This window comes from Microcebus murinus, chromosome 27 (genome assembly GCF_040939455.1).
Source record: "Microcebus murinus isolate Inina chromosome 27, M.murinus_Inina_mat1.0, whole genome shotgun sequence".
NCBI lineage: Eukaryota > Metazoa > Chordata > Mammalia > Primates > Cheirogaleidae > Microcebus > Microcebus murinus.
Window position 1 is genome coordinate 16,780,181 of NC_134130.1, and position 72,089 is coordinate 16,852,269.

Genomic DNA, 72,089 nt, shown 5'->3' on the forward strand with positions numbered 1-72,089 from the left:
GTATTACAAACTCCAAATAACCTATAAGTAGAGAAGTTAATACCCATTCAAACGGAGTTACTGTTGCAGTTCCCACTGCTACTGCTAGTCTGTGGGTGCCCAAAGTGGGAGAAAGGAGCATGGAGACCATAGATGTAACATAGATAAAAAATTATCACCAAAAAAAAGTCCTACACTCAAGGACTAAATTACTAAATCAAAGTCTGGGACTTAGTGAATGGCACCAGCAACAAAGTTGAGACTTGAATGTGAGTGAAACTGGAGTCTGAGAGAAGTATTCCTTCTTAGGGAATCAAAGGTAAATAGAAAAAGCGATTGTCCCTTGAAGAAGTAACAGGGAAGGAAAAGACGGCAATAAGAGGGGGGTATTAAGAATCATATCAAAATGAAAAGAAAAAGAAGACACACCAACTCTTGCCTTTCTCCCAACAACTATTTTGATATTATGCATTAGAAAAACTGCACTTCATTATACTGACAGAAGAGGGTGATCTTGAACTAGAAATCATAATGTCCAACGCAGAGAAATCAGACTAATTCCATAAGAAGGTACTGCAAGAAGAAATTAGAACATGGAAATAAAATATTTCAATTGATCCAAATTATCAAAGAATCAATCAATAAGCAGAATAATGTTGCACACTGAATTTAAGATCACCAAGCAAGCATTTAGAGCTATTAAAAAACAACTTAGAATAAAAATCCAAATAGTAAGAATAGAAATGGTAAAAAACGTAAGAAATGTAATGAGGGCTGATTGAAATCGGGAAGGAAATTGAAGGAGGAAAATCAATTTCAGAAATGAAGATCAAATAACAAGGTGTCCAATGGAGAATAGACTCAAATGGCAACTTAATAAGAGTCATCTTAAAAAGCTAGGAAAACAACTAAGAGAAAATAACAGATAGAAGATAGTAAAAGGGTGACTAAATTAAAAAGACAATGATAATCCAAATTAAGTATAACTGGAGTCACTGAAAAATTAAAAGTGAAACAAAACAATGAAACAGAACTAATATTTAAAACTATAATACAAGAAAACTTTATAGAAATGAGGGAAAACTTAAGTCTAAATACTGGATGTGCCTGTGATGAATCTGGGAAAATTGATTTGAAATAATAAACTCTAGCAAAATGACTAAATTCTAAAAATGAATTAAAAATCCTCAGGTCCAAATTATTTATAAGGAAATTAAATTGGCATCAGATTTATCAAAACAAGGTAACAGTTGAACAGCATTTTGAAGAAACCCAATAAAGTGAGAGATAAATATTTTATATTCAGCCAAGTTATATTTTACATGCTATATTATTAATAGCTTCCCTGGGATGCCTTCACAAAGTACAGTAAACTTGGGAGTTTGAAACATATTTATTTTCTATAGTTCTGAAGGCCACAAGTCTGAAATCAAGGTGTTAGCAGGGCCGTGCTCTCTCTGAAGGCTCTAGGGAACATGATTTCCATGCCTCTTCCTAGCTTCTGGTGGCTTCTGGAATCCTTGGCATTTCTTGGCTCTTAATTGTGTCATTTCAGTCTCTACCTTTGTCTTCACGTGGCCTTTTTCTCTCTGTGTCTCTCTGTCTCTGTCTAAATCTCTCTCTCTTTTCTCTTATAAAGACACTAATCATTGGATTTAGAGCCCACTCTAAATCCAGGATGATTTTGTCTGGAGATCCTTGACTAATTATTAATATATCTGCAAAGCCCCCATTTTCAAATTGGATTGTATTCACAGGTCAGGAGGTTATGATTGGAATGTAATGATGTCTTCTTGGGGGACACAATTCAACCCACTACAAGTGCCAAAGCCAAAAAAAAAGTTTTAAATACCATAAGAACTCAGAAAATACTGTACTCACAAGCTATTCCTGAGGAATCTAGCTTTGTTTAACTGAGAAATGACATTTAAGAAATCTAGCTTAATTTATTTGAACTTCATTTACTTGAGAAATGACAGGGCAAGCTTTGGCAAGAAGACTGATGTTGAGTATTTAATCAGTTGAATTGTAGACCTAAGACTGAATGAGGCTGGTGATGTGGGTGAAAGGATAGTATGTAAACATTATATAATCCTACAAAGTAGTAAGAATATAACTAAAACTGGGAAGAATGGGGAGAGAGAAAGTCAAATATTATTGACTACACTTTGCAGGTAATAAGTAGGAGTACAGGGATGCCATGTTACAAAATTATAAACTAGGTAGCAAAAAGAAGAAAAGAAGACTAAAGCATAAGTACAAATATAATTACTAGAATAAAAAATTAAATTGTCCTAAATACCAAAAGAAATTAAGGAAAAAAAGAAGTAAAGAAGCCATACCTTGGCCGGGCGCGGTGGCTCAAGCCTGTAATCCTAGCACTCTGGGAGGCCGAGGCGGGCGGATTGCTCAAGGTCAGGAGTTCGAAACCAGCCTGAGCAAGAGCAAGACCCCGTCTCTACTATAAATAGAAAGAAATTAATTGGCCAACTAATATATATATATATAAAATTAGCCGGGCATGGTGGCGCATGCCTGTAGTCCCAGCTACTCGGGAGGCTGAGGCAGAAGGATTGCTTGAGCCCAGGAGTTTGAGGTTACTGTGAGCTAGGCTGACGCCACGGCACTCACTCTAGTCTGTGCAACAAAGTGAGACTCTGTCTCAAAAAAAAAAAAAAAAAAAAAAAAAAGAAGACATACCATATACAAGAAGTACAGTAAATATTACATAAATTATGTAGTCATTATAACATGAAATTATTTGACAGTATTTAGACCAGTACTGTCAGTAAATATAAGTGGGCTTAACTTGTCTATCAAAAGAAAAAAGACTCAGTAAATATAAGTGGGCTTAACTTGTCTATCAAAAGAAAAAAGACTTTCATATTGGTTCAAGTAACCCCAACTCTATGCTGATTATAAGAGACATACCTAAAGTAATGGGAATTAAAAAGGCTAAAAATAAAATGATGGGCAAACTTATATCAGGCTAGTGTGAACCTAATACCAGACAAAGCAGATTTCACTTATGAATATTGACGTAAAACTCCTTAATGAAATTTTAATCAGTAGAGTCCATTGCCATATTAAGGAAACAATAAACCATAGCCAAGTAAAATTTATATAAAGAATGCAAAGGTTATTTAGTAACATAAAATTTATTAATATGATCCACTATGTAATAGGTCTCAAGAGGAAAAAATTATACAAATATTTCCTAAATACAGCATGGCACATATATAAAATTTGCTCAACTAATCGATTCCATAGAAACCATGTTCTCTGTCTAAAATAAACTTAGATTATAAATCAACAATAAAATATATTTAAACAATTCTTACACATTTGAAATCTAGAAAACATAATACTAAACTGAGAGTTAAAGAGAAAATAAAAATTGAAATTTTAAAATATTTATAATAGTTGGCAGTAAAACTGCTGATATTGAAATCAGCCAGATGCAGCTATAGCAACACTGAGAGGGAGATTTATAGCTAAGATGAATTAAAAAAAATTAACATAAAATATTAAACATTTAACTTACAAAGCTAGGAAAAGAACAGAGAAGAAACACAAAAGCAGTGGAGGAAAAATAATAATGAAATGACATAAAAATGAAGCAGGCAAGCTAGTAAACAAAACCAACAAAGATGATCATCAAAACTAAAATCTGGTTCTTTGAAAAACTTAGTAACATAGACAAGTTCTGGAAAGATTGCCCATGAAAAATAAACAGAAGGAATAAGTCAATAATATTAAGAACACTACCAACAAAAAGGCTATAACTAGGAACACAGGAAAGAATGATGATGCTACAGAATAGAGGTCATGTTCAGCATTCATGCAATGAAGACCAGATGCTGACTCTGCTTTTGTAATAGGCCCTGAATGTCTTTCTTTGCTCTTTTAAATCCAGCCTCTTAATCTGGCCACTCCTCTTAATCTTTGCATATCTTCCACTTCCTTCCCCACACCCCTAGAAACTTTACCAGTTCAAGCCCCTAACTTCAAACACTTTTTATTTTCTCTTAGTTCTAAATTCATTGTTTTTGAAACATAAAACCAAGTAGGTCTTCCCTTTGAATTTCTTCTGCTTTGTCTAATCCCTTCTCTTTGCAATAAGCACAGGAAAGCATTGCTTTAGAATGTGATTCAGGAAGGGAAAAAACTAAATCTCTAAGAGAAAAAACTTTAGAGCTAAAAGTATTTTTTTACCACATATGTTTGTACATGTAGATAATTCATTAATCATAATATGATAGCCACCTTAGGGGCTGAATCAGAAGACACAATACTGTTTATCTTATCTGAAACCCCTTATTTCAGAATAAAATTTTTCTTTTTCATAATTGTACATTTGGGTGGTTAGCTTAAACAAGAACATTATATATGTGGAATATACTAGACCCTTGGCAGAAATGATAAATGGAGATACCTGATGGTGATGATCAAACTCTTAACATATAGTTATTTACATCTGTTAGCCTTTGATTAGCATAAAGTCAGCTTGTTTTCCTCTGTTCTGTGACATTTTCTTTCAAATGTTTGAACTTGGTAAGTTCTCAATGTGTCTTGTTAGACACTTTTGCCTGTAATTCTTTAAAACCATGTGTGACTTAATCCATATGCTTTTCATTCATTTACAATCAAATCATCAAAATACAGCCTTTAAAGAGCTATTTGATTTCAAAGAACATTTTTAAATAAGCATTTAAAGCCCTTTGAGAATAAAAATGGGATGCCACATTTTTCCAAGAGCAAATACAGCACAACAAAAACACAGTCATGCCCAGAGAAATCCAATCTTGTGAGTTGTAATTCTTTTCCATTCTTGGCTAAATGAGCCACCCCCTATCTTCCTTTAACTCCTGGCAAAGCAAGAAGTGTTTTGAAAGGAGGAAGTAGTATTTTTCAAATTACTATTTAAAAATCAATTTAACTACTATTTGAGCAGCTCCTCTTAAGACCTGAGGTTTAAGAGATTGAGGATTCTAAGGGAAGAACCTGGAGGACTGGTGATAGCCACCATTATCCTGTAAGATTCTACTAATTTCACAAATGATACTGTAATGTATCAGAAAATTACTACCTGGCTTAAAAAGTCTGCACATATGTACCTGTGAGCTCTGGTCTTTATACTTGCAGGAGCAATTACCTGATGAAGATGAGTTTCTTGGCTTATGGAGGCTTAAGTTCTGCTGTGACACATTTATGCTTGGAGAGAGGCTCCATTGCTCATCTCTATTGACATTCTTATATGACTCTCAAGTTTCACTGCCCTTTATGGGTGATCTACTTTGTAAATAACAAAGGATAAAAGAGGTTGTGTGAAATATTTGCTTGGAGGTTCAATTTTGTGCCAGTGACTATGTGAATCATTGTAAAATCAATGAAGGAACACCACATTGTCTTTGTGGTGAAAATGTTTAATTATTAAGTAGAGATTGCATATACTTCCCTGATCCTACCTAATTTTTAGAGAAATATTAACCTGAGGTTGCAAAGTGGATCATTTAGGTGATAGAAATAGGGTATGTAGCTGTCAAGGACTATGCAAAGATACTTTCTTCAATCTCTTTAAAAGCAATGGGGGTAAGATCAGATTGACTGGTAGGTGAAGATGAAAAGACTTTATTATTTAAAGACTCTAATATGAACTTTTCCTCATCCCCACACCAGTACAAAGGCAAGTCCTTATCAATTCTGTCTCCAGAACATGTCCTGTGTCTGTCCACATCTCCCGAAGTTCACTTGTATTAGTCAGGATTCTCCAGATAAATAGAACTCACAGGAAATATACACACAAATTGTATAATTTATCATAAGGAATAGGCTCACATGATTATGGAGGCTGACAGGTCATTCAGTAATGTAGAAATTGTGAAAGAATGCATTGTCAAAGTTGTAGGATGCTTAGACCCCGTTAACATTTCAAAGTACAAACAACTGCCTCTTTCAAGGAGAACCATTACTGGTCAGCAGCATGAGTTAGCCTTCAATGTAACAAAACAACTTCATGCAATACTTCAAAAGTAAAATATATATTATTCAAGCACTTTGGCTGAATCAACTGATACTACTGACTCAACACAGGTTTTATGTTTCATTCAGGTTATAATAGAAGATATTCTTTGCTACGAAGAGTTATTGACTTTGAGCACTCTTGCAAACAACACAGGAAATAGATGTCTTCAACAACTTTCAAGATAAATGTCATGAAGTTGGACTGAATTTGGTAGATTTAGTCAGTGTATGTACAGACAGCACACCTTCCATGACAGAAAACATGAAGGGTTTATTGCATAGTTAAAAAAAAGTATTAACAGATCCAGATTCTCATTTATTTTCATTGTGTTAATATTAATGTCTTGCACCAGCAAAATCTCTGTGCTAAATCTACCATTTTAAGTGACACTATGCAACAAGTTATAAGTATTGTTAATTATATTCATGCAAATGCAACATGGCATCTTTAGTTTTGTAACATGAAGGATGAAGTATTCAGTGTGGATTTGCTATCAGAGGGACAGATGTTAGCCAAAATTTTATCTCTGCAAGAACATTTATTAATAGTTAAATTTTATGAAGAACAGAATCAGCAGTGTGAATTATTGAAAGAAGATTTCTGTAAGAATGTAGCATTTTTGTGAGATATTATGTCAGATCAAAAATGACTTGAATATTTCTTTGCAAGGTAAAACTAAGGATATATATGATATGTAGAAAAAAAAATTCATACATTTCTTAAAAAACTATGTTTTTTCCAAACACTACTTCTTCAAAAGGAAATTTCAGATGAACATTTTTCCCAGTTAGCAAAGGTCATTGATGGGCGGAATGATATATGTGAATCATTTGAAGAATACACAGCTATTATAGACCTATTATTAATAATTGGAGAATGCAATGAAAGATTCACAGACTTTGAGAATTATGACATCACACTCAAATTAGTATTTCGGTCTCACCTAGTTGATATCACCAAGGCACTAAAGAACTACAGATAGAATTGACTGAGGTCTCAGTACATGACATTTTAGAGTCATTGTTTGATGCTAAGAAAGACCAACTGAAATATGGAAAAATGCAGCAGAATACCCGTGCCTTTGGCAACATGCCCGAAAAATGCTTTCTTGCTTTTCAACCACTTATTGCTGTGAATCTACATTTTCCTACCTAACCCAAATCAAGATGCCCTTAAATTCAGAAATGACTGATATCTATCTAGAGGATCAACTGAAAGTGGACCTCCATGCTGCAACCAAATATTCAAATACTTTCCAACAAAAAGCAGATACCACAAAGTCATTGAAGGTTAATTAACATTAAAATTAACAAATAGCTTTCATTTTTTGAAATTATTATTATTACTATTTTGAGACAGAGTCTTACTCTGTTGCCTGGGTTAGAGTGCTGTGGCGTCAGCCTAGCTCACAGCAACCTCAAACTCCTGGGCTCAGGTGATCCTTCTGCCTCAGCCTTCCGAGTAGCTGGGACCACAGGCATGTGCCACCATGCCTGGCTAACTTTTCTATATATTTTTAGTTGGCCAATTAATTTCTATTTTTAGTAGAGACGGGGTCTTGCTCTTGCTCAGGCTGGTTTTGAACTTCTGACCTTGAGCAATGCGCCCACCTCGGCCTCTTAGAGTGCTAGGATTACATGCGTGAGCCACTGCACCTGGCCCATTTTTTGAAATTATTAACTACATAGTAGTTTGATTTTTATAAAATAATGTACATTTTAAAGTATATCTAATTGAAGTTTCTTGAATGCGGTCTTATTTGATTACAGCTAAATTAATATGGCCTTCCAACATGAAAAGTTTCCCCACCACTGAATTAGTGGTTCAATTTAGTCATTGTGTATACAAGCAGAAAGTTCAGAGAGTTAAAATAAAAAATAAAAGTTACACAACTGTTCCGAGTGTGTGTTGGGAGAAGAAAACAGCTTTGACTGGGTGTATCTTCCAGACTGAGCCTTTTGTTTCGTCCTTGCCCATTTTTTTGATTATTAGATCCTGGGGCTTGTTGAGAAGGGAGCCCTAAATCGGGCCAATCCATCCACCTCTTCCTGAAGGCCTGCTGTGGGAAACCGCCCTGTCATTAGTTGTTCAAGTTCTAAGTTTGCCATCAGAATTCTGTGGAGCCCACACTGAAAGGGAGTTAATCAAAAGAAAATTCTTCAGACTTGAAAGTCAAGAGTAAGGCAATAGAATTATGATTCTGGGACTGTTTTCTCAAGGAACTGACTGAGCACCCGGTTATAGGCTTCACATTTTAGCTTATTTTGTCTTTCAACTTGTTTCAAGGGGCAGTGCCAAAAAATGTTTTTTAATAGTTTTTCTGAAAATCTTATTGTTCATAATGACCTTTCAAAAACTTGGAACTTCTCTTTGTACCAGTTTTGTCCTTTTCAATTTGGCAAAGGGGGCTTTGTGTGTTTCTAACGGAACTTTTGATTTTCAGTTTTTTTTTTCAAGATTATGCTGATAATTTCCATAGGAATAGAGAACTTTTTTTTTAATTTCAGCATATTATGGGGGTACAAATGTTAAGGTTACGTATATTGCCCCTGCCCCCCCCTTGAGAACTAACTTTTTATTCAGTCTTCTTCTGTTATTTGCTGAGAATATGTCAATCCACTTTGCCCATATTTAAGTGCCAGTTTTGTCAAATGGAGACACAAAGAGGAGAGGCTGTTGTACTGATCAGAAAGCATGGTCTATTAATGCAAAAAAAGATACTGTTCAAAAAATGAGGGTCTTGGTAGGGGGATGTGTAATCTTGAGGCCAACTCCCGAATTTGAATCTTTGAATGATTTTGAGAAGAAATGTCTCAAAAAAAATTTTAAATAATTTGTCAGGTTACACAGATAGAAAGGGAACTATGAAGGTCTTTGGGGTCATATAATAAAAAAAAAGTCTTTGCATCATTCTAACATACAAAAGTTCAGTGACATTGAGAACTTCATTAAGGTCCCAAGTCTGTTGGGCCTACTGCAGTTTGTGTCTTAGAATGTTTCAGGTATTTCTGAGGTCAAATTTAAATAGAAAGTTCCATATGGTATTAATGAGAAGTGGATGTCATATTAGAGGAGAGATATGTATTAAGGCTAGTTGGTAGAACAGAGATATATTAAAAAAGAATTATAGCTTAAGATTTAAAAGCCATATTTCAGTGTGGTAGAAGGACTTATGAAAGACATTGAAAGCTGGGTTCTCAATTTTAGTTTCATGTTGAATTAATAACAGAGTATATTGGGCTGGGGATTCCAAGTGGAAGTACCTGTAGGAATAAGATGAGTCTGGCCAATGAGACATAGAGGAAAGGTTCTTCCCTGTTTCTCAGTACTTATACCTTAAGAATGGGATGAGTGGATAGTTGGGGTTCAACCAAGTGGAGTCTAAATTTCTGCAAAGACTGAACTGTCCCTGCACTACCCTGTGTTGGCATTTTCTTTATGTTAATCATATTAGGGAAAGATAATCCTTAAATAAATGAATTAATATCCAGGAAAGGTGCAAAAATATGATTAGGTTAGTTCCACCTTAAGGGGAATTGGCAAACATGACTCAGAGGAAGGAAGATGAGAGATTATAGGGGATAGACCTGGGCTGTGCGTTACAGATTTATTGAGTCTGTGTGCTCCAGTGCTTCTGGGTACTGAGCCTACTGCTTGTTTCACCCCCTGCTGAGTTGCAACCAATACAATAAATCAGGGTTTGCAAATCTGTGTTGCCTCACTTGTTCTAGCTGTCTGCATTGTTCCTTGGAAGGGGCTTCAGGTAGGAAACAGAGAATTCAATTCTCCTGGTGAGTAAGCTTACTCACCTGTTGGGTCACTCAGCAGGAGCCAATAGAGCTGCCTGCTGCTTAGTTTGAGCTGCCTCCCTGTCCCAGGAGGCTGGGACCCCAGAGGAGAGTCATGCGAATTGGAGCAAGTATATGTGTGAAAGAAGCCAACACCTGTAAAAGTGAGAGAGAAGTCTGCATTAAAACCCCAGTCCTGCCTTTTAACAGCTGTGTGACCTTGAGCAAGTTAATTTACTTAATGCACTTGCCTTACCTATAAAATCGTAACATTATATAGTCTTCATAGATTCTTACTGTGTTCCAGGCACTGTGTTAAGCACTTGCCAAATACTATTACTATAAGGTAAGGACTATTATTAGACGAGGAAGAAAATAGACGAGGAAGAAAATATTGGAGAAGTTAAGTAATTTGTCCCTGGTCATGTTGCCAGTAGGTGTTGAAGTCCAGAGCCTGGATTTGAACCCAGGAGCTTAGATTCTGATGTGTGTTCTCTTGACCACCACAGTTACTTCATGGGATTGTTGTTTACAAGCTCATGTCTTAACATGTACAGATATACAAATGTATAAAGTACTTAGCCCAATACATAACACACAGTGAACACACAATAATTATTAATCATCATTACTATTATATATTAAGGGCTATATATATTTTAATGCACACAAACTGTACCCTAAAATTAGAATTATCAGATAAGGAAACTGGGAGTCAGAGAGATTAAGTTCATGCAACTGATAAGAGGCAGAGCTGTGATTTAAACCAGGTTTTTCTGACTCCAGAGACCATATACTACCAGTAGTATGCAGCATGTAGTGTGAGGATTTCCAAGGACCCAGAGTTAGTGTGAAGGGTCTACAAATTTATGGTTGTGCTAAGCCTTTTCTGTATAATATATTCACACACATATGTACTATTTCAGATGATGTGATGAACATACAGAAACCTATTCTTGTAATTAAGAAAGCATAGGTTCATTAATAGGGTTATATAATCCATAATATCTTCTTGCCATTATGCATTTTTCTCAATGGTCACATACTAAAAGTACAATTACTCCTAAGTGGAAATTCATGAATATTTTTGAAGTTATTTATTAAAGTTATCTTTATATTTGGAATATTTAGATATAATAAGTTCATAAGTCTCCATGATTAGTAGGACTGTGCCTATCATATATAAACTGACTGGTACACATTTCCTATACCTAGTGGAGGATTATTAGAGTGAAGAAACTGTAGTGCACTGCACAGACACAACAGGAGAAGGAAAGAAGCTATAAGTATCTTGTTCATGGACATGCACCATAAATATCTTACAACAGTTTTAATGGAGGAAAAAACACCCAGAGCAAATTAAAAGCAACAGCTTTGGCTATTGAAATGTGAATACCTAAATTGCTAAAGCCCTTTGTAGAATTTAAGAAGTGTGATTTATATTAAAAACAATGGGATTCACATGGCCCTCACTCTGAGAAAGCATGTGAGAATTTCTCCCTTAAGGGTCAGATGAGTTATGAGCATTTGAAAAGAGAAAATTTAGAGTTAATTGTCCAACTCTGCAATACACTGGGGACTATGGAAAGGGAGAAAATCTGATTACTGTATGGGACAGTGTGCAAGATGGGAAACTAAGCAAGTTTTTACTTGAGTTTTCAGTGATGTGCTGTTTCATGAATAATTAATTTGAGATATTTATCAACTCTCTCCTCAGTGCCACTTATTTAATTTTAAATTCGTTTCTACTTGGACTATGCCTTTGCAATTTAATTTTCTGTCTTGTTTTAGTGATTATTTAAATCAAATTTGTTGACTCATAGAAGTATAGTGAAAAACACTCGAGGGAGTGTAATGGGAATCAGTTTAGCCTTTGTTTGTTTGTTTTAGCTTAAGAACCTATTCTTCAAGTGAAGTCCAATGTATACACAGATGAGAGTGGAACTGTTCTGATGGATGCAGTGAACCTCACCCCTTACCAAACACCATCTCTTCAGCCTTGTACCACACTGTGGTCTTGTGGCCTTTGAGACACTTTGGAAGAATGCTTGGGTCTGGTAAACACACTTTAAAATCTTTTACAAGGATAAATTTTCTATCCAACCATTTCCCAAACAGATTTTCATTTGGTAGAAAGTTTAATGTGTATATCCTTTTTATGCCTCTTCTTGAAAGAGTGATTAGTTATTACCTGAGAGATAATAACTTTCTGATGATTTATCAGCTCTGATTGTGAGAAATGATTTCCTCAAGATTGAATGCCTTACTATATATCATTGTATTTCCGTGCCATGAAAGAGTTTTGAGTATAGTATGAATGTACTATAGTAATATAAATCAAAGCATACCTAATTGAATTAATAACAAAAATCAGTGCTACCATTTATTAAGTACACATGTGAGGCACTCTACCTACATTTTTTACTCATTTAATTCTTATAGCATCTCTATGAACTGGACATTATTACCTCCACTTTCCAAACGGAAGGATTGGGGCTCAGGGAGCTCAAGGTAACATGCCAGTAACTGGCAGAGCTGGGATGCCACCCTAGTTCTCTCTGGTTTCATGCCTATACTCTTTCCACAAAGCCACCTGCCTTTATGTATGTGCTGATTTTTATATTATGCCAATGTCTTTCAAATCTGTTTGTATTTGTATACATACTACATATACACACACATCTCCTCTAAGACAGTGCTAAGAGTAAAAAAGTTATATTAAGATTTATTACATTCTGATAGAATCCCAAGTTATAAAAGTAACTTGGGATCATGTATACAATTTGTGACTGAAATAATTTTTAACTTATTTTGGAATTGGTATATATTTTGAGAATTTTTATAATAATTTATGTCAATTCATTTAGTATTTCTGAGAAGCAAATTAACTCACAGGTTAGGGTACAGGATAAAGAAAAAGATTGATAGACTCCAATAATAGAAACCAGAAATCCTTAAAGAAATGGCAGACTTCAAGGCTGAAACAGAAACAGTATAGGGTGATCCTGAAACATTTTGTGGTACCAAAAAGTAAAGAAGTATTCAAAAATGGTGGGGATATGTCCAAAGGAACCAACTTGAAAATGTTCCACTGGCCAAATCTGAGATTATTTTGAGCAATAATATAAATAATGATAACAGATTATGACTTATAGAAAAATGAGTACCTAATGATACAAATAAAAAATTAAGTAAATGTAGAAAAGGAACAATTCTTTCTTATAGTATATTTCAATTAATAAATATGAAAGAAATGATGGAGAAAAATCATTTTGCAAACACTGTCGTAAACTGTAGTGTTGCAGGCATGAATCATTAATGGATACTAAAACCAATGGAGAGAAGAGTATGATGATGAAAATTAGGATGCTCACTTGTCTGAAAGTATCTCCTTATAAGATACTTCTCAATTGCAAAAAGAATAATGGTAACTTTACATTGGAAAACCCTGAAAGACATCATCATAACCAAGTGTCCGAAGTTAACATCACAAGTAATGAGATAGATTGATTTCATGTAGTACTAAGAATACAACATCATATATGCGATATTTTTGCAAAAAATGCATAACCTGAATTTAATCATGAGGAAACATCAGACCAATCCAAAGCAAAGATTATTCTCCAAAACTTATATAGGCTAGTACTCTTCAAAGTGTCAAGGTTATAAAAGATGAGGAAAAAGTAAGGAACTGTCCTATATTGGAGGAGACTAAGAAGATAAGACAACCAAGTGCAATGAGTAATAATGGATTGAAATGGATTTAATCCTGGTCAAGGAAAAGGACGTTAGGGGAACAAGTGGAAAAATGTGAATAAGACTTGTAGATTAGTTAATAGTATTTTATAAAATCAATATTAATTTCTTAGTTGTGTTCATTTTACTGTAATTATATGAGATGTTAACATCTGGGGATGAAGAAGAATATGCTGGAATTCTTTGTACTAATTTTGGAAGCTTTCGTAAGTCTGAAATTATTACAAAATGAAAATTAAGGAAAAAAAAACACCCAAAAGATTATAAAAAGAAAAAAGAAAAAGACTGATGGAAAGTTAAAGAGCTGACCTAGCATTATTAAAGAAGTCATTATTTGGGAATTGGAGTGTGGGTGTGTGATATTTGCACACTAATGCAATGTAATAAACAATGCAAGATTTGTTATTGTTATTAATCTTGCATTGGCCATGCATTACATTATAATGTTTCTCACCTTAGTAAAACACCTCTCTTGATCTTGTGTTCTCTTGCAGCTGATACTGTAATAGAAAATTTCTCTATTTCCTAATCAGAAAAAACTCTTGAAAAGGATCTCTACCTCTCTGTTGAAAGAATCCAGTGTGCAAATCCTGTGGTTAATTTGTAGTTCTTATTTTACTAGGTTCCCAGCATCATTTGACACACTACATCACTTCTTCCATTTGGAAACTCTTTCTTCTCTTGGCTTCTATGATGCTATACTCTCCTACCCTGCTCACTCTCATTCTTTGTTGCTCTTTCCTCCCCATTCTGAGAGGTCTCCATCCAGTTCTTGCCTAGCTCACCTACCTCATTATTTACCTCTCTCTCCTCCAGTCATACTGGCTTTGCAGATTCTTGACCACACCATGCTTTTCCTGCTTTAAATCTTTGCTATTTCCTTTCCTCTCCATCTGGTACACTTTGTTTTTGAGACAGTCTCACTCTGTTGCCAGGCTAGAGTGCTGTGGTGTCAGCCTAGCTCACAGCCACCTCAAATTCCTGGGCTCAGGTGATCCTCCTGCCTCAGCCTCCCTAGTAGCTGGGACTATGGGCATGTGCCACCATGCTTGGCTGGCTGGCTGGCTGGCTGGCTGGCTGGCTGGCTGGCTATCTATCTATCTATCTATCTATCTATCTATCTATCTATCTATCTATCTATCTATCTATATTTTAGTTGTCAAGCTAATTTCTATTTTTTTTTAGTAGAGACAGGGTCTCACTCTTGCTCAGGCTGGTCTCGAACTGCTGAGCTCAAACGATCCACCCACCTTGGCCTCCCAGAGTGCTGGGATCACAGGCGTGAACCACCACATCTGGCCCATCTGGTACATTTTTACTTCATCTGCAAGGCTAACTCCCTCACTTCATTAAGGTCTCTGCTCAAATATCATTACTTTATCCCCTACCCCAGGGTTGTTCTGAATTTCCTTACTTGGCTTTATTTTTCTTTAGAATGTGGTCATGATCTGAAATTATATATTTGTTTACTCACTTTGTTTAACTTGCTAGACCATAAGCTTCTTGAGGGCATGGACTTGGTCTATCTTGTGCACTGCTGTATCCCTAATGACTAAAATAATGTCTGGAATTTAGTAAGTGCTCAAAGATATTTATAAAGTAATACATTTATGAGTTAAACAGCTCCATGTGAAATGACAAACCTTTGTACTAATTTTAGTCAAATTAACCACACTCTTGGTTTTTTAGTTTTCAATTTTTTAGTTCTGTAGTGGCTACTTTAGACCTAAAATATAGAATTTATAAGCTCAGTCCTGATTTATAACCTTGTACATTATTTCTTCAGGTTTCAACTTTGTCCTATTACTATGTGTATGTTCTTTAATGTAAGAGGTTTACTTTGAAATAACGAAGATGTATAATTCATATGTGTTTGAATTTGCAGTCATATGCTTAGGTTAATTATGTGTTTTATGCAAGCACAAGCACATACACATACATTCACTGGGGCACGAAGCCCATAAAGAAACTGAAACCAGGTGATACATGAAGAACTCCCCAAAGGTAAAGCACCAAAACTGTCATTTGGAAGAAGTAGTTTCCACATTGAACAATGGATATACATATTGGATTCTACAGTAGCTCAAGGATAGATTTTGATGATTTAATGATGGCTAGGCACCCACTAACCCATTTAATTAATTGTTTTCAATTAGGCAATTAACCAAATTGGGAATATATGTTAAATTAGTACTACTGAACAAGGTAATTAAATAGGTAGTTCCTTTTAAAACGAAGTGAGCAAGATAGCTAAAGTCAATCATTAGAGCTTTTCTTGGAGCAAGGCCATAATTTATTGATCATACTCTATTGGAGACATTGTAAAGCAACTGAATAAAAAATGCAAAGGAAGTATAAGAGAGAAAGATATGTCTTCACTATTTTGGAGAAAAGAATCTCAGGTATGGCCATATGTAGGTATTCTTCAAATTGAACATGTTGATGAACCTTATCTAAAACAGTAGGTTTCAAATGGTCCTTTGGATTCATTCCCTTTGACATAGTGGTGGTAACATTTCTGTGTTAAAAGGTTAGACGGTTACATTACATGTATTACAATGCAATGAGTAATTACCTTTATAATACAATACAAAGGTTAATTAAACTTGTTACAATGTAATGGGTATAAGAGATATCCCTGACTATCTCTTCCCCATTCTCTTTTTATTTTATCTAATCCTGGAAATTATTCAAGTATGCTTTATTTTTTAAATAGAAAAAAATAGGTTTTTGTGTCGAGGAGGGGAATCAAGGTGGCGGACACCACCAGACAGAGTGTCTCTGCAGAAAAGACAGATTCTAGGAGAAATTAGAAGAAATAAGCAAGAAGATGAGCATACATAGGACGAGGGTCAGAAGTAGGGGTACCTGAGACCACAGGAGATTCCACGGGAGGAGGTTGTGGAGGAGAACTGGAAGTAGAGACCTCTGGAGCAGCCTGGAGACCAGCAGCAAGGGTAGGTGGGGTGGTTAACTTTCCCTCCCTTGCATCTCGAACTACTGATGGGCTCCCCAGCGGGTGGAGAGACCTGCAGACACCAGCCCAGAGACGGCCACCGCCAGTGACTGGTAAGCCTGTAGCAGATGCAGCACCAGGCTCCCAACTCCTGCAGGGCATCTCCCTGTGCACAGACCCGAGCGGCAGAACAGGCACCATATTGCCTCATCTCCCCTCCCCCGTCCCTATCTGCGGCTACCGAGAGAAACAATATAGCCACCAGCTGGAGGCACCTCCAGGGAGCGGGACCTTCCCTTTTGGGGCCCTACAGCTGATTGAGGGGAACTCAGACAGTGAATTCTCTACCCGCCAGCCCTCCCAGGTGCTGTTGGCCCAGTGATCCCAGGAGAACGGGGCAGACCCTGAGGCTGAGAGACATAAGACCAGCTTGGGTTCCCCGTGGGTGAATTGGGACTGGCATTCCTCTCCCTGGTGGGGACAGGGATTGAACTCTGGGGCCCAGAGGTCAGACCTGCAGACCAGATCCTGTGCACCCAGGTCTCACATTGCCCAGGACACAGAAGGGATATATGTGAACAGCCTACTGAAGTGTGTGCGCCTTCAGGGGCAGATCAGCGTCCTAGAGGGCAACCCTCCTCCCAAAGGGAGGCCGTGCGCCCAGCCCAGGTGGCGTTCCTGTGCAAGGAACCTCCCGGCCCGCATCACAGCCAGGGGAGGCCCAGTGGCGTGAGGTCTGGCCTGCTGGCAGAGGTCTAGGAGTAGCCGCGGAGTTGGGGAGGATGGAGAGAAGTGAGGCCCACTCCAGACTGCGAGTCTAAGCCCCACCCCCACACGTAGATTTTTTTGACTGAGTGGGGCCATTCCAGACCCTCATGGCAGCTTTTCCCGGAAGCAGAGAACAGAACTTTGACCCCTGCTAACGGCATTGGTGATGCTTGAGGGCAGGCTTACCCAAGCCAGCTCTGCCCAGACTCACTCCCAGACCAGCTCTCACTGGGGGGGGAAGAAAAGGACATACCTGGAAGTCCCAGGGCCCCACCGACCACCTGAGGCACTAGAGTGCCTCTTGAGAGGAACAAGAGCTGGTCACAGGTCACAAAAACAACAGCGTAGCCTGTTTCTCCAAGCAAGCACCACCTACTGACAGGGAGGACATTCTGCACACGCTTTTCATGGCACCTACTGACTCATCATACAGGGTGTGGTCGAATCTTACCCACAAACACCATCTACTGGCTCAGAGACTAAACAAGGTGTGTCAATACTCAAACAAAAACCTACAGGAAAGAAGCAACAACTGATTGAGATGGGAAGAAATCAGTGAAGGAACTCCAGAAATATGAAGAACCAAATGGAAACCACACCCCCAGAGAGGAGCACCAACCCCTTAGAAATGGACACCAACCAAAATCAGACAACCTAAATGACAGAAGAGAAATTTCGAATGTGGATCATAAGAAAATTGAACGACCTGCAAGAACAACTGGATCACCAACTCAAAGAAAACACAAAAAAACTCCAGGACCTGGAACAAAAATTCACTAAAGAAATCAACACAATGAAGAAAAGTTTCACTGAACTCCTGGAAATGAAGAATTAATTCAGGGAAGTACAAAACACAACGAAAACCCTCAAGAGCAGGGTAGATCAAACAGAAGAAAGAATCTCAGAGATTGAAGATAACACCCTCCAATTAAATAAATCAGTCACAGAGATAGAGCAGAGAAACAAGAGAAAAGAGCAAAGCCTATAAGACATGTGGGATTATGTGAAGAAACATAATGTGAGGGTCATAGGGTTATCAGAAGGGGAAGAAGAAAACACTCAAGGGTTGGACAAGCTATTTGAAGATATAATAGAGGAAAATTTCCCAGGCCTTGCTAAAAATCTTGATATACAAGTTGAAAAAGCTCAGAGGACCCCTGGGAGATTCAATGCAAACAGGAAGATGTCACGACATGCAGTCATCAGACTGACCAAAATATCAACTAAAGAGGCCCTTCCAAGAGCTGTAAGATGAAAGAAGTAAGTAACATTCAAAGGAAAGCCAATTTGAATAACACCAGACTTCTCTACAGAGACTTTACAAGCAAGGAGAGACTGGGGCCCCATTCTCACTCTTCTGAAACAGAATAATGCCCAGCCAGAATCTTATTCCCTGCAAAGCTAAGTTTTGTATATGAAGGAGAAATCAAGACATCTCAGATAAGGAAGACTGAAGGAATTCACCACGGTAAGACCAGCCCTCCAAGAAGTACTAAAAACAGTGTTACCCACGGATCAGCACAGTAAACACTCACGAATGTAAATCTACTCAAAGCTAAAGTTCAAACCCCAGATACCACAATGGCTCAAAAGAGAAAACAAAGCAACAAAGTTCAACCCAACATAATGAACAGAAATCTGCCCCACCTATCACTTACCTCAATAAATGTGAATGGCTTGAATTCCCCACTCAAGAGACATAGGCTGGCCGAATGGATAAAAAAACATAAGCCAATTATCTGCTGCCTTCAGGAAACACATCTAACCTGCAAGGACACATGTAGACTAAAGGTGAAGGGGTGGAGAACAATATTTCAAGCAAACGGAAGCCAAAAGAAAACTCGCGTGGTGGTGCTGATTATAGATAACTTAGTTTTTAAATCAACAAAAGTAATAGAAGACAAAGAAGGTCACTAAATAATGGTGAAGGGTACAGTTCAACAAGAAGACATAACAGTTCTAAATATATATGCACCCAACCTTGGTGCACCCAGATTCATAAAGCAAACTCTACTTTATCTAAACAGATGGATAAATAACACCACCATAATAGTTGGAGACTTTAACACCCCACTGATAGCACAGGACAGATCCTCCGAATAGAATATCAACAAAGAAATAATGGACTTAAACAGAACTGTAGAACAAATGGGCCTGACTGACATTTACAGGACATTCTACCCCCAAACCACTGACTATACATTCTTCTCATGAGCTCATGGGTCATTCTCTAAGATTGACCATATCCTAGGACACAAAGCATGTTTCAAACAATTTAAAAAAATAGAAATTATACCGTGTATCTTTTCAGACCACAATGGAATAAATTTAGAAATCAATCCTAACAGGAGGTCTCATTTCTACACAAAGTCATGGAAACTAAATAACCTTCTGCTGAATGATCACTTCATAAATGAGGAAATCAAGATGGAAATCAAAAGATTCTTTGAACTAAATGACAAAGGTGACACAAGTTACCAAAACCTGTGGGACACAGCTAAAGCAGTCCTGAGAGGAAAGTTTATTTCCATAAATGCCTATATCCAAAAGTCAGAAAGATCACAAATAGACAACCTAATGAATTGTCTCAAAGAGCTGGAAAAAGAACAGACCAACCCCAAACCCAGCAGAAAAAGTGAAATCATTAAGATCAAATCAGAACTAAATGAAATTGACAACAGGGAAACTAAACAGAAGATTAATGAAACAAAAAGTTGGTTCTTTGAAAAAATAAACAAAATTGACACAACATTGGCTAGACTAATGAAAGGCAGAAAAGAAAAATCTCTAATAAGCTCCATCAGGAACAATAAAGGAGAAATTACAACTAATGCCACGGAGATACAAGATATAATTTATGAATACTACAAAAACCTCTATGCACACAAACTGGAAAATGTGGAGGAAATGGACAATTTCTTAGAAACATACAGCCTCCCTAAGCTCAACCAGGAAGAAATAGAATTCCTGAACAGACCAATATCAAGTACTGAAAATGAAACAGCAATAAAATCCTTCCTAAAAAGAAAAGTCCTGAACCAGATGGTTTCACATCCAAATTTTACCACACCTACAAAGAACTGCTGCCTATCCTGCAGAAATTATTCCACAACATCGAGAAGGATGGAAACCTTCCCAACACATTTTATGAAGCGAACATAACCCTGATAACAAACGAGGAGAGGATGTAACAAAAAAAGAAAACTACTGACCAGTATCCCTTATGAATATAGATACAAAAATTCTCAACAAAATCCTAGCCAAGGTGAATCCAGGTGGTTGTCAAGACAATAATTCATCACAACCAAGTGGGCTTCATCCCAGGGATGCAGGGATGGTTCAATATACGCAAATCTATAAATGTAATTCACCATATAAACAGGAGCAAAAACAAAGACAGTATGATCCTCTCAATAGACACAGAGAAAGCACTTGATAAAATTCAACACCCTTTTATGATAAGAACTCTCAACAAAATAGGCATACATGGGCTTACCTAAAAATGTTACAATCCATATATGACAAACCCACAGCCAATATCATACTGAATGGGGAAAAATTGAAAGCATTCCCACTTAGAACTGGAATAAGACAAGGTTGCCCAGTATCTTCACTTCTGTTTAGCACAGTGCTGGAAGTCCTCACTACAGCAATCAGACAAGAGAGTGGAATTAAGGGCATCCAAATGGGAGCAGAAGAGATCAAACTCTCACTCTTTGCTGATGACATGATATTATACTTAGAAAACCCCAAGGATTCAACCAAGAGACTCCTTGAATTGATAAATGAATTTGGTAAATCCTCAGGATACAAAATCAATACACAGAAATCACAGGCATTCATATAGGCCAACAACAGTACAAGTGACAACCAAATCAAACACTTAATTCCCTTCAAAATTGCAACAAAGAAAATAAAGTACCCTGGAATATATTTACCTAAGTAGGTAAAAGACCTCTAAAGGGAAAACTATGAAACACTGAAGAAAGAAATAGCAGAGGACGTAAATAGGTGGAAGAACATACCATGATCATGGGTCGGCAGAATCAACATTGTTAAAATGTCTATACTACCCAAAGTGACCTACGGAGTCAATGCAATCCCTATCAAAATGCCACGATCATTTTTCACAGATATAGAAAAAATAATTTTATGCTTCATATGGAACCAGAGAAGACCCCGTATTGCAAAATCAATCCTAGGCAATAAAAACAAAATAGGAGGTATCAATTTACCAGACTTCACACTATACTACAAGGCTATAGTCATTAAAACAGCTTGGGATTCGCACAAGAACAGGGACATTTACCAGTGGAACAGAACAGAGAACCCAGATATAAAACCATCCTCCTATAGCCAGCTAATCTTCGACAAAGCAGACAAAAATATACACTGGGGAAAAGAATCCTTATTCAATAAACGGTGATCAGAAAACTGGATAGTCACATGTAGAAGACTGAAACAGGACTCACACCTTTCACCTCTCACAAAAATCAACTCATGCTGGCTAACAGACTTGAACCTTAGGTGTGAAACTGTTAGAATTCTAGAGGAAAATGTTGGAAATACTCTTCTAGACATTTGCCTCAGCACAGAATTTATGAAGAAGACCCCAAAGGCAATCACAGCAGCAACAAAAATAAACAAATGGCACCTGATCAAATTAAAAAGCTTCTGCACAGCCAAAGAAACTGTCAAGAGATCAAACAGACAATCCACAGAATGGGAGAAAATTTTTGCAAGCTACACATCTGATAAAGGACTGATAACTAGAATCTATTTAGAACTCAGGAAAATTAGTAAGGAAAAGTGAAGCAACCCTATCAAAAAGTGGGCAAAGGACATGAACAGAAACTTCTCAAAAGATGACAGAATAATGGCCAACACACATAACAAAAAATTTTCAACATCTCTAATCATCAGGGAAATGCAAATCAAAACCACAATGAGGGCCTGAGGGCCGGGCGCGGTAGCTCACGCCTGTAATCCTAGCACTCTGGGAGGCCGAGGCGGGCGGATTGCTCAAGGTCAGGAGTTCAAAACCAGCCTGAGCTGGTGGCTTGTGCCTGTAGTCCCAGCTACTCGGGAGGCTGAGGCAGCAGGATTGCTTGAGCCCAGGAGTTTGAGGTTGCTGTGAGCTAGGCTGACGCCACGGCACTCACTCTAGCCTAGGCAAGAAAGTGAGACTCTGTCTCAAAAAAAAAAAAAACAAAAAAAAAACAAAAAACACAATGAGATATCACTTAACTCCAGTGAGAATGGCCTTTATCAAAAAGTTCCCAAACAGTAAACACTGGCTTGGATGCAGAGAGTGAGGAATACTCCTACAGTGTTGGTGGGACTGCAAACTAGTTCAACCTCTGTGGAAAGCAATATGGAGATACCTCAAAGCGATACAAGTAGATCTACCATTTGATCCAGCAATTCCACTACTGGGCCTCTACTCAAAAGATCAAAAGTCACTTTATGAAAACGACACCTGCACTCGAATGTTAATAGTAGCACAATTTACAATTGCAAACCTTTGGAAATAACCCAAAGTGCCCATTCAAGTGCCCATGAATTCATGAGCGGATTAATAAAATGTGGTATATGTTTACCATGGAGTACTACTCAGCTTAAGAAACAATGGTGATATATCACCTCTTGTATTTTCCTGGATAGAGCTGGAACCCATCTACTAAGTGAAGTATCTCAAGAATGGAAAAACCAGCACCACATGTACTCACCCGCAAATTGGTATTAACGAATCAACACCTACGTGGACATATAGGAGTAACATTTATCGGGTGTTGGGAGGGTGGGAGAGGGGAGGAGAGGGTGGGTATATTCAGCCAAACATGTAAGATGTGCAATGTTTGGGGGATGGACACGCTTGAAGCTCTTACTCGAGGGGGGAGGGGGGCATGGGCAATATATATAACCTTAACACTTGTACCCCCATAATACGCTAAAATGAAAACAACATTAAAAAAAAGAAAGAAAGAAATATTGTTAAGAATTGAGAGAACTGTTAGAAAACAGGTTAAGAATTTTCTGTGTGGAAATCATAGTTTAAGTATCCTCCCATCTTGCTGTGCAGTATACATCCAATCTAATCAAGTTTGTGCAATTAGGAGACTTTTAAACTCAGAGATATCCATGATTTAGTTTTCTAGAAGTTCAAATGTAAAACAGAGGAAGTAGCTTCTTTACAGAGACAATTCTGTTTATTCATGAATGTAAAGAAGTATGCCCATTGTAAATTTGGCAGACGATTTAACATATAAGTGAATTCTCAGAGAATCAGCAGGCACTTTGCTAAGCATGATGTATGGCCCTCTCTGAGATGAATAAGTGTGGTAAACATATAACTTCTGGTCACATATAGTTTGTCTGCCAGAGGATGCCTAACCTCACTCCATCCTTCATCCTCAACCCATTCCTGACCCCACCTCATTCCAGACCCCCATTTAATCTGTGATTGCTAGCCCAGGGGGTGGGGATCTTCAACAGATTCAAGGCTGTGGAAAGATTTTAGAATGAGAAGACGATGTCTGTTTCACACATTACTTGATAACAGAAAACAGCTGAGAGTTTAACAGTTTCCTTTTTGTGCTGTGTTTAAAAATCCCCTGTATGAAACAGCTGCATCAGTGCACAGCTGTGTCAAAAGAGCCTTGTCAAAAATGACATGTACGCATATATTTTTGCCTAAACTATTTTGGAAAAATCACATTTTCCTATGTATTTCTTATCTCCACAGGTATACAGTCATGTATACTTTATAGCATATGCCTGGTAAACAAGTTTATAAAATGTAAGGAAAAAAATCTGATGCCTACTTGATACATTACCATTCAAATGAAATCATATTTTCACTTTTGGGGACTCCATCCTCCTGGGATATCCCAGGCCATAATCTGTTGCTGGGCTTTATTGCTTTAATATTTAGTAACTAATATGCAAATCTGAAATCAGTTAGCTTTGCCTTAAAAGAGAAACTCTTTGATGAAATAAAAACAACAAAAATCAGAATTCTATGTGTCCCCTTATAGAGGGTCATGTTAGGGAGTGGTGTTGGGGCCGAGTGGGGTGGGGAGGTGGCATCTGGATTGATATGGAGAATAGCAAGAAACAGGAAAGACTGGAAGTCCTTTCTAAATTCTATAACTTTACCATGATCAATTGTACTTATTGTCCACTAAAATATTGCCTGTGAAAGGGAGCTATTTTACATCAAGTACAGGAAAATGGAAGGTTTGCTTGCTTACCCCTTATGCTTGGAGATTTTTTATAGCATATTCATTTCATACTAAATTATTCAGGAATTTTTGACAGACATCTAACTCAGTGAAAGGCCTCAGTGAAAGATTAATAGTTATTGTTTGATACATAAAATTGATGAATGCACTTCAGTTGAATAAACTTTCTCATTTTTGATGGCTTGTACATCAGATAAGCCTGTATCAGTGTTCTCAATTTTGACTGCCCATTGGGGAGCTTTAAAACAAACAACCCACTGATGCCTGGGTCTCAACCCCTGATTTTAACTTAATTGGTCCAAGTCCTGGCCTGAAGAGCAAGAATTTTAAAGTTCTCCAGGTGATTCTAACATTTAGACAAGTTTTAGAACCACTGGTCTAGATTAAGGATTAAAGTACTTGAGTTAAGCCTGTTATTTATATAACCTGGAAAAAAAATCTTTTTTCCACTCAATTCAGTGAATACTTACTGAGAAGCCACTCTCTCCAAGGCCCTTTTCTTTTAACCCCAACTTTGCCGTTTTGTGAGTAGGTATTTTGGAAAGAAAACAACCAGAATCTTAAAATTTTATTGGTTGAAATGTGGTTAGAAGTAACATAATCCAAATCTATTCTAAAGAGAAGTAAAAATTGATGAGAAAATTCAGAAACGTTAGTGCAAAACTATTTTTATAATTAAATACATAAATGAGAGTGAGATAAAGTGAAATAAAGCAAAAACAAAAATAAAAACCTTGAACTTTCCTCAGTAGGCAGACTAGACAGCACTTTATACTTATTAAACAGTGAACTGGTCCAAGCACATAGCTGACAAATCTTCCCTAAGTGGGACTCCAGATAACTTGAATCCAAATTGATGTGCAAATTGAAACCACTATGATGTCATTTGCCAATTTAGAAGGCACATGAGAAAGCACTGAATCTGGTTCTTTTCTCTACTTCTTCTGGGATCTGTTTGTGAATTTTCTTCTTCTTCTTTTTTTTTATCTGTATACTGTTCTGTTTAATTTATCATTTTTTCCTGTGTTTCAAAATATCTTTTGCACAAATCCAAAAAATTAAAAACAAAGAAGAAATTACTACAGATAAAGAGGAAATAAAATAATTTTAATATAATAACTTATTTGAACCTTTTCAGATATAATTGAATATCTGCAACAAATGAATAGGTTTCTTGGAAAATAAAAATTACCAATATTGTACAGAAAGAGATAGAACAGTAAAATAGATCATTTAGCATAGAATAAACTGAGATTTTTCAAAAAAACAACTTCATCTATCTCAGGTAGCTTCACAGGTACAACTTAGCATATTTTTGAAGATTTTGTAATTCCAATCCTATTAAATTACTGAGTCCAGAGACAGTAGGAATGCTGCTAAATTCTTTTTTTTTTAAAAAGCTGTTATCATAATGCCACCGAAACTATACAAAGATGGTACATAAAAGGAAACTATAGATAAGTCTCTCTTATGAATATCTATAGCAATATATTAAATAAATTATTGTGACAGGAGACTTTCAAATTTTTGTTACTTGATTTTTAAAATTTAAATTTAATTTCTTTTTTTTCTTCTCATTTTTTCCCTTTGTGATAAAGTAGGTGGCCAACTCTGTACTACTTTGTCTCAGGGGAAGTTTGTGACAATAAGGAAAGCCAAAGTTACCTGCAAGACATTTTCTTTCCAGATCTGGCCCCTAAAAGCAGGAGCCTATTGAGGAGATTTGTTAGGAGTCTTGGAGGAGGAAGGAAGAGCTTCTGATGGAAATTCTTAGATGGAGAGGGCCTCCCCCCAGACTACCATTAAAGGAATGTTATGGCCTGGAAAGGAAAAATGGAACTATGTGGGCTCCATGAGCAGCAGAGGTCTATACCTGCTCTTGGCCCTGGTGAGCATCTGCTTAGTATCTGGTATTGCCATTGTCCTGTGCATTAAATATGATAGAGAAGGACAGAACCACTGCCAGCCCTAGTGGGAGTATATGGGGCAGAGCATTGTGTCTAGGTGAGAACAGTACAGAGTGACAACTTGTGCTTAACCAGCCCTCCCCCAAACCTTGGTCCTCTGTAAGACCCCAAGCCATTTAAACTGCTTAGTGGTGAAGGGGAGGGATTGAGATGAAGACAGGGAGTAAAAATTAAGTAGATTTAAAGAAAATAAATAAGATATTTATTACTTACCTGAGCGTAATCCATTATATTAGCAATTAAACCCTATTTCACAATAAAATAACAAACCTCAACAAAGTATAGTTTGTTTCAACAATGTAACAATTTTTGACTTCTGAAAATTTATTGATATAATTTACTATATAGAGTAAAGATGAAAAACCATATATCATTCCTGTGAATGACAGAAAGGCGTATGACAAAAATCAATACCTATAACTGCTGAAATAATATGTTTGTTAAGTATATATGTAAATACATATTTTAACTGTATCAGTAATATGTAATATATATCTCATGAATTCATTATTTATTTTTGCTAAACAGTATGCCTGTTTTTTCCATGCTAATATACAGAGAGCTTCCCAGTCTTTTTTGTAGCCTTCATACGGATATATCAGAGTTTATCTAACTAGCTCCCATGGAGGGGTATTTGTGGTGTACCCAATTTTTTGCTGTAAAAAAACAATGCTACAACGAATGATCTCAAACATACATTTTTCCAAATTTTCTTCCCTAATTACTGACCCTTCAAATTTCCATTTCTACATCAGACATATCTTTTGGTTTGTTATTTTATGGTTAGAATTTTATTTTATGCAAAGTTGCCAATGGATGTGTTTAAGAAACTTAGACGATCTTTTTTAGGCCTGTGCTTGTTATCAATTTTGTTACTTCTCTTATTACCTTTCTAACTTGACAGAAAGACACAAAATCTGCATAGCTTAGTTTTCCTATAAAAAAATCTCTAAACCATAGGAACAAGGCAAGATTTGATATTAATTCTCTTTCTGGCAATCCCTACACTATTCTATAGCAAACAAGGCCAACTAAGTGAAATACAAGTGTACTTTGCTGGCTGATAGTTTTAACCTTACCTTTAATCTCTCTGATGATGCCTCTGGGTTCTTCTGTGGAGAATCAATAAAGTTTGTCACTTCTAGTTGAAATTAGCAGACATGAATTTTAGGATCATTAACTGGAAAGAACATAAAAAATGTAATACAGAAAATTCTGACTTACTAAGATTCCCAATAGAATGAAATAAATGTTCACTGTTATGCTATAGGGTTAATGTTAGATGATTGAACTGCCTGTGCATGAGTATGGAGAGTCCCAACACCACCATTTGGATGCAGTGAACTTGGTTTCTTCTCATAGGCAAATTATTTCATATTTTAATAGACTACTAGCTACTAAAAATGACTTTCAAATGTGTTTTCCTGGGTGGCAAGGGATAAAAAAGAATATATTTGGTACAAACCAGCAGAATTTCAAGTTTGAACTAAATAATATAATTTTCTTAAGGGCTTAAGTTACACGTAACTAATATTCTGAAGGGAAGAAAACATCATTACCAGTATTTAACATTAAATCTTCTAGTGGATAGTGAAGACATTACTTCTTTGAACAACTTAATTGTTCTCCAACAGTTTGTTTTCCCAAAGTATTTGTTCATAATTTCTTCTTGGCTCTTGGTATTGCAAAAGTTAATGAGCCCATAGGTTATTGCAAATATGGAGTAGTTGACATTTTAAAACAACCTTTTAGATATAGTTTTAACCCAGACATATATTTTCAAATCAAACAAATGCATATATATTTACTACATTTCATTGCTAATACTGAATCAGTTTATAGAATCCAGAGTAATCCATGCAGAGGTCTAGCAATACACTCTAAATTAATATATATAGGGTCTGTTTTATATAGTACCCAAGGTTTCTTTTGCAAAGTGGACATCAGTAGTCAAATAGCCAAATATATTATGTGATTAAGATAGTGTGTGGAGCATGATAAGGAGCAAAACCTCTAATACCCTAAGGGTTATTTATAATACAGAAAGTGATATTAAAGCAAGGGTAAGTGAGTTAATCATTTTTGTGTCTTTTCAACAATGGCAATTTAAAAATTATTCACTGTGTGTTTTTATATCTCTTGGTCATTCTCCTAAGATTTACCTTATAGCCAGTAGACTACTTAGCAGTCCAGCTGGTAATTGCATTTCTGAAGGCTGTAGAACATAATCTGTTCAGCTCATAATGACAGAACAGATTTAGTAGTGGAATTTCCTCTGGATATTAATATATATCTGCCACATTTTCCCTACTTCTTCTTCTATCCCATCTGTCTTTAAATTGCTATTTTTCTGGATCCAGGTTAAAAAGTTTTGGATGTTCAATATTTAGTTGGGGTATCTGTGTATACATGTGTTTTTGGGAGGAGAATATGATATATATATATAAATGATTATATTTGCTAGACATCAAGCTAAAATTTTCCCCCTCTCTGAGTAGCTTTTCTTTGAAGTAATTTTTTTTCTCACAGGGGAGAGAACCATTATGCTGTACTTCGTGTTGAACATGGCCTTGTGTGTCTGCAAATTGGACTATTGGGAAGTATTAAGATCAAGAAAACATGGGCTGATTTTACCTTGCATGTACTTAACAACTTTCACATGAGGAGAGAACCTCACATTAGACAAAGTCTGATTAAAGGCAAAAATTGAGTAGAGAGGATTTAAGCTAATGCCCTCCAGAATGTGGCAATGAGAGTCTTATTTGTTGGGTTTGAGGGTTGCCTTTTTTCTTAAATTCTTTTTGGTTTAACATGTATTTTCCTTTCTTTTTAATTCTTCAAATTGAGACACATTCAGTAAATTTTGTTCAGTGGAAAACAGACCCATCTGTTTGGTGGTGTAATGGAAAGAAACCTGAACTAGAAGCCTGTTTTTAGAATTAATCTAGAAGATATTTTACTTTTTTAGATTGGGTAAAATAATACACATAAATACAGGAGAAAATGAAAAGTTTATTAACAGTAAGCTAAGAAATATACTAAGTGACACATGAATATGAGCTTTCTCTGGTGGAAACGAGGGGAAACAGGAGTTTCAGAGTCCTCACACTTGGACATCTCCCAGGGGAATGTGTACATGCCGCAGAAAACGATAGTACGCTTGCTGACCTGGATCCACCTTTACAACAACATGGACTTCAAAGCCCTGCCTCATTTTCCTTCTTGGCCTGGCATGGGTAAATTCCTGAAATGTCCTAATAAATTTCACCTTTCATCTTCTGGAGAATGTAAGTGGCTTTGCCTGCTTATTTAAAAAAATGAAACTCCAAAAAACCAAAGCCTTTGTACAAACTGTTTGCAGTAAGTGCAAACAAGGAGACAGGATGTTATATCATGAGAATGATTTCTGTTGTACATAATAGAAAACTCTAACTGGGTCAATAAAGAAAAGAGATTTATTGGCTCATGTCACTGAAAAAGTCCAGAGTCAGGACAGGCTGCAGATGAATATGGTCTGGGCTCTGGCTGTGCTTTTCTGTGATTTACTGCTCATTCTTATGGCCCTCAGCTTTATTCACACATTGGCTTTGTCCTCAGACTGTCTTTCTTTATGGTCACAACATGGCCTCAACTCCTAGACTTCATATCCTGACAGTACCTTTTTCCAGAGCAGGAGAGAACATCTGTCAGGGATACTGTGTCCCACAACTCCAAAGGGCACAATTCACATGTAATGTAATGTGAATCATGGCTCCTAGAGTAGTGACAAGTGGTAGCCCTGGCATTGGCATGCCAGAATTCCTAATAAAAATTATCTTGACTGTTCCTGTGTTTGGACCAGTATAGACCCCATACCTACCCATGAACCAGTTACTGTGTCGTGGGAATAGAGTGCCTTAATTCGTTTAGTCTAGGGCCATGGATGCTACCCCTGTAGAGAAATACAATGAGATTCATTGGAATCACATGATTTCCAAAAGAAATCCAAACAGGATTATTTTCAAGGGCAAGTTAAGAATGGTAGCTACTAAGGAAAACAACAGTATAATGCTTTAGAAATTTTCTATGAGAACTGTCACTTTTGCCCTGTGGCAGCAACCTTGAGCACTCAACCTTTCTGATACATTTCTGATACCTCCCCTCTTTCCTTACACTCCTTAAACTATTACATCAGATTTATGCCTCCACCATTCTGCTGAAACAGTTCCTGACTTGTCAAATCTACTGGAGGCCTCTAAGTCTTGATATGCTTGATATTTGATAATTTGATTACTACTTCTCCTTCCTTGACTGTCTTGACACCATTAGTCATCATCATCTACACCAATGACTCACAGCAAAGTCACTTATGATTATTTAAATGCTTTAATGGACTCTAATGAGTTTATAACATTTAAAAATATTATTGAGCACTCCCATCAGTGTTTAAATGAAAAATGTTTTTCCCCATAAAAAGCAATTATTATAGAATAAGGTTATGTATCATATAATTTTATTGCCTTATAATATCACTGTGGATAATTTGGAAAGTTCAGAAAAGCAAAGGGAAGGAAAAACATATAGTTCTGTCACTAAGATATAAATGATTACTATAGCAGTCCATTTGATATGTCATTTGAAATGTATGTAATTAAATTTATGCAAAATAATTTATGCTATTTAAAAATTGTTTTGTATATACCAGGATCATTGCAGAAAAATTTAAAAATATAGAAATATTATTCCCCAGAGATAGCCACTATTAGTATTTTTGCATTTCCTTACTGTTATGAGATGATATGAAAAAATGCTTGGAAATAGTTAACATCTGCAGCAGGAGTTCTGTTACTCTTTTACAATTGAAAAAATTCTAACAATTTTGTCTGGTTATGGATTTTAATGTTATAGGAAATCACTACTCCAGTTCCTCTGCAAAGGAAATAATCATTATGTTATACTATGCAATTCTTTGTGGGAAGGTAAGTAAAAAGATTTTATTTATTCTCTCAGCATAATGCCTAATCATTGAAATATTTCCTTCATTATGAGCAAGATAGTAACAGAACAGGGCCAGTTAGTGTTTTGTGAACCATCAGAGAGGGCAGGAGATTCCACGTGAACTGTGAGATGCAGGATGGCCACAAGATCATTTCCTGATGCTGGAAAAGGAGAAGCAGTAAATAGAAGCTGAAAGAAATAGGTAGAATCAAGCTTCCCTGCCCAGGCCACAGAATCCACCTGACCATGTATCAACCAACTATTTTGCTGAATAAGAACATAGAAATCCTCCTAAATAGTCAGTATTTCTTATTTTGATTAATTTGTATTTACTTGAAGAAGTCTCCAAGTACAGTTTTTCAAGAAAGAACTTTGAGTACTATAATTTTTAAGTTTCTATATACTTGAGAATATATTTTGTTGCCTTTGCAAACTGGCTGCATATAAAAGTTTTGGCACATAATATTTCTCCTCTTTTTTTGCATTCATTATTTTATTCAATAGGTCTAATGACAACCCAAGTTTTAATCTTTTGAAAAACATCCTCCCTGTACTTGTAGATGTTTTTATTCTTCTTTGCTATTTAATTATTTTGCCAAATGACTTTAGCTCTATCCTTTCATTGATTTTTATCAGGTTATGGTAAGGTAAGGATCCCTTAATAAGAGAAGTCAGGTATTTTATTTTCAAGTCAAAAGTTTTCTTCAATTATGTCTTTAATTGTTTTGGATTCAGTTATGTTGCTATCTTTGTTTAGGAAGCTAAAATTCTTATTTAAATATTCATTTTCTTTTGCCTGGTATCCCTTTCTCTTTTACCATTATCTCTTTGTATTTTTAAAAATCCAGACTCTGGTAAATCATTTCAAATTTGCATTTGTCCTTTACAATACTGATTCAGTTTTTCACAATTTCAGTAATATATTATTACCTTTTATAAGGATACAATTACATTATTGAATTTTAATTTCTTTCAATTCTTTCTTATTTCATATATACTTTATCTTATTTGGTTGTCTTTTATTTTTAACTCCTTATTTATTTTCTCTTTCTGTCTGGTAGAGAAAATGTCTCCTTATGTTCTACTAAGGATACTAAACTATTTAACATTGTTTCCAGCTTCCTGCAGTATGGATCCTCTAAGTCTTCATTAGAAAGCTTCATTTCCCATAGACTTCAGATTTTCCCTTATAAAGCTCTATATTTCATCTGCTTTCTTTTTACTCAAAAGAGAAATCTATCCACACCTAGTGTTTTATAAAACAAGGTATATGGATTGTCCTTGGTCTTATTCACTGGCCAGTGATTCTAGAAGAATCTTCTCCAGTATACTGAAGGCAAGTTGATGTGCTCAGCTAGCTCATTTCCCAGGGCTTCCAGGTCTTTGATTGACTGAAATAGATTCTTTATTTACCTGCTAAGCTCAAGTATTCTATTTTTTTTTTTTTTTTTGAGACAGAGTCTCACTTTGTTGCCCAGGCTAGAGTGAGTGCTGTGGCGTCAGCCTAGCTCACAGCAACCTCAAACTCCTGGGCTCAAGTGATCCTTCTGTCTCAGCCTCCCAAGTAGGTGGGACTACAGGCATGCGCCACCATGCCCTGCTCATTTTTTCTATATATATTAGTTGGCCAATTAATTTCCTTCTATTTTTATAGTAGAGACGGGGGTCTCACTCTTGCTCAGGCTGGTTTTGAACTCCTGACCTCAAGCAATCCACCCGCCTCGGCCTCCCAGAGTGCTAGGATTACAGACGTGAGCCACCGCACCCGGCTGATCTGCTAAGCTCAAGTATTCTAAAAGTAAGTAGGACATGGAGGAAAAATAAAATTCCCAGCATGCACTGCAAATAAGACTTTTCTTGACTCCCAGAAGGCAATGTACTCCACCACTCCACTACTCCCTCCAATGTACCACTCCCTCTATTGTACTCCTAGAAGGCAATGTACCATTCACTCACTTCACCTTTCCTAAACACACACGCAGTAATACACACACAAACACATACACACACATACACACACACACAGACGTATGCAACTCTGAGGATTCCGGGAAGTTGCTTTCTTTATTAGATTGTGGAAGAATGAAGAATGGATGGAGATGGTTGCTTTGAAAAGCAGCAGTCAAATGTTGGCTTTCAAAGGAAGATCACAAATTAACAACCCAATGTCACACTCTCAAGAAAAAGAAGAACAAACCAAACCCAATATTAGAAGAAGAAAAGAAATAATAAATATCAGAGCAAAAATAAATGAAGTGGAAATAAAAAAAAAATTCAAAGGATCAACAAAATACAAAGTTGGTTCTTTGAAAAGCTAAACAAAACTGATAAGACCACTAGCAAGATTAATCAGAAATAGAACCGAAATGACTCAGTCTCAATCAGAAATGAAAAAGGAGACATTAGAACTGATACCACAGAATCACAAAATATCATCTGTGACTGCTGTGAAAACCTCTGTGCACACAAACTAGCAAATCTAGAGGAAATGGATAAATTTTTGGAAACACAGAACCTCCGGAGCTTGAATCAGAAAGAAATTGAAATCCTAAACAGATCAATATGAGTAGTGAGATTGAATCAGTAATAAAAAAAAAAAAAAACTTCTCAACAACAAAAAAGCCCAGGACCAAATGGATTCATAGTCAAATTCTAACAGACCTACAAAGAACTGGCACCTATCATAGTGAAACTGTTCTAAAACATCAAGAAGGAGGGAATCCTCTGTAACTCATTCTACAAAGCCAGTATCACCCTGATACCAAAGCCAGGGCAGGACACAACAAAAAAAGAAAACTACAGATGAATATCTCTCATGAACATAGATGTAAAAATCTTCAATGAAATAGTAGCAAACTGAATCCAATAATACATCAAAAAGATAATTCACCATGATCAAATGGGTCTCATCCCAGGGATGCAAGGATGGTTCAACAATGTAAATCAATAAATGTGATTTACCACATAAACAATTAAAAACAAAAGTCATATTAACATCTAAATAGATGCTGAAAAAGCATTTGTTAAAATCCAGCACCTCTTAATGATAAAAAACACCCTCAACAAACTAAGCATGGAAGGCCCATACCTCAAAATAATAAAAATAATTTCAACACTGTACTGAATGGGAAAAAGTTGAAAGCACTCCCCCTAAGAACTGAAATAAGACAAATCACTCAAATGGCACATGACAGGGTTGGAATGTGGTCTGAGGAGTTTGGCTTCTGCCACTCTGATTACTTGCTTGAAAACCTTTATTAAGTCTTAATTGCTACAGGATAAAGTCAATGTTCTTTACCACAAAACACATTTCTTTCTAGCTCCTTACATGTTAGATGTATCAGTACCAAACTGTTTATTGCTACGTGCACTTTGCCATGGCAATTCATACTTGAAACCTCTGAGCCTCAGTGTGTGCTGTTTTCTCTTCCTAGATTTCTCGCCCTCTCTCCCTGTTTTCCAGCTGGTGATCTCTGCCTTTGACTCTGTCTCTGTTTCTCTCATATCTGGTGCTAGTTCTTTTGCTTTTGTGTTTTTCTCTTTCCTTGGCATTCCCTTCCTCTATTCCTAATGGAGAGAAACAAAGTATTACTCCTGGTATATGAAATTCTCTTAAAAAGTGAGTATCTTTTAGTTGGTATTTTTTTCAGTCCATTTTATGCTGATACAACAGAACACCACAGCCTGGGTAATTTATAAAGAACAGAAATTTATTGCTTACAGGCCTTTTTGCCCTGTCCTCCAGAGGGGAGGAATACTGTATCCCCACATGTTGGAAGGCAGAAGGGAAAGACAGGTAAAAGAGGGACAAACTCGCTTTTTTTATAACTTCAGGAATCCCATCCATGAAGGCAAAGCCCTTATGGCCTAATCACCTCTCACGGGTCCCATCTCTTAACAGTATTTCAATGACAATTAAATTTTACCTGGGTTTGGGAGGGGACAAACACTCAAACCATAGCAGAATCTGATAGAAAAGTGAGAACAGAGACTTATAAACATGACCTAACCCAATGTCCCTGAATTATCTTTGAATGATCTTCCCATCTGTTTTTGAATGTGCTTCTGATTTCTTTTGGAATTTTTAGAAGCAGAACTGGCTTTGGAATTATCTAATGCACCACCTTCATTTGAAGTATAAGGAAACATGGTCCCAGGGAAGTTGACTTGGCCAAGATAACACAGTTAATTAGTGACAAATCCCAGATTAAGTCCAGGTTTTCTGTCTTAGAAAAGTGATCTCTCCTCTGCACTTTTAAGCCTAGCTGGATAAGGGAGAGAAAATGAAAAGCATTCTTGCTTTACATCCTGTTCCACATTTTTCTTCATGCCAGCAATCTATTTTTCCCTTTTGGCCTCAGTTTGCGATATGTAGGTGTCTGCTTCTGTCTTTGAGAGGCAGCCAGGCAGATTCCCTCAGCTGTACTCTCCCCTTCCCCCTAATCTTTCCCTTGGGCTACCTTTCTCTTGTCCCAAATTCATGTCTCTGCTTGCTCATAAGAAAAACATTATGTGCACTATCATCTTTATTAATCTCTAAGGTATTTAATAATACTAATACAGAGAGACAGAAATCACATGATTGTCATATGGATGGCATGTGTACTTTCCTTGTCCATCATTAAAAATAAAAAATTGCTCAAGATTTTACTTGTGTGTGTGTGTGTGTGTGTGTAGCAAATAAAATAACTTGACCCTTGGAGAAAATAGAAATGTAGATTCAGCCAAGAGTCAATATCATGGATACACTTCCTTTCCTATTGACATAAAGGAGTAAAAGCATCTAACAAGGACCGTATGTATGGGCTGGGGCACACAGACATGTAAAGGTACATGTGGCCTCAGTGAGAGGTACTGTAGGTAAAGGTCACAGGAAAAAAAGCAGCTTCACAGACATCAAGGAAATAGTAACTATTTACTGACAGCCAGACATTTCAAATAATACCATGGATCCCAGGACCACTTCAAAGGGAACTGGTCAGGAAATAGACAAGTAATGAATTTGAATACTTCTGAGATTCCGGAAATTTAAAAGCAAGGCCTTTAGATATTTGCATTAAGGTAGAACATGAACAATTATTTCATTTTTGGAAATTGCTCAAAGCCTTTTGTAGAAACAGATGATTAAGATCATTTTCTGCCTTTGAATGATGCCTATATACTATTTGAAACTTGGGGCAAATTTAAAGAAATAAATCTTGAAATCATGAAAAATGTATATTGTGCTTAAAACATAATATGTTTTTCTTTTGAAGAGTAGTATTCCATGAATTACTTACTCTATCAGTAGATAAAAAATAATCCTTGAGTCATATCTTAAACCAGCTGTACCATTTCAACATTTAGAAGCACACCCAATGTTCTTCAGATTTGTTAAGTTCCTTCAGGAGGATTATATAGGCAGGGAGTAATTAATTTCCATGACTTAATAAAAAATTATTGATTTTTTATAAGTGTAATTAAACATTAATTTAAAACATTATGTTTGATACATAGTAAATGGAAGAACTTCCTTTTCAATTTTTAATTTTTAGAGATCTTAGGATCATACATTCCTCATAAATAAATCAAACAAGACTTTTAAAGTACAATTTTTCAAAGTAGTAAAAACAAAGTAATTAGGCTGTGTTTATTTCATATCTTGGTCTGCTTGACATTTAGAAAAATATTTCCCAGGGCTACTTATTTTTCTTATTTTTAAATGAACGAAAATGTTTCTATTCCAAATTCTTAACAATGGGCATCAGTCTTTCAGAAAACAAATCACTCACTGGCACCATTCATAACCCAGTATTTGGGAGCAGACTTCTGGTGTAAAATGACATAAAATCTAGCTACAACTACTCTATAATTATGCAAAATTGGATCTGCTTTTCTTTAGACACATCCCTGCCCAGAAAACCTCCCACAGGGAGGCAGTGTGGTCTAGAGAATGAAATACCTATCTTCACTTCCAGTTTTGCCACTGTCTTGTCTACAAGTTTTTGCTGTTTTTTAAAAGTTTCCAGCGACTTCTCTGGCTCCTCTCTTGGGACCCGTGAACCTAACCTAGGAATGCTCAAATAAAGCCTTGTTGCTTGCCTCTTTTCAAAAAAAAAAAAGTTTCCTTTAGTCATTTTGGTCAGAAGACACCCTTTTATTATATGTAAAATTCATTTATTTTGGTCAACTGGGTTTGTCTTTTTATTAGAAATATGTTGTATGGGAGATGAGGAAAAAATCCTTAACCATGCATTCATGAGTGACTGGCAAAGCTTCAGTGAGGAAGGCACCATGCCTGCTTGCACTGCAGTTGATGCTGTGCTCCAAGCACCTTGTTGCTTCTCAAAAATAATTTTGAGGTAGATGGGAGGAGGTTGCGGAGGAGAACTGGAAGCTGAGACCACCAGAGCAGCCTGGAGACCAGCGGGATGGGTAGGTGGATCAGCCAAGATTCTCTCCCCTGCATCTCGGACTGCTGGTGGGCTCCCCAGCGGGTGGAGAGACCTGTGGAAACCAGCCCAGAGACAGCCGCCGCCAGTGAGTGGTAAGGAGGTGGCGGACGCAGCACCAGCCTCCCAAATCCCTCAGGCACCTCCATGTGCATAGACCCGAGCTGCGAGGCAGGCGCCATATTGCCTCATTCTCCCCTCCGCCGACCCTACCCGCGGCTGCCCAGAGAGACAGTATAGCCACCAGCCGGAGGCATCTCCAGTGAACGGGACCTTCCCTTTTGGGGCCCTACAGCTGACTAAGGGGAACTCAGACTGTGAGCTCCCCACCTGCCAGCCCTCCCAGGTGCTGTTGGCACAGTGATCCCAGGAGAACGGGACAGACCCTGAGGCTGAGAGACATAGACCCGGCTTGGGCTCCCTGTGGGTGAATTGGGACTGGCACTCCTCTCCCTGGTGGGAATATAGTCTGAACTCTGGGGCCCAGAGGTCAGACCTGCAGACCAGATCCCATGCACCGAGGTCTCGCATTGCCCAGGACACAGAAGGGATATACGTGAACAGCCTACTGAAGTGTGTGTGCCTTCAGGGGCAGATCAGCCACCTAGAGGGCAACCCTCCTCCCAAAGGGAAGCTGTGAGCCCAGCCCAGGTGGCATTCCTGTGCAGGGAACCTCCCAACCGGCATCACAGTCAAGGGAGGCCTTGTGGCGTGTGGTCTGGCCTGCTGGCAGAGGCCCAGGAGTAGCTGTGGAGTTGGGGAGGGTGGAAAGAAGCAAGGCCTGCTCCAGACTGTGGGTCTCAGACAGCACCACCCCCATACGTAGACTTTCTGACTGAGCGGGGCCATTTCAGCCCCTCCCTGACAGCTTTTCCTGGAAGTAGAGAACAGACCTTTGACCCCTGCTAACGACATTGGTGGTGCCTAAGGGCAGGCTTACCCAACTCACCTCTGCCCAGACTCTCTCCTAGACCAGCCCTCACTGAGGGGGAGAAAAGGACACACCTGGAAGTCCCAGGGCCCCACTGACCACCTGAGTCACTAGAGTGCCTCTCTACAGTAACAAGAGCTGATAAGAGGACACAAAAACAACAGCGTAGCCTATTCCTCCGAGCAAGAGCCACCTATTGACAGGGAGGACATCCTGCACATCCTTTTCACGGCACCTACTGACTCATTATACAGGAAGTGGTTGAATCTCACCCACAGACACCACCTACCGGCTCACAAACTAAACAAGGCATGTGAATACCCAAACGAAAACCTAAAGGAAAGAAACAACAACTGATTGACATGGGAAGAAAAAAGCAAAGCAACTCCGGAAATATGAAGAACCAAATGGAAAACTCACCCACAAAGAGGAGGACCAGCCCCCTAGAAACAGGTACCAACCAAAATCAGGCAACCAAAATGACAGAAGAGGAATTTCGAATGTGGATGATAAGATAATTCAACTACCTGCAAGAACAAAACAATAACCAACACAAACCACAAAAAGCCTCCAGAACCCGAAACAAAAGTTCACTAAAGAAATCGACACAATGAAGAAATGTTTAACTGAACTCCTGGAAATGAAGATTCAATTCCGGGAACTACAAAATACAGTGGGAAGTCTCAAGAACAAGGTAGATCAAACAGAAGAAAGAATCTCAGAGATTGAATATAACACCCTCCAATTAAATAAATCAGGCACAGAGATAGAGCAGAGAAACAAGAGAAAAGAGCAAAGCCTACAAGACGTGGGATTATGTAAAGAAACATAAAGTGAGGGTCATAGGGTTATCAGAAGGGGAAGAAGAAAACACTCAAGGGTTGGACAAGCTATTTGAAGATATAATAGAGGAAAATTTCCCAGGCCTTGCTCAAAATCTCGATATATAAGTTCAAGAAGCTCAGAGGACTCCTGGGAGATTCAATGCAAACAAGAAGATGTCACGACATGCAGTCACCAGAATGACCAAAATATCAACTAAAGAGGCCCTTCTAAGAACTGCAAGATGAAAGAAGCAAGTAACATACAAGGGAAAGCCAATTCGAATAACACCAGACTTCTCTACTGAGATTTTACAAGCAAGGAGAGACTGGGGCCCCATTCTCACTCTTCTGAAACAAAACAATGCCCAGCCTAGAATATTATTCCCTGCAAAACTAAACTTCGTATATGAAGGAGAAATAAAGACATTGTCAGATAAGCAAAGTGTCAGAGGATTCACCAAGACAAGATCAGCCCTACAAGAAGTACTCTAAACAGTGTTACACACGGAACACCATAATAACAACTCATGAATATAAAAACAACCACACCCAAAGATTAAAGTCAGGATACTACAATGGCCCAAGAGAGAAATCAAAGCAACAACATCCAACCCAACAGAATGAACAGTAATCTACCTTACCTATCAGTTCTCTCAATAAATATGAATGGCTTAAACTCTCTACTCAAGAGACATAGGCTGGCTGAATGGATAAGAAAATATAGGCCAAGTATATGCTGTCTTCAGGAAACACATCTAACCTGCAAGGATGCATACAGACTAAAAGTAAAAGGGTGGAGATCAGTATTCCAAGCAAGTGGAAGGCAAAAGAAGACTGGCGTGGCGGTTCTACTTTCAGATGATTTAGTTTTTAAACCAACAAAAGTAGTAGAAGACAAAGAGGGTCATTATATAATGGTGAAGGGCATAGTTCAACAAGAAGAGATAACAATTTTAAATATATATGCACCCAACTTAGGTGCACCCAGATTCATAAAGCAAACCTTACTGGAGCTAAGCAAATGGATTAACAGAAACTCCATAATCACTGGAGATTTCAACACCCCACTGACGGCACAAGACAGATCCTCCAAACAGAAAATTAAAAAAGAAATAATGGACTTAAAACTCTAGAACAATTGGGTCTGACTGACATTTACAGACATTTTCTACCCAAAATTCACTGAATATACGTTATTCTCATCAGCTCACGGGACATTCTCTAAGATTGACCATGTCCTAGGACACAAAGTAAACCTCAAGAAATTTAAAAAAATAGAAATCATACCATGTATCTTCTCAGATCACAGTGGAATGAAAGTAGAAATCAACCCTAACAGAAACTCACATTTCTACACAAAAATGTGGAAATTAAACAACCTCCTACTAAATGATTACTTCATAAACCAAGAAATCAAGATGGAAATTAAAAAATTCTATGAAGAAAATGACAATGGAGAGACAAGTTATCAAACCCTTGGGACACAGCTAAAGCAGTTCTGACAGGAAAGTTTATCTCTATAAATGCCTATAACCAAAAGTCGAAAAATTCACAAATAGACAATCTAATGAAATGACTCAAAAAGCTAGAAAAAGAAGAACAGACCAACCCCAAACCCAGCAGAAGAAGTGAAATCAACAAGATCAAATCAGAACTAAACGAAATTGAAAACAGGGAAGCTATTCAGGAGATTAATAAAACAAAAAGTTGGTTCATTGAAAAAATAAACAAAATTGACACGCCATTGGCTAAGCTAATGAAAAGCAGAAAAGAGAAATATTTAATAAGCTCCATCAGGAACAAAAAAGGAGACATCACAACTTATCCCAAAGAGATACAAGATATAATTTATGAATACTACAAAAATCTTTATGTACACAAACTGGAAAATGTGGAGGAAATGGACAAATTTCTAGAAACACAAAGCCTCCCTAGACTCAACCAGGAAGAAATAGATTTCCTGAAGAGACCAATCTTAAGAGCTTAAATAGAAACACCAATTAATAATCTCCCTAAAAAAAAGTCCTGGTCCAGATGGTTTCACACCGGAAGTTTACCGCACTTACAAAGAAGAACTAGTACCTTTCTTGTAGAAACTATTCCAAAACATCGAGAAGAACGGAAACCTCCCCAACACGTTTTATGAAGCAAATATTACTCTGATACCAAAACCAGAAAGGATGCAACAGCAAAAGGAAACTACAGACCAATATCCCTAATGAATATAGATGCAAAAATTTTCAAGAAAATCCTAGCTAACATAATCCAGACACTTATCAAAAAAATAATCCACCACGACCAAGTGGGCTTCATCCCAGGGATGCAGGGATGGTTCAACATACGTAAATCTATAAATGCAATTCACCACATAAACAGAAGCAAAAACAAAGACCACATGATTCTTTCAATAGATGCAGAAAAAGCTGTTGACAAAATTCAACACCCTTTCATGATATGAACACTTAATAAATTAGGCATAGAAGGAACATACCTAAAAATGATACAAGCCATATATGACAGACCCATAGCCAACATCATACTGAATGGGGAAAAACTGAAATCATTCCCACTTAGAACTGAAACCAGACAAGGCTGCCCACTATCTCCACTTCTATTCAATATAGTGCTAGAAGCCCTGGCTATAGCAATCAGACAGGAAAGTGGAATTAAAGGTATCCAAATAGAGGCAGAAGAGATCAAACTTTCACTGTTTGCTGATGATATGATATTATATTTAGAAAACCCCAAAGATTCAACCAAGAAACTCTTGGAACTGATCAATGAATTTAGTAAAGTCTCAGATTACAAAATCAATACACAGAAATCAGAGGCATTCATATACGCCAACAACAATCAAATTGAGAACCAAATCAAAGACTCAATTTCCTTCACAATAGCAACAAAGAAATTAAAGTACCTAGGAATATACTTAACCAAGGAGGCAAAAGACCTCTACAGGGAGAACTATGAAACACTGAAGAAGGAAATAGCAGAGGATGTAAACAGATGGAAATCCATACCATGCTCGTGGATCAGCAGACTCAACATCATTAAAATGTCTATACCACCCTAACTGATCTACAGATTCAATGCAATACCTATTAAAATCCCATCAGCATTCTTCACAGATATAGAAAAAATAATTTTACGCTTCGTATGGGACCAAAGAAGACCCCAAATATCAAAAGCAATTCTAGGCAACAAAAAAAAAAATGGGAGGCATTAATATGCCAGATATCAAACTATACTACAAAGCTGTAGTAATTAAATCAATGTGGTATTGGCACAAAAATAGGAATATTGACCAGTGGAACATATCTGAGAATCCTGATATAAAACCATCCTCATAGCCATCTAATCTTTGACAAAGCAGACAAAAACATACGCTGGGGAAAAGAATCCCTTTTCAATAAATGGTGCTGGGAAAACTGGATAGCCACTTGTAGAAGGCTAAAGTAGGACCCACACCTTTCACCTCTCACAAAAATCAACCCACGCTGGATAACAGACTTACACCTAAGTTATGAAACTATTAGAATTCTAGAGGAAAAAGTTGGAAACACTCTCCTAGACATCGGCCTAGGCAAAGAGTTTATGAAGAATCCCCAAAGGCAATCAAAGCACCAACAAAAATAAATAAGTGGGACATGATCAAACTACAAAGCTTCTGCACAGCCAAATAAACAGTCATGAAAGTTAACAGACAACCTACATATGGGTGAAAATTTTTGCATCCTATACATCTGATAAGGGGCTGATAACTAGAGTATACTTAGAAGTCATGAAAACCTGCTAGAAAAAATCAAATAACCCTATTAAAAAGTGGGCAAAGGACTTGAACAGAAAGTTTTCTAAAGAAGACAGAAGAATGGCCAACAAACATATGAAAAAATGCTCAACATCTCTAATCATCAGGGAAATGCAAATCAAAACCACCATGAAATATCATTTAACTCCAGTGAGAATGGCCTTTATCAAAAAGTTTCCAAACAATAAATGCTGGCGTAGATGCAGAGAGAGAGGAACACTCCTACACTGCTGGTGGGACTGCAAAGTAGTTCAACTTCTGTGGAAAGCAATATGGAGATACCTTAAAGTGATACAAGTGAATCTACTATTTGATCCAGCAATCCCATTACTGGGCATCTACCCAAAAGATCCAATGACACTCTACAAAAATGACACCTGCACTTGAATGTTACAGCAGCACAATTCATAATATCAAGGCTGTGGAAACAGCCAAGTGCCCATCAATCCAAGAATGGATTAATAAAATGTGGTATATGTATACCGTGGAGTACTATTCAGCTCTAAGAAACAACGGTTATATAGCACATCTTATATTTTCCTGGTTAGAGCTGGAACGCATACTACTAAGTGAAGTATCCCAAGAAGGGAAAAACAAGCACCACATATACTCACCACAAACTGGTATTAACTGAGTAGCACCTAAGTGGACACATAGGTACTACAGTAATCGGGTATTGGGCAGGTGGGAGGGGGGAGGGAGGTGGGTATCTACATACATAATGAGTGAGATGTGCCCCATCTGGGGGATGGTCATGCTGGAAATTCAGACTTGGGGGGGGAAGGGCATTTATTGAAACCTTAAAATCTGTACCACCATAATATGCCGAAAAAAATTTTTTTAAAAAGTAACTTTGAGGTAGAATCTAAAATGTCTTGTAACTAGTTGAGTGTGTGGGCAGGTGAGAGTGAGGAGTCCAGGTTGACGCCTCTTTCTGGTTTCAGTGGCTGAGTGGGAGTTGGAGCCATCAAGGCATGAAGTTTGAGTGCATGTAAGGGGAGGTACCAGTGATGAGGAGCTAAGGCTGAAGTGTTGGGAGCTTTGTAGATGCTCGGTGAACGTTCATTCTTTCCCCCCACCCTCCCCTCACCTGCCCACATAGAATATCTGTAGGTGCCTGCTAGACTTTAGACATGTGAGTCTGGGCTGGAAATGGGTCTGCAATTAATTAACATTTAGACGGTCATTTTAGCTACTAAAATGAATGAAATTTCCCAGAGAAATGTATGTAGAATAAAAAAAAGGTGGCAAAGGGCTGACCTCTGGAGTAAGTCAATATTTAAAGGAAAGAGGGTTGTAGAATTATTAAAATATGTTGTTTTTGAGGTTACATTTCTAACTTTATATTTCAGGTGGATAGAAGATTGGATGTTTAGAATTTTGCTTGAAAAGAAATAAGAAAAAAAAAAAACAAAAAAAAAAAAAAAGAATTTTGCTTGAGAAACATCTGAACAACTCTGAAAATCAATGAAAACAATTGTTTTTCAGTCAGTGGGGTCTAATAGTGACATTATTTTGAGAAGCAATACAAAGAAAAGAGCAACTAAATGGCTGATTTTTATTAGCTCTAAAAACATACCTACTGATAAGCTCAAATTCTGAATTGATGCAGCTCGTAGAGTGTGGTTATGATCTTTATGGCAGAAAATATATTTACTTTGTGAATCTTGAATCCTTAGATTCTCTACCATATATAGAGAGGTTAGGTAATTTTGGTGATTTGTTCTTTTATTGTAGTTACCATTTTTTTTGTTTGTTCAATTTAATATTCTACATAGAACAATTCTTAACACCTTTTTGTTTTTTTCTGTCTGGTTGTCTTCATTTTCAAACTAAGAAGGTCATCTCTAGCCAACTGTTTCTCTGAGAGGCTTCCTTTTCTTTTCCTCAAATAAAAAGATACACTTCAAATATAAACAAATACACTGGAGGAACTGCATATGCCTTCTGTTTTTTTAAAGATGTTAAGATGTTGGGCAATGGGCCTCTGTGTGGCTAGAAATTGGGCAGACTGCTGGGCCCCTGCAAGAGGGCTGGGAGACAGAAGAAGCTTAGAATAGGCAGATGGATAATGAGTAAGAGAGGTTCACTACAGCAGGTTAAATTGGAAGTGGGATTTACTTAATGTATAGAAAAACATGATTATCAGCCTTGAAAAATGTAAAAGGGAGAGAAATTTAGTTTTAAATTTCCTCCCTTTTTATTTTTATCCTTGAAGGTTCCATCATTTGGAGCCTGCCATGTGTACACTTGGGTCTGCAAGCCCCCCACGCTGCCTTCTGAGCTGTACAGGATGTGCATTGCTGGAACTCCCATGATGCATCTTCATCACATGAAGACATCTCTTGGCTTTCTTCTTCTCTCCCTCTTTTCTGTATATGTTAAAAAACAACAACAAAACTTATTGTAGATCAGCTTCCTAACCCTGACCTCTACTCCACACCATTATGGGCCTGAATAGGCAATCAGGTTATGGACACTTAACTAACTTCATATGCATATCTATGCAGATATGTTCATGCCTAGGAAATAGAACTCCTGAATTCTCTATACATATCAAGAGAGCAAACTACTAGAGGTAGAAGCCTATGAGTACAATGGGCTTTTCTCTCTTACTCAATAGGATGACTTTATAAGTAGAGATGTTAGGAAGAGGTTGGAAAACCATGGCAGTAGGATTATGTAGACAGCTGATTAAGTCATTTAAGCAGAAACTTGGATCCTTCTCAAGTCATTCTTGTATTTAGAAAATTAAATCAGAACTTCACAAACTAAGCCCGCTATGGGTCAAAGCACAGGAAATTAAATTTGACCTATAAATGTATGTTGAGAAAATAAAGCTTGTGGAATGAAACAAGTAAGATCCATTATAATGCGTCATTCACGTACGGCAAACAAGCCGTACACAAGCTTTCTGAGGAAAGCTCCTTTCCTCAGAGCTTTCCATTTGCTATTCAGTCAGCCTGAATGTGTTCCCTTAGATGCCTACCTGGGCCACTCCCTCATTTCCTTCATTTTTCAGACCTGACCACTGTGTCTGAAATAGTATCCCTCCCACCACTCTTCATCCCCAGGCCATTTTTCCTCACAGCACGTATACATTATTGAGTAATATATATTTATTTGTTGTTATTGTCTATCTTACAAGCTCCTTGAGGTCAGGAATTTGCTTCCTGCTATATCCCCAGAACCTACTGCAATGTTTACTATACAGTAGGTACTTAATAAATATAATATTTTGAATAAACTAATGGTAGAGTTGAGCATAAAGCCCAGTTTGTGGAGTCCTAATCCAATATTCTTTCCACTCTACACAGCAGTTTTCCTGTTGTTTAGTGCTCATCTCTTGAAGTCATTGTGTTCTCTTTCCTTTCCTCCATATAGAGACTTCCTACCTACACCAGTATAGGTGCATGTATGAATCATTTCTTGGGAAAATTACCTTGGTTGGTGGTTTCCATTCTTTAAGGCACATTAGAACCAACTAGAAATCTTAATAGTGCAGATTCCCAGGCCTCATGCCTGTGTTCTTGATTAGTTGGCTTGGGTGGAGTCTGGGAAGCTGCAATTTAACAACACTCTAGAAGATTCTGAAACTAGTGGTTGTGTGATCATATTTAAAGATGCATATGTGTAATAGCAGATTCCCTCAGGTTCTATTAAAGTCCCTTTTTTTAGATTTTTGCCATAGGCCAAGATTTAGACTTCAGATGATCTGCAAATTCTGTGTTAGTTCTGCCATAGAAGCCATTTGGCATTGCCACTGCTCTGGGCCATGGCAGGATAAAACAGAAAAAGGTGATTATGGGGAGGGGAGGATAAAGAGTGTCTGAATGACAGTGTGTTGGCATGTGTGTGTCAGCATGTCTGAGTGCAACACTGGAGGTCAAAGCTGGGGCAGGGTGGTCACTCTCAGACTGTTAGGGAAAAAGTCCCCTCAAGCCCACAGCTGTCTCTATCCTTAGCCCTACCTAATGAAGAATGGAGACTTTAAAAAATAAGTCCATAATCACTTTGGGTTGTATCACTTCTTAGTGGTCATGGTCATTTCAGTGGCTAACTGTAAGAGAAGATGACCAGGAGAGGGCATGGAGGGGCAATAACAGAAGCGATGGCTACACAATTTCTAAATCCATGACCGTTATTTATCTGCCAAGAGGCCTGAGGTTTTCAGGAATGCAGGCAAATAGCTGACTTCACAGAAGGGAGGGCATGGGACCTACCTCATAAGCTGTTTCTTAGATCAAGTGAGATCCTGTATTTAAAATACTTAGCAAAATGCCTGGAAAGTAATGATCACAATAAATGATGATTATTACTATTGATACATGTGGTGTGGTTAAGTGGAGAATCGCCATGCCTCATTCCACCTCATGAATTTTCCACATTTGTGGGGCCCACAGTAAAGAAACAAAGTTTATACAACGTCTGTGAAGTGTGTTGAGCTCTTCAGGAAAACAAAGAAAAAACCCACTTACCTAAATGGTGGTGTACTTATTTTCATCAGTGTTGCCATTTAAGAGTTCATGGTGCACTTCTAACCATTTTCCTAAAGACTTAAACTCAGTAATGTTCAAGATATATTTGGCTAAATGACTCATTTTTGAAGCCGTGTGTTTGGAAAAGAACTTATTCCACATGTTATTAATTATTGTACACATAATTAAGGACTTCCAACAAGCTAAAAGCATTTCCAAGATTTATTCTCATTTAGAAATTGAAGTTGTCTTTGGTTCAGTTTTGAATACTAACCATGTCAGCTCTATTCAGGCAGGAGCAGTGGTTTTATTTTTTGTATGTTTTTGCTTACTGATGTATTCCCAGTAGTTAGCGCAGAACCTGGCAAATAGTAGGTGCTCAGTATTTATTGGATGGATGAACCATTAGGTGACTCAGATTTTTTGTTTTCCTAGTAAGTATTTGCATTCAAAGGTCCTGAGTTTTAAAAGTGTGTTTCCCTTGTTAATAAACTCTATGCAATTATAATGGGTTTGTTTCCTAGGGCCACTGTAACCGATTACCACAAACTGGGTGGGCTTAAAACAATGGATATTTATTCCTTTAGCATTCTGGAGGCCTGAAATCCAGAATCAAGGTTTCAGCAGTACAGGGAAATTATTATTATTGTTATTATAGTATTATACTGTATTATTATTACCACATATGAGCCATTATTGTAATGTTGTTGTTATTACCATGTAAGCGCTGTTCGGGAAGGATCTGAGGTACATACAATTATAATTTAAAGACATTCTTAGGAATATGCTGTCTTTGAAGGCTCTAGTGAAGAATCCTTCCTTGCCTCCTCCAGCTTTTGGTGGTCTCAGGTGTTCCTTGGCTTGTGGCTGCATAACTCCAATCCTTGCCTCTCCCCACGTGGCCATTTTCTCTCAGTGTCTTCTCCTTTGCTATTCATTTAAGGACACTTGCCATTGGATTTTAGGGTTCACCTGGATAATCTTGGATGAGATCCCCAAAGTCCTTAACTTAATTACATCTGCAAAAATCCTTCTCTAAATGAGGTCGAAGTCACAGGTTCTGCAATGTGCAAATCTTTTAGAGGTTCATCATTGAACCCGCTCCAATGGGTTAATGGAAATTGCCAGCATTTATGGTGGGGTTTTCACTTCCCTGACTAGTTTACTGACTGCACCTCTGTACACAGATTTTTCTGCAGTTTTTGTAGCTGAGACGTTTGAGAATGTAGTTTGTGTTGAGCTCTAATTTAGAATGGAATATGAGGGAAAAACAAATTGACATTTTACCTACAGAAAGCAAAAATACAGTGAATGTTGAAAACTGGTGGGTGGGGAGAGGAAGTTAAGTAACTGCTCAAGAAGTAATGTTACAACCAACCTGATGATGTGTGCAGATATATTAGGGATGGGTATTTGATACATAGTGATTTGAGTGATGACAAATGCAAAAGAATAATGATTATGATGGTATAAGGGGGCCATTTTGCAATAATCTCAGCATTTCACTCTTTCAGAGGGAAAGGTGGTTTGTATAGAGAATTGATAAGTCATAGAGACAAGGGCAGAGACTCCTGGGATGAACAATTTGAAATGAAAGTCCCATGAAGAATACTGATCGGGAAAGAGACAGGGGTTAAATTGTGGCTTCCACGTTGAAACCATCTGCATTAGATTTGGCAGTAGTAAAATGCGAAGTCTTGGAATGTATAAATATCAAAAGAAATAGTACATCAGTGGTAAGTTTTTCTAGCATTAAATAAGGAGCCAGTGAAAACACATTCAGAATTATTGTAATCCTGGTCAGCATTTTATTGAGAGGAAATTGTGGAAATTGAAAATGTTCAACAGGTGGCAACTGCAGTGACTTTTTTTTTTTCCAAGTGAGGCTAAAAATTTTGCTAAAAAATGAGCTAATATTGCCTAAGTGAAAAGATTTTTGGAGAAAAGAGGGAAGTCATGGTAGTAAAAAATATCCTGAAAGGGGAAGAACACACTGAATGGGTCAGAAATAGAACTTTAGCACCACAGGAAGACCTGGAAGAATACACTCAATGTGCTGGTGAAGAACCCACCAGTAATTGGAACAGAATCCCTTTTGTTCCTGCATGAATCATTGAGATGAGATTTTAATGCGTGGCCTTTTATGAAAAATTAAATAACAAAAAATTATTTATGACATTTAGTGGCAGAGAAGTCACGCAAAAATGTATTTGTAAAAATGGAAAGCACCTGAAACTTTGGTGGTTAAAAACCCCTGAATTTATATTTGGCATCTCAAGGGAAAATTGTAAATCTATCTTTTCCTGTCACTGGTAATTTCTTTTGGTGAATTCATGATTACAGCCAGGCAGTTGAAGTCAAATGTTATAGTAAGGATACTAAGGAAGATATTGGGGACTTATACAGAAATGAAGGTAGATAGTGGCCATATAAATATCCTTGTTATATGCAAATAAAATAAGTTCCTCCTATGGAATATTTTCTTTTCAAAAGGGCTGAGATAAAGACGTCCCTACAGCATCAGTGACTGCTTGTGCCAGATTCCTTTATTTTTCTTTTTGTCTTACATTACCAGTTTTCCCTTCCCCATTTCTATCTCTGGATAGACTCATTGTCAGCTCAGTTGTCTCAACAAGTTTTTCTTTTAGGCTTGTTTGAAATTTAATATTTAAAAAGAAATAAATTTTATATACAGTACAATAGTCCCCTCATGCCCACAAGGGATACCTTCCAGGACCTGGAATGAAAGCCTGAAACTGCAGACAGTAAGAAGCCTTATATATACTATGTTTTCCCATATAAATACATATGATAAAGTTTAATTTAGAAATTAGGGACAGTAATAAATAATAAAATAGAATAATTATAACAATATACTATAATAAAAGTTATATGAATGTGATCTCTCAAAATATCTTAATATTTTTGGACCAGGGTTGATTATGGGTAATTGAAACTGAGTAAAGTGAGGCTACAAATAAGGAGGGACTGCTGTATGTACAATTGAGAAACCCATCCTTGATGACTAAAAAATGTGATCATCCCATTAATTACATGACTTTTTTTCAGGTTTAATAAATAGTGTGAGAATGAGATTCTGAGTAGATCCTCATGGAGGGCAAATCAACCCATTCTTCTAATGTCCTTTTCTTCCTCTTTCCTACCACCTATTTTCCAATGTGATTTGTGATCTTGAACATTAATTTATCAATTTTTGAACTCCCAGAGTAGTGGCCCACTAAGAGGGCTGCACAAAGCTTTGGGAGAGTACATGATAATTGGTTGGGGAATAGGAATAAAGGAATAGAATTTATATTTTCTATGTAAAAAAAATCAAGACGGAAATTAAACTTTACTAATATACTATTTAATATAAATTGATAACACATGTGTATACTTTATAAATAAATATACATATAATGTGTATGCATTTTAGAAAATTCCATAAGTGTTTTAAAATATATTTTGTCTTTATATATTTTAGTGTTAAGCTTTTGACTTCAAAATAACTTTTTAAAAGTAAACAATTTATTCAATAATAGCTCAGAACTTAAATTTTTTTTAGACATATTTATCTTTTTGAAAGTTTTCCCTTTTTGACATACAAAATAGTAAGCATACTACATACTACATTCTGGTTTCTGAAGCTGCTTGTCGGAATTTCTTGTTGCAGTGCTGGGTGGTGAACAAGGATGCCGAGGGGTCTTATAAGACCCCTGCAATATTGCTGAATACTAACATGCTGAAACAATGATTGGTTTTTACTTCTACATCTGTTTTGAAGATTTGGTCTATTGTATTCCTTTCTTTTCCTGTATGTTTTTTTTTTTTTGTTTTTTTTTTTTTGCCTAATTGTTGCATTAAAATACTCATTCATTTGAAATTTCCTTTTTGAATACAGTGCTTTAGCCTAGCTGAAATGCAATAACTTGCCAAATCTTAGTTTTAGCAGGATGTTAAACTTTGTGGAGTTTTTTGGGGGATTTCTAATGTCAAAGGAAGTCATGTATAAGATTAGCTTTGAGATAGGTAAGTTCTCTTCTCTTGTAATCTCACTGGTATTTCCACTATCGTACTATTGTACAACTAATATTGTAGGTTGTCTTTCTTCAGCAGTTTGTCAGTCTCTGCTTATAACATAGATTTTTGATTTTAGTCCATTTATAATAAAACATTTGTTAGTTATCAAAAAGATAAAAAAATGATTATGTGGTGACAGTGTTAGACATTTTTCTTATTGTTTTTTCTGCCCCTACAACTTTTTAGTCTTTTTTTTTTTTTAAAGAAAGCCTGTTCTCTAAAATGTTTAAATCCTTAATTTGTCCTTCAATTAAAAATAATTATTGTGGGCTGGGGGCGGTGGCTCACACCTGTAATCCTAGCACTCTGGGAGGCTCAGGCAGGAGGATTGCTTGAGCTTAGGAGTTCCAGAACAGCCTGAGCAAGAGTGAGACACTGTCTCTACTAAAAACAGAAAACAGCCCGGCATGGTGGTGCATGCCCATAGTCCCAGCTACTCGGGAGGCTGAGGCAGGAGGATCAGTTGAGCCCGGGAGTTTGAGGTCGCTGTGAGCTATGATGACACCACTGCACTCTACCCAGGGCTGACAGAACGAGACTGTCTCTAAAAAAAAATGAATGTACATATACTACATTCCAGGCACTGTGCTAAGGCATGGAGCATGGGCTGGCCAGTCATCAAAACAGACCCAAACTTTGCTCTTCAAGGAACTTATATTTATATTATATTATATTATATTAATGAATATTGTAAAAGAACTTAAAGGTGATGAGTGTTTTTATTTAAAACATTATTTAAAAACGGCTTTGTATAATCATATTTCCAGAGCCAAGAAGGTCTCAGGGACCCATTTCTCCCCCTCCACTTCAGCGCACATGCTTCTGCTTTCCCTGCTCACATGAGCAAGACAGTGATGGAGACCAGCAGAGCATGACTCCCTTCCCTATAGTTCTTTAATCTTATTTGTATCCAGATCTAAATGTGGGGAATCACTTTAAATTCTTAACGCAGTTTTTTTGTGGGTGTAGTTGTTTCCACTAGAAGTGTGAAAACTTTTGACCACTTTTCTTTATTGTTGTGATTCAAAAGTTTCATTGACCCAGTCTGTTTTTACTAATTGTCTCAGGCCAAGTTCAGGGATAAAGGTGATTTGGATACATAAGTCCTAAATATGATCTTGTGTTTTAGAAAAACAATAAAAAGTTAAAGTTTAATAATTTCTAGAGCTACATAGTGTTTGCAGTTGTATCACATACAGAACAAATGTTTTGGGGATATTATTAAGATATGTCATGATCTTCCTGTAATCTTTCTGTATGCCAATTAGCTTAGGTAATTAATTTGGATGATTTGACAGCTTTCAAAACAGAATTCCTTCATTACAACTCATTTCATTATACACACACATTGCACACACATATGTGTGTGTATGTGATTAAATGTATCCTTGCAGAATCTTCGAACTATATTATACCTGAGAGGAGAATAGTATTCTTGATTTCTGAATGCATAGATTATCTACTGGGAATATCTCCTTTTCTAATCTATCCTTATAAATGAAAAAAAGAATGAATTAGGCAATTCTGATCATGGGCTTTTCTGTTTTGATTTATCTGTCATATGGAGCTTTCATATTTTCAGTGTATTTAGCAACCAACCATAGTACAAAATAATCCTACTGGTTATAGAGAGCTGCAAAAAAAAGATGGAAAAACAGAAAAGTGGAATGAGTGGGTAGCAGAACAGAATAGAATTCAGCGCTATCTATTCTCTAGTTTGTCTTGACTTTTAGGACCATATTGCTAGGCCCACAGAAAAGCTAGGACAATGCTATAGAAATTTGGTTACAAAAGGTTAGGGATTAATCCTTTAAGAAATCTCAATGAGAAATGTTTACAAACTCTTTTAATTAGATTGTTATAGGTCACCATTTTCTTAACTATGTTCTTTTTTTTATTTCAGCATATTATGGGGGTATAAATGTTAAGGTTACATATATTGCCCATGCCCCCCTACCCCCTCGAGTAAGAGCTTCAAGAGTGACCATCCCCCAAATGGTGCAAACCTCACTCATTATGTTTGTATATACACAACCCTGCCTACACTCTCCCACCCAACTGACACCCGATAAATGTTTTTCCTATATGTCCACTTAGGTGTTGATCCGTCAATACCAATTTGCTGGTGAGTACATGTGGTGCTTGTTTGTCCATTTTTGAGATACTTCACTTAGTAGAATGGGTTCCAGTTCTATCCAGGAAAACATAAAAGGTGCTAAATCACCATTGTTTCTTCTTCTTCTTTTTTTTTTATTTCGGCATATTATGGGGGTACAGATTTTAAGGTTTCATTAAATGCCCATTTCCCCCCCTCCCCCCACAAGTCTGAGTACTCCATCATGACCATCCCCCAAATGGTGCACATCTCACTCATTATGTATGTATATACCTGCCCCCCTCCCCCCTCCCACCTGCCCAATACCCTATTACTGTAGTACCTATGTGACCACTTAGGTGCTGTTCAGTTAATGCCAATTTGCTGGTGAGTATATGTGTTACTTGTTTTTCCATTCTTGGGAAACTTCACTTAATAGTATGGGTTCCAGCTCTAACCAGGAAAATATTAGATGTGCTATATCACTGTTGTTTCTTAGAGCTGAACAGAACTCCATGGTATACATATACCACATTTTATTAATCCATTCTTGGATTGATGGACACTTGGGCTGCTTCCACAGCCTTGCAATTATGAATTGTGCTGCTATAAACATTCGAGTACAGGTGTCTTTTTTGTAGAGTGTCATTGGATCTTTTGGGTAGATGTCCAGCAATGGGATTGCTGGATCAAATGGTAGAATCACTTGTATCGCTTTAAGATATCTCCATATTGCTTTCCACAGAGGTTGAACTAGTTTGCAGTCCCACCAGCAGTGTAGGAGTGTTCGTCTCTCTCCGCAACCACGCCAGCATTTATTGTTTGGAGACTTTTTGATAAAGGCCATTCTCACTGGGGTTAAGTGATATCTCATTGTGATTTTGATTTGCATTTCCCTGATGATTAGAGATGTTGAGCATTTTTTCGTATGTTTGTTGGCCATTCTGTATTCTTTAGAAAAGTTTCTGTTCAAGTCCTTTGCCCACTTTTTAATGGGGTTATTTGATTTTTTCTTCCTGATTTTCGTGAGTTCTAAGTATATTCTAGTTATTAGTCCCTTATCGGATGCATAGGATGCAAAAATTTTCTCCCATTCTGTAGGTTGTCTGTTTACTTTCATGACTATTTCTTTGGCTGTGCAGAAGCTTTGTAGTTTGATCATGTCCCATTTATTTGTTTTTGTTGCTGCTGTGATTGCCTTTGGGGACTTCTTCATAAACTCTTTGCCCAGGCCGATGTCTAGGAGAGTGTTTCCAACTTTTTCCTCTAGAGTTCTAATAGTTTCATACCTTAGGTTTAAGTCTGTTATCCAGCGTGAGTTGGTTTTTGTGAGAGGTGAAAGGTGTGGGTCCTGCTTTAGCCTTCTACAGGTGGCCATCCAGTTTTCCCAGCACCATTTATTGAAAAGGGATTCTTTTCCCCAGCGTATGTTTTTGTCTGCTGTGTCAAAGATTAGATGGCTATATGAGGATGGTTTTATATTAGGATTTTCACATCTGTTCCACTGGTCAATATTCCTATTTTTGTGCCAATACCATATTGATTTAATTACTACAGCTTTGTAGTATAGTTTGATATCTGGCATATTAATGCCTCCCATTTTGTTTTTGTTGCCTAGAATTGCTCTTGATATTCGGGGTCTTCTTTGGTCCCATAAGAAGCGTAAAATTATTTTTTCTATATCTGTGAAGAATGCTGATGGGATTTTAATAGGTATTGCATTGAATCTGTAGATCAGTTTGGGTAGTATAGACATTTTGATGATATTGAGTCTGCCGATCCACGAGCATGGTATGGATTTCCATCTGTTTACATCCTCTGCTATTTCCTTCTTCAGTGTTTCATAGTTCCCCCTGTAGAGGTCTTTTACGTCCTTGGTTAAGTATATTCCTAGGTACTTCAATTTCTTTGTTGCTATTGTGAAGGGAATTGAGTCTTTGATTTGGTTCTCAAGTAGATAGTTGTTGGCGTATATGAATGCCTCTGATTTCTGTGTATTGATTTTGTATCCTGAGACTTTACTAAATTCATTGATCAGTTCTAGGAGTTTCTTGGTTGAATCTTTGGGGTTTTCTAGATACAATATCATATCATCAGCAAACAGTGAAAGTTTGATCTCTTCTGCCCCTATTTGGATACCTTTGATTCCATTTTCCTGTCTGATTGCTGTAGCCAAGACTTCCAGCACTATGTTGAACAGAAGTAGAGATAGTCGGCTGCCTATTCTGGTTCCAGTTCTAACTGGGAATGACTTCAATTTTTCCCCATTCAGTATGATGTTGGCTATGGGTCTGTCATATATGGCTTGTATCATTTTTAGGTATGTCCCTTCTATGCCTATTTTCTTAAGTGTTCGTATCATGAAAGGGTGTTGAATTTTGTCAACAGCTTTTTCTGCATCTATTGAAAGAATCATGTGGTCTTTGTTTTTGCTTCTGTTTATGTGGTGAATTGCATTTATAGATTTACGTATGATGAACCATCCCTGCATCCCTGGGATGAAGCCCACTTGGTCGTGGTGGATTATTTTTTTGATAAGTATCTGGATTTGGTTAGCTAAGATTTTGTTGAAAATTTTTGCATCTATATTCATTAGGGATATTGGTCTGTAGTTTCCTTTTGCTGTTGCATCCTTTCTGGTTTTGGTATCAGAGTAATAATCGCTTCATAAAACGTGTTGGGGAGGTTTCGGTTCTTCTCGATGTTGTGGAATAGTTTCTGCAAGATAGGTACTAGTTCTTCTTTGTAAGTGTGGTAAAATTCAGGTGTGAAGCCATCTGGACCAGGACTTTTCTTTTTAGGGAGATTTTTAATTGCTGTTTCTATTTCAGCTGTTGAGATTGGTCTGTTCAGGGAATCTATTTCTTCCTGGTTGAGCCTAGGGAGGCTGTGTGTTTCTAGAAATTTGTCCATTTCCTTCACATTTTCCAGTTTGTGTGCATAAAGATTTTTGTAGTATTCATAAATGTATCTTGTATCTCTTTGGGATCAGTTGTGATATCTCCTTTTTTGTTCCTGATTGAGCTTATTAGAGATTTCTCTTTCTGCTTTTCGTTAGCTTAGCCAATGGTGTGTCGATTTTGTTTATTTTTTCAAAGAGCCAAATTTTTGTTTTATTAATCTCCTGAATAGCTTCCCTGTTTTCAATTTCGTTTAGTTCTGATTTGATCTTGTTGATTTCACTTCTTCTGCTGGGTTTGGGGTTGGTCTGTTCTTCTTTTTCCAGCTCTTTGAGTCGATTCATTAGATTGTCTATTTGTGATCTTTTCGACTTTTGGTTATAGGCATTTATGGAGATAAATTTTCCTCTCAGAATTGCTTTAGCTGTGTCCCAAGGGTTTGATAACTTGTCTCTCCATTGTCATTTTCTTCATAGAACTTTTTTATTTCCGTATTGATTTCTTCATTTACGAAGTAATCATTTAGTAGGAGGTTGTTTAATTTCCACGTTTTTGTGTAGAAATGTGAGTTTCTGTTAGGGTTGATTTCTACTTTTATTCCACTGTGATCTGAGAAGGTACATGGTATGATTTCTATTTTTTTAAATTTCTTGAAGTTTACTTTGTGTCCTAGGATATGGTCAATCTTAGAGAATGTCCCATGAGCTGATGAGAAGAACGTATATTCAGTGGATTTTGGGTAGAATGTTCTGTTAATGTCAGTCAGACCCCATTGTTCTAGAGTTTTGTTTAAGTCCATTGTTTCTTTATTAATTTTCTGTTTGGAGGATCTGTCTTGTGCCGTCAGTGGGGTGTTGAAATCTCCGGTGACTATGGAGTTGATATTAATCCATTTGCCTAGCTCCAGTAAGGTTTGCTTTATGAATCTGGGTGAACCTAAGTTGGGTGCATATATATTTAAAATTGTTATCTCTTCTTGTTGAACTGTGCCCTTCACCACTATATAATGACCCTCTTTGTCTTTCACTACTTTTGTTGTTTTTAAAACTAAATTGTCTGAAATTAGAACTGCCACACCACCCTTCTTTTGGCTTCTATTTGCTTCGAATATTGATCTCCACCCTTTTATTTTTAGTCTATTGCATCCTTGCAGGTTAGATGTGTTTCCTGAAGACAGCATATGTTTGACCTGTTTTTTCTTATCCATTCAGCCAGCCTATGTCTCTTGAGTGGAGAGTTTAAGCCATTCACATTTATTGAGAGAAATGATAGGAAAGGTAGATTACTGTTCATTCTGTTGGGTTGGATGTTGTTGCTATGATTTCTATCTTGAGCCATTGTAATATCTGGCCTTTAATATCTTTGGGTTTTGGTTGTTTTTATATTCGTGCGTTATTATTATGATGTTCCGTGCGTAACGCTGTTTTAAGTACTTCTTGTAGGGCTGGTCTTGTCTTGGTGAATTCTCTGAGCCTTTGCTTGTCTGAGAATGTTTTTATTTCTCCTTCATATACGAAGCTTAGTTTTGCAGGGAATAATATTCTAGGCTGGGCATTGTTTTGTTTCAAAAGAGTGAGAATGGTGCCCCAGTCTCTCCTTGCTTGTAAAGTCTCATTAGAGAAGTCTGATGTTATTCGATTTGGGTTTCCCTTGTATGTTACTTGCCTCTTTTGTCTTACAGCTCTTAGAAGGGCCTCTTTAGTTGATACTTTGGTCAGTCTGATGACTGCATGTCGTGACGTCTTCCTGTTTGCATTGAATCTCCCAGGGGTCCTCTGAGCTTCTTGAACTTGTATATCAAGATTTTGAGCAAGGCCTGGGAAATTTTCCTCTATTATATCTTCAAACAGCTTGTCCAACCTTGAGTGTTGTCTTCTTCCCCTTCTTGTAACCCTGTGACCTTCACATTAGGTTTCTTCACATAATCCCACAGCTTTTGTAGGCTTTGCTCTTTTCTCTTGTTTCTCTGCTCTATTTCTGTGACTGATTTATTTAATTGGAGGGTGTTATCTTCAAGCTCTGAGATTCTTTCTTCTGTTTGATCTACCCTGTTCTTGAGACTTTCCACTGTATTTTGTAGTTCCTTGAATTGATTCTTCATTTCCAGGAGTTTGGTTAAACTTTTCTTCATTGTGTCTATTTCTTTTTCCATATCCTGGAGGCTTTTTGTGGTTTCTTTGTGTTGGTTATTGAGTTGTTGTTTCAGCTCGGTGAGTGTTCTTATGACCCACATACGAAATTCCTCTTCTGTCATATTGGTTGCCTAATTTTGGTTGGTGTCCGTTTCTAGGGGGCTGGTGCTCCTCTTTGGGAGTGTGTTTTCTGTTTTGTTCTTCATATTTCCTGAGTTCTTTCGCTGATTTCTTCCCATGTCGATCAGTTGTTGTTTCTTTCCTTTAGGTTATTGTTTGGGTATTGACACACCTTGTTTAGTTTTTCAGGCTTTAGGTGGTGTCTGTGGGTGAGATTGGACCACTCCCTGTATATTGAGTCAGTGGGTGCCGTGGAAAGGCTGTGCAAGATGCCGTCCCTGTCAGTAGGTGGCGTTTGCTTGGAGGAACAGGCTATGCTGTTGATTTTGTGTCTTGTTATCAGCTCTTGTTCTGGGCGGAGCTGGGTTGGGTAAGCCTGCCCTCAGGCAGTTAGCAGGGGTCAAAGTTCTGTTTTCTGCTTCCAGGAAAAGCTGTCAGGGCGGGGCTGGAATGGTCCCGCTCAGCCAGAAATCTGGGTGTGGGGGTGGGTCTGTCTGAGACCCGCAGTCTGGAGCGGACCTTGCTTCTTTCCACCCTCCCCAACTCCGCAGCTACTCCTGGGCCTCTGCCAGCAGGCCAGACCACAAGCTACCAGGCCTCCCCGGACTGTGATGCCGGTGGGGAGGTTCCCTGCACAGGAACGCCACCTGGGCTGGACACACGGCCTCTTCTTGGGAGGAGGGTTGCCCTCTAGTATGCTGATCTGCCCCTGGAGGCACACACACCTCAGTAGGCTGTTCACGTATAACCCTTCTGTGCCCCGGGCAATGCTAGCCCTAGGTGCAGGGGATCTGGTCTGCAGGGCCAACCTCTGGGTCCCAGAGTTCATACAGTACCCCACCAGGGAGAGGAGTTCCGGTCCCAATTCACCCACAGGGAGCCCAAGCTGGGTCTATGTCTCTCAGCCTCTGAGTCGGCACCGTTCTCCTAGGAACACCGTGCCAGCAGCACCTGGGAGAGCTGGCGGGCAGGGAGCTCACAGTCTCAGTTCCCCTTAGTCAGCTGTAGGGTCCCAAAAGAGAAGGTCCTGTTCCCTGGAGGTGCGTCTGGCTGGTGGCTCTATTGTCTCTCTGGGCAGTCGCGGGTAGGGTCGGCGGAGGGGAGGAGGAGGCAATATGGCTCCTGCCGTGGGGATCGGGTCTGTGCACATGGATATGCCCGGAGGAAGTGGGGAACCTGGTGCCACGTCTGCTACAGGCTCACCGCTGGCTGGCGGCGGCCGTCTCTGGGCTGGTGTCCGCAGGTCTCTCCACCCGCTGGGGAGCCCACCAGCAGTCCCAAATGCAGCGGAGGGGAAACAGCAAATCCACCTATCCTTGCCGCTGGTCTCTGGGCTGCTCCGGTGGTCTCAGCCTCCAGTTCTCCTCTGCAGCCTCCTCCCGTGGAGTCTCCTGGGGTCTCAGGTACCCCTCCTTCCGGCCCTTGTTAGCTGTATGCTCGTCTTCTTGCTTCTTTCCTCTAATTTCTGCTAGAATCTGTCTTTTCTGCAGAGACCCATGTCTGGCGGTGTTATTTGTCCGCCATCTTGCTCCGCCCTCCACAAACTCCGGAATTAATTCTTGAATAAGGTCTTTAAGCTTCTCTTGGGTATGAAAACGGGGGTTGAGACTCAGAGGAGATTTTAACATCATCTTTGTCAGATTCTCCCTTCTCCGATTCCGACTGCAAAAGGTAAAGTGCCTAAGTAACAGCACTGCAGACGGACCATATTTTTAAATCAATGATATCTCCCTGTTGATGAGCAACATGCAAAGCTTTAACAACTTGCTGCCAGCTATGCAAATTTAGCGAATTTGTGATTGACATTGAAACCAATAACAATGTTTTTGCACTAAAGCAAATAAACACTTTAGGGTTCTGTCCTTTACTTCCAGCCCCACAGAGTTTAACAACCCTTGAATTAACTTTTGATATTTCCGCTCAGTGGTGGAGGGGATATTTCCCATTTTTCTCGAGAGTCCCCTATTGGGTGCCACTTACCAATAGCTAAAGGGGTGCCTGCTCGCTCCCGCCACCCCGAAATGACACACACCTGGCTCCCTGCGCCACTTGCCGTGACCTCTTTACATGACGGGGGATAAACACAGAAAATAAAAGAACAACACAGACACACAAAGACAGTATATGACTCGAGTGCCCAATGCACTGATCACTTCATTTTTATACCCTCTAGACCCAAGGTTAGTTTCTTCTACATGAGCATCTGAGCATAACAGCGATAACCATTAATTTTGGAGTTGTATCACAAGGGAACAATGGTCCTATGATTTTAGATCTCAAAACGGTTACTTAAGGCGCCAGACATAGCTCAAAAGCCAAGGCCGAGATAAGCAACATAAAGCAATGCAGCCATCTGAAGAACTTCTTGTTTTCTTTCCTAGCTAGCAGTTCTATCCCAGCCAGCAGCCGGACCCCACGGTTGTGTATGTCTTAGGTTGCCCTCCCTTGAGGAGTCTTACCCATCTTTGATTACCAACCATCTTACGGGGCCAGGCCTTGGGAATGTTCTTCTTATCTTTATGGCCTCCAGACTCCCACCACGGGGGCCCACCGTGTGGGAGCTGGGCAACATTTACTTATATGCATAAACTCAGATCTCTTGTCATGTCACGAGGCAGCAACTGTGTCTAAAAAAAATGCTGACTACCGCTGCGTCATGCAGCACACGTACATTATAGGTTATAGTGAATGATTAGTATAAGGCATGATGCCAAAATCAGCCCCCCACACCAGTTCTTCCTTGTAGGTGTGGTAAAATTTGGGTGTGAAACCATCTGGTCCAGGACTTTTCTTTTTATGAAGGCTTTTATTGGTTTTTCAATTTCAGTACTTGATATTGGTCTGTTCAGGAATTCTATTTCTTCCTGGTTGAGCCTAGGGAGGCTGTGTGTTTCTAAGAAATTGTCCATTTCCTCCACATTTTCCAGTTTGTGTGCATAGAGGTTTTTGTAGTATTCATAAATTATATCTTGTATCTCCAGGACATCCATTGTAATTTCTCCTTTATTGTTCCTGATGAAGCTTATTAGAGATTTTCTTTTCTGCTTTTTGTTAGTCTAGCCAATGGTGTGTCAAATTTGTTTATCTTTTCAAAGGACTAACTTTTTGTTTTATTAATCTTCTGTATGGTTTCCCTTTTGTCAATTTCGTTTAGTTCTGATTTGATCTTAATGATTTCACTTCTTCTGCTGGGTTTGGGGTTGGTCTGTTCTTCTTTTTCCAACTCTTTGAGATGATTTATTAGGCCATCTGTTTATGATCTTTTTGACTTTTAGATATAGGCATTTATGGAAATAAACTTTCCTCTCAGGACTGCTTTAGCTGTGTCCCACAGGTTTTGATAACTTGTGTTTCCTTTGTCATTTAGTTCAAAGAATCTTTTGATTTCCATCTTGATTTGCTTGTTTATGAAGTGATCGTTCAGCAGAAGGTAGTTTAGTTTCCACAACTTTGTGTAGAAATGAGAACTCCTGTTGGAATTGATTTCTGCATTTATTCCATTGTGGTATGAAAGGATACTATTTTCAGACCACAAATAGAAAAAGAGTTCTATGTTTTTAAATTGTTTGAAACATGCTTTGTGTCCTAGGATATGGTCAATCTTAGAGAATGACCCATGAACTGATGAAAAGAACGTATATTCAGTGGTTTTGGGGTAGAATGTCCTGTAAATGTTAGTCAGGCCCATTTGTTCTAGAGTTCTGTTTAAGTCCTTTATTTCTTTGTTGATTTTCTGTGGAGGATCTGTCCTGTGATATGAGGGGGTGTTAAAGTCTCTGACTATTATGGTAGTGTTGTTTATCCATTTGTTTAGGTCAAGTAGAGTTTGCTTTATGAATCTGGGTGCACCTAGGTTGGTTGCATGTATATTTAGAATTGTTATGTCTTCTTGTTGAACTGTATCCTTCACCATTATATAGTGACCTTTTTTGTCTTTTATTACTTTTGTTGATTTAAAAACTAAGTTATCGTAATCAGCACCGTCACGCAAGCTTTCTTTTGGCTTCCGTTTGCTTGAAATATTGTTCTCTACCCCTTTACCTTTAGTCTAATTGCATCCTTGCAGGTTATATGTGTTTCCTGAAGGCAGCAGATACTTGGCTTGTATTTTTTTTTATCCATTTGGCCAGCTTATGTTTCTTGAGTGGGGAATTCAAGCCATTCACATTTATTGAGGTAAGTGATAGGTGGGGCAGATTTCTGTTCATTATGTTGGGTTGAACTTTGTTGCTTTGTTTTCTCTTTTGAGCCATTGTGGTATCTGGGCTTTGATCTTTAGCTCTGAGTAGATTTACATTCATGAGTGTTTATTGTGCTGATCCATGCGTAATACTGTTTTGCATACTTCTTGAAGGACTGGTCTTGTCTTGGTGAATTCCTTCAGTCTTTGCTTATTTGAAAATGTCTTGATTTCTCCTTCATATACAAAACTTCGTTTTTCAGGGAATAAGATTCTAGGCTGGGTATTGTTCTGTTTCAGAAGAGTGAGAATGGGGCCCCAGTCTCTCCTTCCTTGTAAAGTCTCAGTAGAGAAGTCTGGTGTAATTCGGATTGGCTTTCCTTTGTATGTTACTTGTTTCTTTTGTCTTACAGCTCTTAGAAGGGCCTCTTTAGTTGATACTTTGGTCAGTCTGATGACTGCGTGTCGTGATGTCTTTCTGTTTGCATTGAATCTCCCAGGGGTCCTTTGAGCTTCTTGAACTTGTATATTGAGATTTTGAGCAAGGCCTGGGAAATTTTCCTCTATTATATCTTCAAATAGCTTGTACAACCCTTGAGTATTTTCTTCTTCCCCTCTGGTAACCCTATGACCCTCACATAACGTTTCTTCACATAATCCCACATCTCTTGTAGGCTTTGCTCTTTTCTCTTATTTCTCTGCTCTATCTCTGTCACTGATTAATTGGAAGGTGTTATCTTCAGTCTCTGAGATTCTTTCTTTTGTTTGATCTACTCTGTTCTTGAGGCTTTCTGCTCTGATTTGTAGTTTTCTGAATTTTTTCTTCATTTCCAGGAGTTGGTTAGAGTTTTGTTCATTGTTTCAATTTCTTTAGTGAATTTTTTTTCCATGTCCTGGAATCTTTTTGTGTTTTCTTCATGTTGGTTATCCAGTTGTTCTTGGAAGTCATTGAATTCTTACAATCCACGTTTGAAATTCCTCTTCTATCATTTTAGTGGTTGATTTTGGTTGATGTCCATTTCTAAGGGGCTGGTGCTCCTCTTTTGGGGTGTGCTTTCTGTTTGATTCTTCATATTTCAGGAGTTCCTTCGCTGATGTCTTCCCATCTGGATCAGTTGTTGTTTCTTATCTTTAGGGTTTTGTTTGGGTAATGAGACGCCCTGTTTAGTCTCTGAGGCAGTAGGTGGTATTTGTGGGTGCGATTCGACCACACCCTGTATGATGATTCAGTAGGTACCATGAAAAGGGTGTGAAGAATGTCTTCCCTGTAGGTAGGTGGCACTTGCTGGGAGGAACAGGCTACACTGTTGTTTTTGGGTCTTATATCCAGTTCTTGTTTCTCTGGAGAGGCACTCTGGTGCCTTAGGTGGTTGGTGGGGCCCTGGGACTTTCAGGTGTGTCCTTATTCTCCACCTCAGTGAGGGTTGGTCTGGGAGTGAGTCTGGTGGGGAGCTGGGTTGGTAAGGACTTCCCTGAGGCACCACAAATGCTGTTTGCATGATTCAAAGTTCTGTTGTCTGTTTCCGGGAAAAGCTGTCAGGGAAGGGCTAGAATGGCCCCACTCAGTCAGAAAGTCTGTGTGTGGGGGTAGGGCCGTCTGAGACCAGTAGTCTGGAGTGGGCCTCACTCTCTTCCACTCTCCCATCTCCACAGCTCCTCCTGGGCCTCTGCCAGCAGGCCAGAGGTCACACCACAGGGCCTCTCCTGGCTGTGATGCCACTGGGAGGTTCCCTGCACAGGATCACAGCCTGGGCTGGGCTCACAGCACCCCTTTGGGAGGAAGGTTGCCCTCAAGGATGCTGATCTGCCCTTGAAGGCACACACACCTCAGTAGGCTGGTCACGTATATCCCTTCTGTGCCCCAGGCAATGTGAGACCTGGTTGCACGGGATCTGGTCCGCAGGTCTGACCTCTGGGCCCTGGAGTTCAATCCCTAACCCAACCAGGGAGAGGAGTGCCAGTCTTAATTCACCCACGGGGACCCCAAGCTGGGTTGATGTCTTTCAGCCTCAAGGTCTGCCCTGTTCTCCTGGAATCACCAGGCCAGCGGAACATAAGAGTGCTGGCAGGTAGGGAGCTGCCGTCTGAGTACCCCTCAGGCAAGTGTTGGGCCCCAAAAGGGAAGGTCCTGTTCACTGGAGATGCCTCTGGCTGGTGGCTATATCGTCTCTCTTGGCAGCTGCAGATAGGGTTGGAGCTGTGAGTATGGAGCAATATGGCGCCTGCAGTGCGGTTCGGGTCTGTGCAAATGAAGGTGCCCCAAGGGAGTTGGGAGCCTGGTGCCGTGTCCACTACTGGCTTACCACTCACTCGTGGTGGCTGTCTCTGGGCTGGTGTCCACAGGTCTCTCCACCCTCTGGGGAGCCCACCAGCAGTCCGAGATGCAAGGGAGGGGGAAGTTAACCACTCAACCTACCCTTGCCACTGCTCTCCGGGCTACTCTGAAGGTCTCTGCTTCCAGTTCTCCTCCGCAACCTCCTCCCATGGAGTCTCCCGTGGTCTCAGGTACCCCTCCTTCTGACCCTCGTCGGATGTATGCTCGTCTGCTTGCTTCTTTCTTCTAATTTCTTCTAGAATCTGTCTTTTCTGCAGAGACACTCTTGTCTGGCGGTGTTTCTCGTCTGCCATCTTCTTTTCTTAGCTATGTTCTGTGAATTGTTGAGACAATTTGGAAAACAATGTACTACATGAAATTAACAAAGATTACAAGTATCTTTAATGTAGGACTTCTTAGAATCTTAAAATTTTTTTCAGAATCTTTAAAGTTTTATTTTTAAGAATCTTTAAAGTTTTAATGTGCCCTGTAACTAACTAAAGGAGAAAAATAATATGTTGTATTTTTCTAATTTATTTGCCCCTTGATCCATTGTTTTGAGGGTCTCATATTCATATTTCGTGGAAGATAATTTAGAAAAGATTCATGTAAGATGGTGCTTCATTGTTTGCCTTTCCATTTAATATAATGATTTGTGGCCGAGTGTGGTGTCTCATGCCTGTAATCCTAGTACATTGGGAGGCTGAAGCGAGGGGATAGTGTTAGGCCAAGAGTTCAAGACCAGCTTGAGCCACATAGTGAGACCCTGTCTCTATAAAAAATAGAAAAATTAACTGGCTGTGGTTGTGCATGCCTGTCTCACAGCTACTTGGAAGACTGAGGCAAGCGGATGCTTGAGTTCAGGTAGTTGAGGTTGCTGTGAGCTACGATGATGCCACTGCATTCTAGCCTAGGCAACAGAGGGAGACCCTGTCTAAAACAAGAACAGCAGTAGCAGACCCTGAAAAGGCAAACAAACAAATCAAATTTGTATACCTGGTGATCACTTCATATTACAATGGTAGGAAGGGGTCAATACATATGAGTGAAGATTCCAGCCAGGATATGGAGAAAAAAGATTTCCAAGGAAAGAGATTTTCTTTGAATGCCTTAAAGACCCCCAAATCACCAGCAAATGGGGAAAGTTACTCTTTTGGGGCAATTACTACCAGTTGGGGTATTCTATAAGGTAAGCTTAACGGAGACTAAAGAGGTGGCCTTCGAATGTGGAAGAAATAGAAGTGAGGGGAAGCATGGAAAATCTTATAAAAAAGGCATCATATTGTGGCCTCAAAGTATTTTCTACCTACCTTTAATATTGAGTCAGTAAGTGCCAAGGATTAAGTGGCAGTGTGGTGATGAATTGAGAGTGTGAGGGCAGCATGTACTGAGCGTGGATCTTCAATGACATCAGAGGAGCCTTTTGTGACCCCCACTCTTCCTGCCACCCCAATTTAAAGTTAGAATCCTAGCGAGATCTCAGCCACAACCTCATTAATTCCTGCTTCTTGAATTATTGTTCCAATGATTGAGCTCTCTATGTGCTCATAATGACTGGGCCTCAGCTCTCAATCTACTTCTCCTATCTAAGGAGGTCAAAATGTACCAAATCAGAAATAAGAAAGTAGTTCTTTTTTTTTTTTTTAACAAACACTTTATTTTTTTAAAATTAAATTAAATTAAATTAAATTAAATTTTTTTGAGACAGAGTCTCACTTTGTTGCCCAGGCTAGAGTGAGTGCAATGGTGTTAGCCTAGCTCACAGCAACCTCAAACTCCTGGGCTCAAGCAATCCTGCTGCCTCAGCCTCCTGAGTAGCTGGGACTACAGGCATGTGCCACCATGCCTGGCTAATTTTTTCTATATATATTAGTTGGCTAATTAATTTCTTTCTATTAATAGTAGAGACAGGGTCTCACGCTTGCTCAGGCTGGTTTTGAACTCCTGACCTTTAGCAATCCTCCCGCCTCAGCCTCCCAGAGTGCTAGGATAACAGGTGTGAGCCACCGCGCCCGGTCATAAGAAAGTAGTTCTGACGCTTCTTTCTTTTCATACTTTGGAGTTTTAACAACATATGTCAGAGAGACCTTACAACCACCCACCTTGCAGAAGACTTACTTCAAAACCTTAAACAGAAAAGACCCACAATAATTACATTATTCTCCAAATGCAAATGTACATGTGTGTGAGATCTACTTGCACCAGTTTTAAGTCTGTGATTCAGTTGTACAGACTTAAGTTTTATGTTTTTAGATTACATTTTATTTATGAATCACATCAAAGTATTTAATAGGGACTTGTGGTTTAAAAAATATTCATCATCAAAAGAAAACATGTGGGCATAAGAAAATCATTGGCTTTCAATTTGATATAGCCCTTTATTTCTCCAGGTGAACAAGAATGGGCATTCAAGTGAGACCCAGAAGAGGCCCAAGTCCATGGAAGGATGGCTTTGACTCTCGCAAACATTGCACAGACCTGTCTTCACATCGGAGATCTAAAACAGTGCATGAAAGCAGAAACACAGGTGTTGACCAGGCCCATGAACCAAGCCCGCTTTGTTTTTATTAAACACAATGACCTCTTTTCCTGAGAGATCAAATTGCAAGTGGAAATTGCGAGAAGCATTTTGGTACCTAATAAGTGCTGAGCTCTAGGTGATGCCCCTTTCCTTTGGGACATGAGCTGGCTGCATTTCACAAGTACATCTCAGCAGTGGGTCAGAGACATCAGTGTCCTCACCTGCATACTTAAATGTAAACCAGTGAATAAAAACAACCCACTTAAAGCAATTAAACGTGCACCTCCTTTTAGGGAATTTCTATAACTATCATATTTTGGTGATTCCACCTGTTAATTTTGTCTTATAACTTCAGATTTGTTTTAATTTCTGGTTAATAGGTAACCCTCTTCAAATGCAGTGGCTTCAAAAAAAAAAAAAAAAAAAAAAAAATAGGTAACCCTCTCTGGTGAATATTTAAACATTTATGAGCACACTTAAAAATGTCACATAAAGGTGTTCTGTGATTCTTTTGTAATATGAGAAATCCTTCTGTAATGAGAATAATTTTATTCTATATTTATTTACTGATAAAATGTTGGGGAAAATTTTCTATGTGAGAAATAGACAGTGAGACACACCATTCTTTTTCACCATTGAATTTCTCTTGCTTGTGTTTGACCCTAACTAGACAGGTACTTTTCAAAGGGCTTTATAAAAATTTGATTTGAATATCACTACAAAACCGAATTTTAACAAAATCATTAGAAAACCAAAAGGCATAATTAACATGTTAAATACAACATTTTAGCATCATGAAAGCCATTGACATGTTAATGGGTGTTTTTTACTGATTAACTTTAGCAGCAAGTCTTAAAAAATTAAAAATATTTACAAAATAACCATATATTCAAAAATATTGCTTTTATCTGTTTTCCATATTGGGGTCCTCATACATTTTTTGAAAAAGGATTATGCTGAGAGAAATAAATTAAAAATAATTACTATAAAGTTTAAAACCAGAGAAAAATACCAAGAGTTCTGTAGGTAGGGCTGTCTCACTAGGTTGCTGAAACACCCTTGCTTCCCTATCTCCTTCCTACCCAATTCTAGACCCAGGTTGCTCCACTGTACTGAAATTATTTGGAAGAATCAAGAATGAGGAACACTGGCCTTGTTTGATGTCTTTCCTGAAGGTCTGTTGCCTTTGGCAAACCATTCAATTCACCTATTCCCTAAAATGCTTGAGGGAAAGTTAGAGTCTGTATTTATAAAGCATTTCTTGAATGAAGACTGATTTTTATAAAGGGAATGTAAATCTCCTTTTTAACCTAAATATGATACTCTACAACAATAAAAATAAACTCTTGCCTCATTTTTGACAGAACAAGCTAACACAGAAGGTTACATAAGGCATTTAGTATCTAAAATAGAATAACCTCATTTGGTAACTAGGACTTTTTTACACAATGTCTAGAACAATGTCTAGGAAAGGCATATACAGCAAATGGAGTAATGACTTTACAGTCACCACTCTGTTTATCTTGGGGAGACAGTACTATGGCTCAGAATCTTGAGAATTGCCTTTGAAATTGGGAGCATCCAAATAAGAGGAACTCAAAGGGCCACCCTGTTCTGAACTGATACCTTCACTTATTTTTTGCTTTCCTCTGACATTTAGGTTACAGAAGTAAAAAGTAGTTACTTGAAATATATTCAAATAAGGACACTAGACTTCTTTACCTGGAAGAATTACCCCCAAAAGAGAGATCCTTTGGATATAGAACTAGCTGCTGCACTGATGGGGCAAAACTGAAGAAAGGAAAGGTAAGTGTCAGGGAAAATGTTCTCACCATCTGCAAAGCATGCTGTTCCATCACGCTGATTTAAGAAACCAGGAATGTCCTTAAAATCTGTTTTGGAAATCTTTTGCTTTCACATCCTCTTAGCAACTGACATTTATTACTGTCTTATAGTGCAGTGTGAATACAACAAAAACACGCATGTATCCCAGTCAGAGAGAGACTTATAGTTCAGTCCTAGACACTGAAATCATTTGAGACTCATGAGAGAGATGAGAGAGAAAGGAGAGAGAACCTCATCCAGGTTTTCTGTGGAATAATAAAGGGACCCCTAGTCTGTCTCTTGTCATTCTTTATGACAGTTGTTTAGTGAGAAGAAGAGGGAATGGGGGATGCCCAGGGTATGAAAAGCTGTCTCTGGCTGGACAAAGGGCCAACTGCAATCAGCTTTCATTCTTGCTATAAAATGCAGTAACACAATACATAAATGTTTTAGCAAATTGAAGAGGCCATGATATTAATTTCCTTGAACACTTCCTAACATTCTATGCTCACTCCTTCAGGTAAATTCCACCTCTCTTCTTTTGTTTTGGAATCTCAAAGGAACCCGGTCTTGGGATTTTCTTTAAAGGCCAAATTGGGATTTCAGTAGGGTTGAAATAGATTCTCACCTGGGTAAAAGTATCTTCCTTAGATACTTAGGTCCTTTCTGTTGTGACCTGAGCATTGTAGAAGTGGATAAATAATTCTGTGTTTAATTCAAGGATGTCAATATACACTGAATTTAATTCTCACATAATGATAAACATGTAGTCATTTCCCATGAATGAACAGAGGAGCTAAAATATAGAGCTTATGTGCTTTGCCTGATACTGCAAAAAATGTTTAAGCTTGAAATTCGGGCCCCAAGCAAAATTTTAAAATTAAGTGTTCCCTCAATTCTCCTACATCACCCCATCCTATTTCCCCCAAATACTAAATAAAACTGTAACTGTATCTACTGTTTGGGTAATAGTCACATTTCTGAATAGAGATGTTCCCATCAGAGGTAGAATAAAAGATCAAGACATTTTGAACTCTGTGGCTACCATCTCTATCTTGGAGAAGGATGAAGATGCAAATGTAAATTGCTAGAGAAAATATCATCTGGGTTGGGGAGTGGTGATGTGGAACATGGTGGCTGGGAACAAAGAAAGTATTTAAAAGGGACAGCTTTTGGTAGACATTTCATTGTTCAGCCTTCTGGGATGTTTCTAGACAAAAAGAGATAGAGGGCAGGGGCGCAAAGAGAGGGCTATTGTGTGGGACGATAAAGACATTAGGACTAGGAAGAATTTTAGGTGCAGTGGTGGTGGTAGAGATACTGGCAGTAGGGGTGGTGGCAGCAACAGTGATGGTGGTGGCGGTGGCCTTCGATGGCCATGGTGGCAGCAATGGAGGAGAAAAAGGTGAAGGAGGACCATGAAGGTGTTAACTGCTTTGCACAGTGCTAAGCACACTGCTTGCTGGACTTTGTACCAGGAGGGAAAGCAAAAGTAAACCCAAGGCTTAGGTTGTAGAAATGAGTTACTGGTCACAGTTCTCTATGTTCACAGTTCTTCTATTGTGCCAATAGAAGGAAATATTATCCCCAACATTTGAGACCCAAACTTTTTTGGCAGAGCCAAGGAGGAGAAATTGATAAAGAGCTACTCTGAACCAAGTAAGGAATAAGAATTTATTTAATATTTCCCCCCCTTGCCTTTTCTGTTAAATTCAGTGAGATTCAATATTTAAATTTCTTTTTTTTATTTCAGCATATTATAGGGGTACAAATGTTAAGGTTATGTTATTGCCCTTGCCTCCCCTCCCCGTCGAGTCAGAACTTCAAGCGTGGCAATCTCCCAAACGTTGCACATCTCACTCAATTATGTTTGTATATATCCATTCCCTCCTCTTCCCTCCCACCTGCTTGACACCCAATAAATGTTTTTCCTATATGTCCATTGAGGTGTTGACCCATTAATACCAATTTGCTGGTGAGTACATGTGGTG

General features: G+C 38.2%; 1 long non-coding RNA gene across 1 annotated transcript; it reads left to right on the plus strand.

Annotated features, from left to right (window-relative positions):
• Positions 1 to 6,001: 6,001 nt before the first annotated feature.
• LOC142864832 (uncharacterized) lies at positions 6,002 to 29,761 on the plus strand. The gene is made up of 3 exons (XR_012915132.1): positions 6,002 to 6,229; positions 11,683 to 11,849; positions 29,013 to 29,761. It is a non-coding gene; the product is annotated as an uncharacterized LOC142864832 (long non-coding RNA).
• The last annotated feature ends 42,328 nt before the right edge of the window (positions 29,762 to 72,089 follow it).